Here is a 58,280-nt window from a genome sequence, read left to right on the forward strand (position 1 = left end):
TTTTTTTACCAATTTATTAGGGACCTTTTAAATGTTCAAAAAAGAGTTCCAAAATGTGTACTTAATGCTTGTATGCTGATGCAGGCGCATTGGGCATCAATATCTTTTGCTTGTAAGAACTGTAGCAACATTTTCTACCAAAAAAAACACTATTTGTTTTACTTTTAACCCAAGAAACGCGTCAAAGTGCTTCATTTGAGCTAATATACCTGGAGCATTTTTGTCAGCCTCTATTGACTCTCCTTCAAATGCTATCTCTTTAGTGTATCAAAGATTGCAGTGTTTTCCTGGACAGCTTCTATTGACTTATTACGCGCTGTCCAACGTGTAGGACATATGGGCTTTAGTTGGTTTCTTGAGCCAACGTTTTCTGCAAAAAAAGCAGATCGAATGTTTTCAAAAATGCCTAATCATTTTCGAGATGCATGAAATAAATTATGTACTAAATTTTATTTTAAATAAAACTAAATTTTAAATTAAACGTGTATTGAATTTAGTGCATTTCTAACCATGAGACAGATGTGATCTACTCCCTGAAGTATCAGAGTAAAACTGCGGTTTAAGCTATGAATAGATAGTGCTTTAGGGTTTTTTTGCAGTATTTTAGTAGCAAGACCAGATATTTTACCTTGAAGATCAAAAACCTAATCATAAGTTTGTCCCCTAAGACTAATAAATAAAAAATTGTATCGATTTAAAATATCTTTTATAACTTTAGTTATGGTCTCTGCATCAATTTTTTCACATTTATACATACCTATAAAATCTTCATGTACTTCATGTTGATTTGACACCCAACTAATTGTTAAAGTTAACTGTCCTAATCCAAAAACGTCTCTGGTTTTATTAACTGAAATAGCATATATGAGAGCACTTTGAATAAGATTTCTCTACATTTCTCTGATAAGCTCATTAATTATATCATGTGAAAAATACTTTCTATCAAGAATCCATTTGTCTAGTACACTATCTTTACAGTTATTTGACAAAAGTTTAAGTAGCTTTTGTAAATTACCTTTGAATTCAGAATGTCCTCGTACAGCTAAGCCATGCCCTGCCAGATATTTTAGAGAGTCTATTTCTCAAATTAAACAGACTCTGTTTTTCTCTTGCTGTAGCATTTTTGTAACGGCAAACAAAACAAAAAGATTTTTTCTTACTTTGAAAGAGATAAAGCCATCGTCTTTGGGTATGCCCGTCTCGATTGAAATACCTCGCGCAACTTCTGTATAGACGTGCAGTATCTTTCTTGCTTAATCATTATTAATTGCTTTGTTAATGTTGCATCAGTTGGAGGTACATGTTGTGTTGTTTACTTCTAATATTACAACTTTAGAAGACATAAACGGATCTTATGCAATCATATTTACATTTGTACCATCCTTTATAATTAGTTGTGTATTATTCTCCTTACACTTTTCTGAACTAATAACTAAAACATAGAAAATTTCAGTTAATGTTTTTCTTTTTGCAATAGAATCATTGCTTTTTAAAGAATTTTTTAATTATTGATCTTGTAATGATTTAATATATCTATAACTGTTTTATCTTCAGAACTACTTAAGCTCTTGCGCCTTTTCGTATTTTTTCATAGTTAATGTCATTCCCAATAACACTATTAGATTCGAGATTATAAGCAAGAACATGTTCATCACTGACACTCTTGCCGCATTCTGAACAGAAATAAATAAACTATTTAACTCTTTGTTAATGAGTCAATTTTTTTTTCTTTGTTCTTTATAACAATATTTAAGATACAACTATAAATATACAAGAGAAAAACTAATTGTGAAGATATCGTAAAAATAAACAAATAAAAAATAAATTAAGAACAATTAGATCTCGTCACAGAGAACCACTGATGAAGAACTTGAAACTTAAAATTTATACAAAGTATAAAAGTCGTTATACAAATAAATTAAATCGTTAATCGTTAAGAGAAAAATCTTCTTACAACTAGAAAATATAAATAAACAAAAAATATACAAGAATTTGATTTGATAAATAAAAAGAAAGCGGACACTCGCGTAAGACCATCAAGTCTTCCTCGAGAACCGCTCGATGAAGACTTGATTTTTCACAACCGCTTTTGCATAACAAGTTTATAGAAAATATTGGTTTGAGAAATAGATTAATGAGTGAAGAAAATTTTACTTAGAGGTTACTGAGATATTTTTTAAATCAACTTGAACTGCTAGAGTTGTCGAGATGTTTCTGCAATTCTCCAAAACACTCTAGAACGTTCAAGAAACTTCCATAGCTTTTGAGAAACTCTCAGAGCATTCTAGAACGTTCTTAAACGTTCCAAAAGTAGCTATACAAGTATAAAAGCACAGGTCAAAATACAGGTCTCAAACCAAGATTGCAATTTACGTTGTTGCAGGCTCAAAGGATAACGATTCGTAGTTGAAAAGTTATTTATATGATATGGCATCGAGAAGTTATTTGCATCCTGCTGATTCATTCTGCTACGAGTGCGGACAATTCATAAAGACAAGAGCAAAAAAGTATTCCGTAAAAGCAAGTCGTATAATGTGCGAGGCCAACAAGCATACTTCGGCGTGCAGGTCGGGGACAAGATAAATTTTGGGCACCGCATTTCACGCGCAAATATTGAAAGAAAACACTTAAGGGGGAAAGTCCCTCAAAATTTAGGGATTTTTTGAATTTTTTTTTTATTGCTAACTGAAAAATAAAATTATTAAGAAATTGAATGGTCAAAACAGTTTTTAAAAAGTAAAAATTTTTGTTAAATAAATTACGTTTTTTTATGGTCATCTATGTGTCATTCTTCCCTAGCAACGTCCCTGGTTACATGAAAATTATAAATAAAACACATTCTGGACCACTTTATTTCTTCTGTTTTGTTAGAAATGCAAGCTTTAAAGTCATATTTCAAAACCTCCTATTTGAAAATCCGTGCCATATGTAGCAGGGTATGATTTTAACTGTAATTGAGTTAAAATGAACAAATCCATAATAGCAAAATGTGATGAAAGTGTTACTGATAGAGTAAAATTTTCTACTAAACGTCTTAGAAAACGTAAAAGTTCTTTTTATGGAATGAGAAAGCAAGAAAAAAATGTAAATATTGGTTTAAATAGTGTATATAGTGATGATGTAAATATGACAAACTATGTAAATACTGAAAGTCAATATGTATATGAAATTGCATCAAAAAGGAAAGTTAAACCAGTAATGGTACCAAGTAGAAAATTAGATTGTGTTAGTGGCTACAGATTTATTGACATGGAAATTCTTGGCTCTATATTTATGAAACTTGCATGTCCAGAATGTTTGCAACCGTCTCTATTATCGTTAAGCGAGAGTGAAAAGTCTTGTAAAGGATTTGCATCAAATTTATTATTAAGCTGCATTTGTGGTTTTAAATTAGACTTTGAAACATCAAAAAATGTAGCAGGGTATGATATTAATAAAAGAGTAGTATATGCAATGAGAACACTCGGTCAAGGCCTATCTGGTCTACATCGGTCTGCCATGCTAATGAATATGCCAAATAGATTATGTAAAAAAAAACTACTATGTTATTGTTCAGAAATTGACAAGCGCAGCACAAACAGTTGCTAATGATACTATGCATGAAGTTGCACAAGAACTCAGAGAAGGCAAATCTCTTAATGAAATAGTAGATACTGGAGTTTTGGTTGATGGAACATGGCAAAAAAGGGGATATAGTTCAAATAATGGTGTTACCGCAGCATTGTCCATAACAAATGGGAAGGTTTTAGATGTTGAACCATTATCTAGAAAATGTAAAATATGTGAAAAAATTCAAAATACAGCTAATTCAAACCAGCAACCAGCAGAAAAAAAAGAACACATTTGCAATAAAAACTATGAAGGATCAGCTGGTGGGATGGAAACTGCTGGTGCGATAAAGATATTTAATCGCTCTCTAGAGAAATATAACTTGCGATACACAGAATACTTAGGTGATGGTGATAGCAAAAGCTACACTACTGTCAAAGGAACATACAAGGGTGTTCAAATAATTAAACTGGATTGTATTGGGCATTTTCAAAAGCGTCTTGGATCTCGTTGTCGACAATTAAAAAAACAAGTCAAGGGTTTAAATGGTAAAGGTCGTTTAACAAACGCTTTAATTGATCGACTGCAAAATTATTTTGGAATTGCTATTAGGAAAAACTCTGGAAATCTTGAAGGTATGAGATCATCTGCTTTAGAAAGTTTATTTCATGTAGCATCTTCCAGAAAAAATAATTGGCATTACTCGCATTGTCCCACAGGTACAGACAGTTGGTGTAAATACAATCGTGATAAAGCTAATGGTACGAATGAGCATAAACCAGGACTTGGTCTTCCTATGGATATTGTACTTAGATTGAAGCCTATATATGTAGAACTAACTTCAGATGCTTACTTGAATCGATTACTTCATGGAAAAACACAGAACCAGAATGAAAGCTTCAACGCAATGATATGGTCCAGAATACCAAAGTCCAAATATGTTTCGCTTACACAACTAAAATTTGGACTTTACGATGCTATTGGAGTCTTTAATATAGGATTAAAGTCTAGTATCTTTGTATTTGAAAAACTTTGTATGATACCAGGACAGCATACCATTTCTGGATGCAATTACTTGAACCAGAGAAGAGTCAGCCTGTCAGTATATAAAAACAAAGACACGATCAAGAAACGAAGAATGATTTTAAGAGGCCGCAAACATAAAAAATCTGACAAATTTGAACAGAAAGAAGGAAGTATGTATGGGGCTGGTGTTTATGATTAAAAATTATCAACAATATGCTGTTTTATATTATATTTTTTTTATTACTGTTAATTTATAATGTTTTTCATCCGAACTTTCTCTTATTTTTCATTTTTCGCAGAACGCGGGTTTTTAACCTCCCGGCAGAAGTATCTTGAAAACCGCTTGACCGATTTATATGAAATTTTCAGGATATGTTCCTCTCATAAAGATGTATACAATAAGCAGACAACTTTTTTAAAACGTTTTTTAAACAAAAAAAAAAATTAGAAAACGTTTATAATTTTTGTGCTTAAAATGGTAGCAAGAGTTAAACATGGCTACCACCTGACAGAAAAGTTGTTAGCAAAAACTGTCTGCTTATTGCGTAGATCTATCTTTCATCAATAAACTGGGAAAAAATTACCTATTAATGCCTTTCTGATCGACTGAAATCTTTGCCGGGGTGAAGGAGCTAATTTCCCTTTTTTCCTTAGTTACCAGGTTACCATAGCAACAGGGTGCTATATTTTATGATAGAATCTTTTGATTACTATTATAGTTTTATTTAAAATATATAACAACTTTGTAAATGCTTTACTTTAGAAAATAATTTTTTGAGGGATCTTCCCCCTTAAAGGTAAACTTAACAGTTGCTTCTCGCTTTTCATGTTTTAATTTATCATCATAAAATTGAATGCTTTAGATCAAATTCATTTCAAGGAATTGTAATTTACAGTTTTGTCATACCTCGTGTACTGTAGACAAATACAGTATTTTTAAACTTCCTTTTCTTAAATTATTCTTATGTATTTTAAAATTTCCTGTTCTTAAGTAATTCTTATGTATTATTATGTGCTATGTTACAGGTTGGTACAGAGGAGAGAACCAAGTCATCCCGCAAATTTGGCGAGAGCTGACGGACCACTCAAGCAACTGCTACTTCTGCATGCTAAACCCAAAAAATCGTTGCACCGGCAAAAATGTCCCTCGGATTGTTTATCCGGATATACCTTCTTCCAGAGCCCCAATCTGCCTGTTCCGTCTCCTCCTAGGCAGCATAAGTCATCTTTAGGAGACAGCAGCAAGTCAGATAGTAAAAGATATGGGCTACAATTCCGCAGATGAAGTTGGGGATAGAAAGACGCACTTCACTAACCAGATAGACGTGAACAATTTAACTGGGGATCTCAGGCTTACGAAATTGAATGCTGAGCTTCAGATATCCAGGCTTAAACAGTATAAATTGGTTGATTATAAGCGGCATCAAAGATTCTCCAACTTCTTCTGTCAGCGTGACGGGCTGTGCTTTTGCAACAATATTGCTGGTCTACTCCAGGCTATAGGTTTTGCATGTAATCCTATTGAATGGCACCTATTGATAGACAGTTCATCCCGAAACCTCAAAGCTGTGTTGGAAACAATGGAAAGAACTACCCGTCTCTCCCGATGGCTCTCGCTCAAAAAGGACTACACTCAAAAAGACTACACGTCAAAATGTTGCTAAGTGCATTGAATTATGACAATTACGAATGGGAGATCAACGGTGACTTTAAAATAGTATCATTTCTCATGGGTCGTTTAGGAGGTTTCACAAAATTTCTGGGACAGAAGTGACACAAAGGCGCATTATCGCACAATGGACTGGCCACAACGGACCGATTTTTCAGTTGGTAAGAGCAATGTGAAGTTGGAGCCGCTAATAGAACTTCATAAAGTGCTTAAGTCACCGCTGCACATCAGGTTAGACCTCATTAAGAAATACTGCTGATTTCAATACCCACAAGCAGCATTTCAATACACACAAGATCTTTTTCAAAGCTGTACGAAGCTAAGGTCAGGGCTATTATTATATTGGTTGGACCAAAGATCAAGAAGATCATAAAGTGTGAGGATTTCGCAAAGCTGTTGAACAGGGTGGAGAGAGAGAGGCTTGGAGAAGTTTTGTTGCAGTTGTTTAGGGCTTCCTAAGTAATCACAAAGCTGAAAAATATGTGGAGTTGGCGCAGACTCTCATAAAGAATTACGCCATAATGGAATGCAGAATGTCAGTGAAAGTCCATATCCTTGATTCGCATCTCAAAAAATTAAAGAAGAAATCCGAGGAGCAAAGCGAGCGCTTTCATCAATATATATTGGACTTTGAACGATGTTATCAAGGGCAGTATAACAAAAACATGACGAGGGACTATATTTGGAGACTACTTCGAGAGAGTACTTCACAGTACAATCGAAAAACTAGAAAATCATTTCTGAACCTTGTTGAGGGGTTTCCGACTGTTTGCCTATTCCTTGTGCAATTTTTGTTTTTACCTGATCTCATAATGACGAAAATGAAAAAATATCGTTTTATTAAAAAAAAAAAACGAGTTTACTTCGTGCTGTTGTCATGTAAGCAAAGTTTGTGCTTAATGAATTCATTTTTTCAGATACTTTAGACATTAGCAATTTAAATATAACACTTAGAAGTCATGAACAAAAATTGCATTACATTGTGTAACTTGCAGTCTTTCAAGTAGTCTGCTAATCTTTATCTTGCATTATAAACCCTATTTTTTTTCTTCCAGTAACATGCTCGCAAAGCCAGTAGTGACAGCGATAACAACTACGAAGATGAAACTTCTGATGAGGACTTAATTTCTATTAACTATTTAGACTTCGTTGAATTGGATAGTGAAATATAGTTGAAATTTAACTTTTTTTTTCTTCTTTCTTTCCATTTTTTGCCGTATCAAAATATAAATACAACCAATATTTCCAATATACAGATGGCCGGGACAAGAAGAAGACACAATTTGTCTTATCGCCAAGCCCCAATTTGTTGAATATCAATTCATCTAATTATATTTCTTTACAATAGATATAAATAAAATATAACTATATATTAAATATATCTATATATATAATGTATATAAATATATTTAATAAACTAATTATATATATATATATATATATATATATATATATATATATATATATATATATATATATTATATATATATACATATAAAATTAGTTTATTAAATATATTTATATACATTATATATATAGATATATTAAATGTATAGTTATATTTTATTTATATCTATTGTAAAGAAATATAATTAGATGAATTGATATTCAACAAATCGGGGCTTGGCGATAAGACAAATTGTGTCTTCTTCTTGCCCCGGCCATCTGTATATTGGAAATATTGGTTGTATTTATATTTTGATACGGCAAAAAATGGAAAGAAAGAAAAAAAAAAAAGTTAAATTTCAACTATATTTCACTATCCAATTCAATGAAGTCTAAATAGTTAATAGAAATTAAGTCCTCATCAGATATATATATATATATATATATATATATATATATATATATATATATATATATATATATATATATATATATATATGTATATATATATATATATATATATATATATATATATATATATATATATATATATATATATATATATACATATATATATATATATATATATATATATATATATATATATATATATATATATATATATATATATATATATATATATATATATATATATATAGTAAGCATATAAAATTTAGCTACACCACATTTATAACATATAACCTATCTTAGGAAATAAAAAACCATTAATTATTTTGTGTTTAAATTGAATTTAATAATTTATGCTATAAAATCGGGTCTCAGAAACCATAGTGCGGTGTCAAATAACCTCACACATTATGTACATATTAAAAAAACAATTTCCCTATTTAATATGTCACTCCTATTTCCTTAATAATAAAACAAAACTTTAGAATATTAAAATAAATGCAATAAAGATAAAATTTATTATTTCAATGTTTAAGTGCCAAAATGCAAAAATCACTTAATATAAATCAAAACTAAATATAAATCACCCAAAGTACTTTCGAATGGAATCCCACAAAACTAATCCTATTACTGTGTGTGGTCCTAGCCTAAAATAATGTGCAAAAGTCCCTTTATAAAATCCTAAAAAACCTTCTTTAGCAAACACTTTAACAAAAACATCAAAAAAATTTGTATATTTAAGTCCAATACCAGAAGAATTAACATTCTGATTATAGAGTCGTGTAGATATAACATCAAAAGGAGTCATAGCTAAAACAACAAAAACACTAGCCGTCATGCTGGCTGAAACGGAAAGCATAAAACCTCCAGGTTCAAATAAATTGTTACGTGAATAAAAATCTTTAGATTTCGAAAAAGCGGACAATTGTGTCGCTGATCCGACCGTTACTCGTACCATAGATGCAGAAGCACCTCGCCATAACCCTCTAACGCCATGTTCGCGGTATATAGAGATAATACCCGAAGATAGATTCGTTATATCGTGTTGAGTGCCAACAGCAATAGCAGAACTTGATTTCGACTGCAGTTGAGTTTTTATCTAAAAAAATTATTACCAAAAAAATAATAATTTGTTAACTATTATTATGAAAAATTATTATTAAATAGCAAATTTTGTTTATATCAAATATCTTATTTTGGTGGCAAAATCTTTAGAGGTTTTTTTAAAAAGATTTAATAAAAAAAAATTGAATGACAAAAATTGAATGAGAAAAAAAAAAAAACAGTTTCAAGAAGAAGAATTTTAAATAACAACAGAAAATAATAATAAAATAAGACCTTTAACCAAGTATATAAAAGGCAACTAGTGATTTTAGTGTTAAGGCTCATTCCATATTCTTAGTTATTAACTATAATACAGCTATTTGTACTATCAGATAACATTACATTTTAGGTAACTTTAAGGCATATTTTAGCAATACCAAAGTTTTTAAAAATATATAATCTATTTAAACAATGTTTATAGTAAATGTTATATAGTTAGACAATGTTATATATATTTATATTTATCTTTAAAAAAATAAAAGATACATCAACAAGTTTTTAATAAAAAAAACTTAACAAATCAATTTATTTAATTGCAATATTAAAGACACATTTAAATAAACTAAACAAATCAATATACTAAATAACTTTGCTGTGTTATTCATCTGATAGTGGTGATATTTTTTTTCATGCTGAAATTTTCATTCTTAACTTTCCAGTAATGGTAAAGTCGTATATCTTCAACCTTTTCTGCTAGTAGTAAAATATCGCTTAGTTGACTACAATGTTGATCAATTTCATCTTCAGTCAAATATATTAAATTTACCGTCGAATCTTTGCATATAGCTTCATAAAACTTCATAAAACTTCATACAACTGCCGTGCATTTTAAATAATAACTTGACTTGCTTTAACCTTTTGTCATTCTACTCTTTTTAAAGTTCCTCTTACTCCATCAATGGCTCCTTTTCTGTGGGCTGTAGCAAAAAAATTCCACTCAAAAGTTGGAATATTAAAAGTCACTTGACAATACTCTAGGAATTTTACCATAAAGCGGTTTTTAAATTGAGAAGATGGACCATCACTCTAAAACTTTACTTTGTGTATTTGCGTAAGCCTTTAAAAAAATTACAACTGTTTTGCATCCCTCAAAGATAAAAATAAAACATATAAAAATTAAACTGTTTAATAAAAATATCTTTAAAGTTAATTAATGGAAAACACTGACGTATGTTTTGCAGTGATCATTTTTATCTGTTAAATAAGCAACCATATTTTTCAAATCTTTACCATAAACAGCAACAGTGAAGATTGTTATTTGAGATTGTCTTTAATTTGAATTTGTTCTTGACAAATACAGTTATAGTTTTGGCTAAAATCAAAATGTATTAATAAATCATTATTAATAATTCATATTAATAATTCCATCCATATTATTATCTATTTGGTTGCGATAAATAGACACTTGGTGACAATTAAATGGTGAATCCGAAATTTGTTTTTGCTCTTTGGATGGTGGTAACATTCGGTTGTTAGTACAGTTAGCACAAAAACTACTAAAACTAGTAAAAGGCAATCTGGAGTGAGAGGTCTGCAAAGGATCCATTTGCTTACCCAGTTTGTGTAATAAGGTTCAAAATTAAGGTTTGAGGATAAAGTGTTGCCTATATTAATAAAATTTTCATGAATTAGAAAACACCAGGTTTCAAGAGGCATCTGTAAATATGTGAGTACTTGAGCTGGATGAAGCGCACAAAATTTATCTTGTTACCAAATTCTTCTGCGTACAGTGCATAACATTCCCTTAACTTAAGTAACAAGTAATGTTTTTGAAATCTTTCACCATCAATTTTTGTAAAGTCTTCATAACTGGAGTCCACCATGGTATTTCTTTGTGGTTGTAAAACTCTAGCACATGATTGAATAAACTAGAAGATAAACAGATGCATTTTTTATCTTTGATATATCTGATAAAGAGATGTTCATTTCTATTGCTAACTGTTTAATGACATAATCTGCTTTTTATGGCGACTTTGGTAAAGCCAATATAACACAGTTCACAGCACGAGCTACTGACAAACGTGAATGATAGATGACTTATTCCATTTAACTAGAAGAAGAACAAGGAATATCAATGATACATTTTTGAAGATCTCTGTGTTAACGCTATCATAATTTAGCAAGCACTTTTTTTTTTCAATTCTTGCTCTTGCATTTATTGTTGTCAACAAATATTACTTTGTTCTTTTTCTATTTTATTCAGTTTTCTTTCTTTCTCTATAATCTTTAAAAACTTGTTTACGCAATTTGCACATTGTTTTAATATTTACATGTTTCCTGTATTTTTATGTAGAATATGTCAAATAAGTTATATTTTAAATTAGTTCATAACCTTTAAATGTCAATTAAATTACTCTTTATAACACATGTTTTAATTAAGGTTTTTTGAACTAAATCTTCTTCATTGGCGCATTTGAACATCTAAACGATGCAATTAAACATCAAAATGACGCATTTAAACATTGAAACAACGCATTTAAACATGGAAACATCCATTACATCGCAGTCATGACAAAAAAGAAAGAGCATTTTACTTACAGACAAGGATTTTATTAATTTTTTTTTCATATATAGAGTAGAACCGGGTCAAATTGCACACCATCTCATTCCATACACTGATCGAATTTATCAAATAAAAACTAAATTGATATGGCTATGAAAAAAATAAAAATAGATTCAAATACAGAACTATCTTCTCTATTCGAATTGATAAAATTATATGCCAACTCAACTCCATTTTTTTCTATTTTTATACAACTTTAACAGGGAGTCAAATATTTTTATATACTTTTTATCGTTGCAAACAAAATAGCACTTGAACCAAAACTGATATGAAAATAACTTTAGCACTATCTTGTTGAAATTTAATTTTAACTCTGATAGTATCATTTTTATGCAGCTAGAACAAAAAGTTGAATAAATAATCAAAAAAGTAAAAAAAAAACTTTTTTTCTGATAAAACCGCACACTTGATAAATTATTTAGTTGAGTTTTTCGCAAGTGACTGAGCGCCTATCTTTATCTTATTAACTTAGTGTTAATTCAGAATTAATTAAAAATGAACTATAATGTTATTTGTTAACATAATCATCTCTTACTCATTAAAAACCAATTATTATATTATTTCTCAATATAATCATTACTCACTCGATTCAATTTAACTCACTCACTTTAACATGCCAACTAAAAAACAAAAGCATACAAGAAAGACGATATACTAGCCACATTAACTGATATGAAAGTAAAACATCACTGAGAAAAGCTGCATTCAAACATGGCGTTCCAGTCTCAACGCTCAAAGATCGCAAAAATAACAACAACAAAAGCTTCCATGGCTCAGGTACAACAACGGTACTCTCAAACAAAACAGAAAGATTTATGGTGCATGCATTCCAATTACTTGGTAACTAGGGTTATGGTTTACCCCAAATGAAATCCTAGAATTTGTAGAATTTGTACCTTAAACACAAAGATCAATTGTACTTATTCAAAAATGGCAAGCCTGGTAAAGTTTTATGCTTTTATGAAGAGATGGTCAAAAGAAATTTCAACAAGAAAAGCGTATAACTTAGCATCTAAAAGAGCCGCTTCTTGTACGCCAGAAATAATTGATCGTTATTTTGAATAAGTCGCCAAGCAATATCAACACCCTGGTACAACTTCTGGGTTGCATATTTGGAACTTTGATAAAACAGGTTTTTTGGGTGATCAAGGCAAAGCAACCATAGCGTGTTGAAAAGTGCATTTAAACTTATTGGCAACAATGAAAAAATTCATTATACTGTAAACAATTGCTGCAACGCTGATGGGCATTTTGCACCACCATTTGTGATACACAAAGGCAAAAGAAGCTTTTGTCCTGACTGGGCGAGAGGTGGTCCAGTTGGCACCAGATATTCAATTTCAAAATCAGGTTGGATGAGGCACAACACGTTTATAGAATGGCAGAAAGAAGTATTCATACCCAAAACTGAGCAAATTGGTGGCATTCATATTTTAGTATGAGATAGGAATACAACTCACATAACTTTGGAAGTGGTATTGCTGTGCAAAAAACACGATATAATCTTGATTTGTCTACCAGAGCATTCTTCACATATTCTACAACCATTGGACAGAGTTGTCTATTGTCATGTCAAACAAGCATGGAAAGAAATTCTTACAAAGTATTACAAAGACTCAAAATGTAAGAATTTAGATAAACAAAATTTTCCACCATTGCTCAAACTGCTGTACGAGAGTGGTAAATGTTTTACGCGCTTGCATGCAATTGCTGGTTTCCAGTACACTAGCTTATTTCCACTTAATAAAAACAATATAAATCATAAGACATTAGCAATCACACAAACATTCAATCCACCTTCATCAATTTTAGCAGCCTCTGCAGCATCTACACCATCTTGCTCAGACACAGCTTTATCATTTTCAACAGCCGCCGTAGCACCTACTCCAACTACACACCGATTACCATCTTTTTTAACTACACCAGTTTCGAGGTTTGATAGGTATCAAGCATATGTTAAGCGTTGCAAAAACAGTATCAAGATAGAGTTGAAGCAGTTTTTTCAAGCCAGAAATCAATTGCATGTTAAGAAATCAAAGCAGTGCAACATGTCAAATTTTGGCGGAAAATGTATTACCGAAGAAAATGTGATAGAGTTCCTCAAACAAAAAGAAGAAAAAGCAACAAAGGAAGCCATGAAAGTTGCTAAACTTAACGCAAAGCATAGACCTTCTATGCCAAGTACTCAAATGCCTGATCATAACAATGCTGAACAATAGGGTGAGTCAATTTTCACCCTTTTTTTGAAATTTGATGATGGCTAGTATTTTTTTTTTGTAAATCAGTATGAAAAACATAAAAATAATTTTTATTTGGAAAAAAAAATCTTTTAAGCTACTTTTTTTCATCTTTAAACTATAATTTTACTGGACTTTTTATTTTTTTATTGGAGTTTTTATTGGAGTTTTTTTATGAAACTGAAGTTTGACGTAATCTCCGAAGAAGATCGCATTTATTTATCAAACCATGAAGCAAACTAAGATTTTTCAAAATTTAATTTAACAAACAACATGCAAACAAAAACTATGTTTTAAATACACACTCTCCTTTTTACAATGTTTATATTATTTTTGGATTACGAACTGTGTGTCTTACATTTTTTTTATAAAGCATTATAAATTGTATATTTTTTGTTTGTTATTAAATTTTAATACCTTTCAAAAACTTGTGTGTGTGTATATATATATATATATATATATATATATATATATATATATATATATATATATATATATATATATATATATATGTAAATTATGTTAGTGTATTTTACAAATAGAGTGCTCAATGTTCTTAAAGAACAGAGCAATAATTAATTAATTAGTAAATATATATATATATATATATATATATATATATATATATATATATATATATAAAATTTTATTTTGAAAAATTGCATATGTATATATTTATTTATATAATAAAAGTTTATATAAAATAAAATTAATTTATTTTACAGAAAGATGACTTAATGTTTTTAAAAAGTATTACTGTATTAGTAAAACGCGTTTGTCTTATTTTTTTATTTGTAGATAAAGTAAAGTATTTTTAGAGCATAAACAATTTTTTGAATCTTTTAAAAAAAAATTATATATAAATGTGCCAAATACCACCAAAACCAAAAGTAAATCAGCTTGTCAACTTAGTAATTTGATTGGAAAGAGTTCAGAGTTTCTTCCATCAGAACTCCCAACTTCCAGAGATACTCTCAAGTATGGCCTATATTTAAGGGAGATTAGTGAAAAAAATTACAGAAACTATACTGTAGATCAGCTTGTAAAAGATATTATTCCAGGAATTTTGTTACAGTAGAAAAAAACTAATTCTCAATTTATAAATCCAGTTATTAATTCTGAAAGAAGAATCAAATGTAAAATAAAAGATTTGTGGTTATTGGCTGTTAAAGTTAGTAATGGCAATGTAGCCTCACCAATTAGAAATTTATGGAAAAACTTGATAAACTTTTTGATTTGTTTACATGCTATTGTAAAATACTTTATTGCTTAGAGAATAATTGTGAAGAAAACTGTGACAGAAAAGCTCACATTGTATGTACTTGTACTTAGAAGAAAAAAATTCCTTTTCTTTAGTTGAACTTATTTAGATATCAAAGAGAAAAAGTTGGAACCAAAGCTATCCTTCAAATAGCTGACATTGATCATATTAAAACTCGAAAACAAAATTAAAAAAAAAAACGATTGTCAATAGTAAGTATCTCAGACAAAGTCTGTGAAGATACAAATGATAAAATAAAAATTAATATTTCAAAATCAAAAAAGTAAAAGAAAAAAGTGTATTATATAACACAATGAATATAAAAAATATAGCATTAGCAAGCTTAAGGCATAATATAGGTTTAAGAGAAACTGCAGAAATAGCAACTGCTGCCCTTATTGATGTTAAAATTATCACTAAAGGAAACACTTGCTTAATTATTGACCACAACAAAGTTAAGCGAGCTCAAGAAAAATTTGGAAAAGAGTTGACTCCAAAATGAACTTAACAATAATGGTTTGAGTTGTATTTTTTTGATGGTAGAAAAGATGACACTAAAATTTTCTTTGATGTTGAAGGCAGAAAATTCCCAAGTTTAATAAAAGAAGAACATTATACTGTGTGCAGTGAACCTGGTGGAAATTATCTATTCCATTTTGTTCCTGAAAAATCAGATTTAAAAAAACCTGCAGAGATAATTCCTGATCATTTAATCGAATGGCTTAAAGGAAGATGTTTACATTTGACATTGGAAGCCATAGGTTGTGATAGTACTAATTTAAATACTGGATGGGCAGGAGGAGTAATACAATGGGTTGAAAAAAAACTTAATAAAAAACTTGTATGGATTGTATGTGATCTGCACACTGGGGAACTAAGGTTAAGAAGTCTTATTAAGTTTCTTGATGGTCCTACTAAAGTCGGCAATCATTGGTCAGGACCGCTGGGTAAGATGTTGAATGATGCTACCAACCTTGAAATAAACCCAGAATTTTTAAAAGTGTGTGAAAACTCTCTACTTATCTACGTTAGTCCTGACATTATCAAAGATCTAAGCACTGATCAGAGCTATGCATACCAAATTGTGACATCTATTAATACTGGAGTTCTGCCTAAGAGACTTGCATTATTAGAAATCGGTCCTGTTTGTCATAGTAGATTGCTAACTACTGCTTTAGGGTTTTGCAGAATTTGGGTATCTAAAAATGGGTTAATAGGAGACCTTTTAAATAAGTTGAAAATGATTGTTGAGTACATAGTAGGTGTCTATATTCCTAACTGGTTTAGCATTAAAGCAAATTCGTGCTGGGTGGAAGGACCAATAAACTTACTTAAACATATGCAATTACTAAAAAATCAAACTCAGGAGATAATTGACATTGTTTTACCCATTTTCAAACGATCAGCATGGTATGCTCACCCTGAATCAGTTTTGCAAAGTATGCTCTGTAGTCAAATTGAAGATGAGCGAAAAGAAGCAGTTGATAAAATAGTTGAAATAAGAGGAGCAGGGAATGAGGCACTTCAATTTGGAGATCTTTTAGGATTCGAAAGACTCCTGCCATCATTATGGAAGCAACCTGTTTGTCTGAACTTATAGACTGGAGTGATATTACTGAACCACCTCTAACATGTCATTTATCAATTGAAGCAGTTAAAGAATTTGTTAACACTCCAATGAAAGTAACAATGTGGCCTTCTTATACACAATCTGTTGAAAGATGTGTAAAAATGATATCTGAAAGTGCTTGCCATGTCTTTGGTCAGGCCAGAAGAAATACTTACATTCAAGGTGAAATTGTCAGCAGAGAATTAATGTCTAATAATTCTAGTAAGAAAGACATGGTAAACCTCATTAAAAAAATTAGTTGCAAACTATTAATTAATTATCTTTTGTTAGATAACTATTTTTTGGATTTGTTTTTTTATGAAGTAAATATAAACATATGAGTGTATAAAAAACTTGATGTTCTACTTTTTACTTTAAAATCTAAACTTTTTCTAATTAAAATAATGAGCTGATATATATTTAGTTTTTGGTATTACAAATGTGCATAATATATATATATATATATATATATATATATATATATATATATATATATATGCATATATATATATATATGCATATATATATATATATATATATATATATATATATATATATATATATATATATATATATATATATATATATATACAAACACACACACACACATATATATATATATATTTATATATATATATATAAATATATATATATATATATGTATATTTATATATATATATATATATATATATATATATAGTGCCGGCTGGTGGCATGTGCGAAGTGTGCAAAGCACACAGGCTGCAAATTTTAAGATCAACAGTAAATGAAAAATTGCCAAAAAATTACATTGTTCTGATAAAATTTGATCATTATTAAGGGCAGGAAGATTTTTTTTTGCACACACTAAGAAATGCTCAAGAGCCGGCTCTGTATATATATATATATATATATATATATATATATATATATATATATATATATATATATAACTCTAAACTCTTTTTAATTAAAATAATGAACTGATATACACTTTGTTTTTGGTATTACAAATGTGAGTAAATGCACACACACACACACACACACACACACACACACACATACACACACACACACACACACACATATATATATATATATATATATATATATATATATATATATATATATATATATATATATATATATATATATATATATATATATATATTTCAAAGAGTATTAAAATTTAATACCAAAGCATTATAAATTGTAGTTTTTTTAACTTGTAAAACACACAGTTAAAATAAACAACTTTAAATCATCATTCCTATATAATCCAAAAAATATAAACATTGCGAAAAGGAGAGTGTATACTTAAAATATATTTATTATTCACACCTTGTTTAATAAACTAAATTTTGAAATGCCAAATTTTGTGCACTAAGTTAAATTTTAGTTTACTACATGGTTTGGTAAATAAATGCAATCTTCTTCGGAGATTACGACAAACTTCAGTTTTAAAAATAAAAATCAAGTCCAAAAAAATAATAGTTTAAGGGTGAAAAAAAGTAGCTTAAAAGATTTTTTTTCCAAAAAAAAAATTATTTTCATGTTTAGCATACTGATTTACAAAAAATAAATACTAGCCATCATCAAATTTCAAAAAAAAGTGAAAATCGACACACCCTACTGAACAATCTCAGCAAAACAATAATGAAGAACAAGTGCGAGTAGCCAAACAATTAAAAGTAGCAAAACGTTCAAAGTGTAAAGTACAGTTACACACGGAAATGTTGCAAAGAAACATGTTTACCAAAGAAATATGTAGATGGAACTAAATTTTTGTGTTTCTTAAATATAAGTTAATAATAAAAAAAGTTAAAATTTAAAAAATTCAATGTTTTCTCAAGTGTGCGATTTTATCAGGATGTCGCCTAAAACCGATTTTTTTTCTTTACATTTAATATTTTCAATAACTTTATTATTATTTTTTAACATATATTTATATTATCTTATGTAGTTTTTTATTACCTATGTAATAAAAAAAAAATGAAAAAATAAAATGAAAAATAAAAAAGTTATTTAATTTTATTGCTAAGTGCTATTTTTAAGTAATATGCTTTTGCTAAATAATTTTTAATTAAAAAAAATTAAATTTAGGCTGTATAAAAAAACTAAATTTGTTATTATAGTCGTGACAATGAAAAACGCCTTTTTTCTTTTTAGTAACATACCAACAAAAAATTGAGATAATAATAATATCACTTATTAACAAACTCATTTAATCACTAATGTTTAATCTGAATATTAAAAAAAAAAAAAAAAAAAAAACGTTTAACACAACTCCATGTTAAGAAATAATAACTCCATGTTTTTTATAACACAAAATATTAAAAATGGCTACCAAATTTTAAACATCTTCTATACATGCATAAAAATAAATGACTAAGTGAAGATATTTTTTTCAGATGCACTAATGTGTCTGTAAAATTAATTTAAAAAAAATCTATTTTTAATATTCAGTTTAAATATTTTCAAAATATGACAATCCTATATGAAATGACCCTTAAGCAAAACAAAAGTATAAAAAATGAAGATATAGCTCACGCCATAAGTATCAACAAAATGAATTAAAGGCATGTCGCATTGTTCGATTTACAAAAACTTAAACATCAAAAACAATTAAAATACTTTAGGACGTTTTTTCAAAATTTTTCAATCTAAATATTTTAGATTTTATGAATTTTAGTAATTTTAAAACACACTGAAATTGCAAAAACTTATTTTTTAAAATGCAATGTAGTTGTTAGTAAAAACTTATTTTTTATGACTCAGATTTCTTTAACCGGTCAACTTTGACTGGCAAAAATAATTTTTGGAAGATCAAAACATCATTTTTTATCATTTCATGCAGTTGTTGACCGCCTATATTTTGTGCGCTGATATATATATATATATATATATATATATATATATATATATATATATATATATATATATATATATATATATATATATATATATATAGACACACACACACACACACATATATATTTAAATATATATTTAATTACTCTAATGTATTTAAGAAGATGGTTTTAAAAAAAGCGGATTTCAAAATTTTGAACCAGAATTTGACAAAAAAACATAACAGTAATACAAAATAGCAAAACACAACCAGAAATATAATTTGCTTTAACCCTCCAAATAGCAAAAATGTAAAAAATGCAAAAATGTTTTCAAAATTGTTTGATAAACGATTCCCACCTAATCTAAAATCAAATAACTAAAATAAAATTTTAAATCAAGCAGTTGCAGAAAAGACAAGAAAAGAGAGAGAATCAAATTTAGTAACTGTGGGACTTCAAGAGTCAACAACAAAGAAGGACAAGGAGCTAGTCAAAGAGATTTTCAAAACCATTGATGTTAACCAAATAATATTGTACATGTACGTTGATATCGAAAGAAAGATAACCAAATAATAAAAATGAACTTATCAAACAAAAATCAATAGCAGTAATTCAGGTAGTTCTTAATTCAGTTGATGCTCAACGAAATGCAATAATAATAGGAAACCTTAGCAGATGCTAATTTTGCAACTGATTTGATATATGGTTTCCAAGAAAGATTGGAAGTAAGAGTTAATCCTAGAAGATGAAGAGTAGATGACTCATCGAGTACATCACCGTTCATAAATATAGGAAGATCTAAATTATTGCGATAACGATTGGCTGAAAAAAATTGAGTTTTATCTGTATTGAAGTTCACCAGCCACTGTGAGTCCCATGCTGTAGCAGAAGTGAGATCCTTTTCAAGCTCAAACGCCCCCTCCAAGCAATCAGAGAGTGTTGGTTTCTTATCACGACAAGAATAAATGGTAGTATCATCAGCAAACAATGCCACCTTAGATGTGAGAAAATCTGGAAGATTTATCACAGATACAAACAAACAAATGCTGGAATTCAAAAATCGAATGGAAATCAAATGCGAAATGAATGAATCATCAATAAAACAAAGCTCAAAACCTGGTCGAATCAAAATCTAAAGGTTACAACGGAGTGCACCCCTGGGTGTTAAAAAACTGTTCATCTGCTTTTGGTGTGCCACTCACACTGATATTCGAAAAGTCTTTTGATGAAATTAATTAGTTGTAATACTTGTGCCGCTAATTTATTAGAAACAAGAGACATATTAACAAACGCAATTTCCCTAGGATATGCCAAAGACATCATCTATACTGATTTTGCAAAGGCGTTTGACATAGTATCCCACAAATGGCTCCTACATAAGCTTAAGGCATTTGGCATATGTAGAACTCTACTCATATGGATAGCTAACTGGCTGGCAAACCGACAAAGAGGGTAACAATTGGTAATCATAAATTGGATTGGAGGAAAGCCACAAGTGGTATTCCACAAGGTTTAGTGCTTGGACCGATCTACTGGACAATATAGCACATCAAACTAAGATATTTGCTGACCATAGCAAGATTTTAGGAGTAATAAAAAACCGGGTAGACGCTGTAACATTACAAAATGACATAGACGAAGTAGTACATTGGTCTAAAAACTGGCTTATGGAGTTGAATGTAGAAAAATGCAAAGCAATGCATATTAGAAAATTAATTAACAAATCCACTCAAAGCTACACAATGCTTGATCAATTAGGAAAAAGAAAAACACTCGAATGCACCCAAAATGAAAGCGATTGGAGAAGATTTGTCTCTCATGATTTGAAAGTAAAATATCTAGTAGAAGCGACAGCAGCAAGAGCCAATAGCATGTTAGGCTCACTCAAAAAAGCTTACAGAAGAAGAGGCCTTTTCTTGTGAAAAATCTTGTACACCATATGTCAGACCACATCTTTGTTTGCAATTCAAGCCTGGTCTCCATATCAACAACAAGATATGTAGGCTAGAGTGTGTTTATGAAATAAGTTTGGAGTCTACCAAATAACTATGCTTGATAACAGGATCTACTCATTGAAAAAGATAAAAATTAATTTCTTAGTATGTGAACAATATGTTGACAAGTACAAGCAAGTGATTAACTTTTTAAAAAGCCTAATTAAATTAAACATGGGGAAAAATAAAACCTAGCTGCTACTCTAGAGCACTGTGGGTTTGTAAAAAAAGAGAAAATATTGCAGTCATAGATGTGTTACTTGATGATGTTAGGTAAAAGATGAGGCTCTGCATTTTTTTATTTAAACATTACTTTGGATGCTGACGACCCTTTTAAAAAATCTCAGAAAAAGATACAAGGTCTCAACATGCGTTATTAACAGTATCAAGACCAAGAAGAACCATTTAAGAACTTTTTTTGTACTTAAAATTTTGTTCAAACCTTTACTTTGCTTCAATCGTTAATTTGAAAAACATTTTAATAAATCTTGACAAGCTTTTATAAAAACTTAAAATGTTTAATTAAAATTTTAATAAAAACTTACAATGTTTAATTAAAATTTTTATATACATTTTAAATATAGTCTTAAAAAATAAAAATGAAAATAAAATTTCATATTAAAAATTTCTGCTTTATAGGGAAAAGTAAAAAGTAAAAAAGAATAAAAAATTCAAGTAAAAAAGAATAAAATTACTATATTTATATTACCATAAAAATTGGACTGCAGACAGCAGCACCAGTGCACCCTGATAATGCACCAGCTGCCATACACCTCAAATAACTTATTTTTCCTTCTCTATCTTCAGTAAGTTTTGCGTTTACCATTATCTGATATGATCCTAGAAAAAATAATGAAAGATATTATAAATGATAAAATAATACAAAGATAATATATAATTAAAACATTAAATGATTTTATGTTTTTATATTAAAAATACTATTTATATATATGATTTTTATATATATATATATGATTTTATATATATATGATTTTATATATATATGATTTTATATATATATGATATATATATATATATATATATATATATATATATATATATATATATATATATATATATATATATATATATATATATATATATATATATATATATATATATATATATATATATATATATGATATTTATAGATATATGATTTCCGACTTAAAACACTCCCTGCCTTGGGGCTCTTGGTTAAGAAAAGGCTAGAGATGGTGTCTCGATAAAAATACTCATCTTGGGCAGATGTTAAATGCATCTGGCTACTGTCTTGTAGAAGGCCTCCTAGGCAAAGACTTAAGGGGTAAACAGATTCTATCTGTTGACCAGCTTCACACCCCTTCTTCATCTATTAGGCTGACGCAGATGTATTTTTAATACATTGCTCCCAGTTTAGGATGTTGAATGCTGGATCTTCTTGACTCAATGCATGGGTTTTGCTTGTGTCTCTGTTTTTATGACTAGGCAACTCATTCTATAATCTCTTAATGAGGTTACAGCTCTAAAACTCAGTTTTATGGTTCTGAGGCCGGCTGGTAGTCAGGTTTCCTGAACTCTGTGGTAGCTCTCAGAGAGGCTGATTCCATCAACAGCTGAAAAATATCAAAGTATTAACAGTGCGATGTTGTGCATGGATGGTGTCCCTGTTTGTACTTTTGGTGTGCATTGCGGAGGCCACATTTGGAGCCCTTTATTACGACTTAGAGTTTATTAGTAGTAATGAGGCAATTGCTTGGTCTATTAAACAGTACTCTAAGTACTACCAATACTTTGAGTCAAGTTCTTCAATCTAATTTTAAAATGAATAAAGTACCAAAAACTATAAAACACAAAAAACCATCATCATCACCAAGTTCCCTAAACCTATCATTCACTAATATTCGTAGTCTTCGAAGTAACTTTTTTTCTGTTGAGTCATATCTCTTGCAAAGTTCACCAGAAACCTACTTGGTCTTTGTGAGACTAATTTGAGTTCAGCTGTCTCATCTTGCAATCTTAGTGTTGATGGTTATCTTCCTTTAATTCGTAAAGACTCCAATAGTCACATGCTTGGCCTAGGCATTTACATTCATAAGAATTCATCCATTTGTTGTGAAACTAGGTTTGAATCCACAGACTATTCTTTCATGTGCTTTCATTTAGCACCACTTCACTCTATTGCCTTTCTATTTGTTCTATATCGCTCTCCTTCATCTCAAGACTGCACTCTTGTTGATGTTATTTCTGATCATATTGACCAAGCCTCTTTATCCATCAGCTAATATAGTTGTTGTCGGTGACTTTAATGCTCACCACTCTAAATGGCTTGGCTCTAGTGTCAGTGACTCTGCAGGCATTAAAGCCCACAACTTTGGCCTTTCACAATCCTTAACTCAAATAGTTAACTTTCCAACTCGCTTTCCTGACAACCTGAATCATTTACTTTCTCTACTTGACTTATGTCTTGTTTCCGATCCTAATCTGTGCTCAGTTTCTCCACATTCACCCTTAGGTGCTTCTGATCACAGTTTGATCTCTCTAAAACTAATATCTCATTCTTCTTCATCACCTGAATCCCCCTGTTATCGTACCTCTTACAACTACAGTAAAGCTGACTGGGATTCTTTCAGGTCAAGCCTCACTCTCCTCCATGGTTTTCCTCACATTGTGCTGCTGCGATTGCCAATCAAAACCGTTACTTCCATATTTATCAGCAAAAAAATTCTCCAGAAAACAGACATCTGTTTATTACTGCTAGAAACCATAGTAAAAAGGTTTTTTCTAACGCCAAAGCCTACTAACGGGTGATGCGGAAGTTATCGGACAAATCCTAATTTCATTATTAGAGCATAATAATTAGTTTTTGTGGTTTTATGCGTAGGCATAAACATTCTATAAAATACAAACTTTATTATTTGAAACACAATTATTTAAAATGAGGTTAAATGCAGCTGAACAAGAATCTTTTCGAAAGCGACTAAAAATGTTTTTTGTAAATAAACCTAATATAAAAAATAAATAAATCGTAAATCATTTTGAAAAGGAAGGATTTGCTCGAAGTACAATATATGATAACCTAAAAAGACTTGAAACTGTTCAATTGTTTTCTGATAGAAAGCACCCTGGTCGTCCGACATTCTGGACTAGAGAAAAGAAAGTCGAATTAACAAGACTTGTCAACAATCGAAAAGGGGTCAGTCAGGGAAAAATAGGTATTTAATTCGGTGTAAATCAATCGACAATTGGTCGTCAGTTAAAAAAAAAGAATATTAAATATAGAAAACGTAAAAAGACTCCAAAATACACTATAGAACAACAAATAAAGGCAAAGAAAAGAAGCAGGAAACTAGTTAACCAACTCTATAACACAAAATCGCTTCTAGTCATCGATGACGAAAAATACTTTTGTTTCGCAGGGGACAACATGCCTGGAAATTCTGGATACTACACAAACAACAAAAAGACATGCCCAGAAAGTGTTTGTTTTATAGGAAAAGAGGAAATTTAAAAAAAAATTATTAATGTGGATAGCCATATCTGACGTGGTATGTCTGAGCCATTGTTTCGCACTTCCAAGGCTGTAGCGATCAATTCATCAATCTATATCAAGTTCTCATTATTCTAAAGATTCTCTAAATTGGATGGACCAATAAGTCTATTACGTTGATAAAGAATCCAATCCCCCAAATGTGCCTCAAGCACGACCAATTGAAAATTTTTGGGGACATTTGGCACAGAAGGTTTACGAGGGAGATTGACAAGCTTCAACAAAGCAAGTTTTGATTGATCGCATTAAACTAAAACTACAAAAAATTGATTTAAACTTTTTACAGTCGCATATGAAAGGCGTCAGAGCAAAATTGAGATCAATTGCAGATGGTGGTGTTTTTTCATACAAAAAATAATATTTTTATTAAAAGATAAATGCTTTATTCAAAAAAAATATAATAGTAGTTTGTTATTTTATTTATAAATAAGTTATTGAAGTTTTTATTTTGTCCGATAACTTCCGCATCACCTGTTATTCTCAGGTCATGAAATCTCGTATCTCATCTCGAAAATCAGGCTCTCGTGACGTCTGGAGAATCTTTAATAGTATCAATAATAAGGGCAAATCTTTAATTCCACCTCTCTTGTATGGTTCAGACTTTGTCACCTCACCTAAAGACAAAGCTGAATTGTTTGCTAAAAACTTTTCATCAATATCATCTCTTGATTCCACTAGTTGCGTTCTACCTGATATTGCCAACAAACAGGTTGATCCATTGCTTGACATTCGTATCACTTCAGCTTCTGTATCTAAAGTGATTTCCTGCCTAGACTCTTCTACAGCTTGTGGCCCGGATAAAATACCTGTTATTGTCTTGCAGAAGTGTTCTCCGGAGCTGTTGTCTATACTCTCAAAACTATTTAACAAGTGCTTATCAGAGTCTTATTTTCCAGCCTGCTGGAAAGCGGCATCTGTCATCCCTATTTTCAAAAATTCTGGAGAGCGATCTGATTTGTCTAACTACTGTCCCATAAGTCTTCTTCCTATCATAAGCAAGGTTTTTGAATCTTTAATTAACAAACACTTAATTTCTCATCTTGAATCTAATAACTTACTTTCTGACCATCAATATGGATTTCGATCTTCTCGTTCTACAGCTGATTTGCTAACAGTAATAACTGATAAGTTTTATTGTGCATTAGATAAAGGTGGAGAGGTTAAGGCCATCACTCTTGACATTTCAAAAGCTTTTGATAAAGTTTGGCATGTTGGTTTTCTCCATAAGCTTTCTTCTTATGGTGTATCTGGCAACATCTTTAAGATTATTGAATCCTTTCTTTCCAATTGTAGCATAAAAGTTGTCCTTGATAGACAGCACTCTTCTTCTTATTCTGTAACTTTAGGGGTTTCTCAAGGTTCTATCCTTGGCCCTATTTTTTTTTAATTTACATCAACGATCTTCCAGATATTCTGACATCTAAGGTGGCATTGTTTGCTGATGATACTACCATTTATTCTTGTCGTGATAAGAAACCAACACCCTCTGATTGCTTGGAGGGGGCATTTGAGCTTGAAAAGGATCTCACTTCTGCTACAGCATGGGGCTCACAGTGGCTGGTGAACTTTAATTCAGATAAAACTCAATTTTTTCAGCCAATCGTTATCGCAATAATTTAGATCTTCCTATATTTATGAACGGTGATGTACTCAATGAGTCACCTACTCTTCATCTTCTAGGATTAACTCTTACTTCCAATCTTTCTTGGAAACCATATATCAAATCGGTTGCAAAATTAGCATCTGCTAAGGTTGCATCTCTTTATCGAGCTCGTAACTTTCTTACTTCGGATTCTATTCTCTATCTCTATAAATCTCAAATCCGGCCTTGTATGGAATACTGTTCCCATATCTGGGGCGGATCTTCTAATGATGCCCTTTCTCTTTAGACAAGGTGCAAAAACACATTGTAAACATAGTTGAACCTGCTCTTGCAGCCAACCTCCAACCATTATCACATCGTCATAATGTTGCTTCTCTTTCTCTTTTCTACAAATACTATAATGGGCACTGCTCTAAAGAGCTAGCGCCTCTTGTGCCATCTACTAAAATTCATTCTCGTGTTACTCGTCATTCAATTAAGTGTCATCCTTTTTCTGTGACTGTTCCTAAGTGCTCCAAAAACGCTTATTTGTCTAGTTTTTTTCCTCAAACATCAGCTCTTTGGAATTCGCTTCCTTCATCTTATTTTTCTGATTCATATAATTCGCAATCCTTTAAGTCGCCCATCAATCGTTATCTTGCTCTACAATCTTCATCTTTTCTCTTTCAGTAACTTCCAACTTTAATTGGTGGCTGCTTGCAGCCTTGTTGGAAGCGAAGATGTTTTAAAAAAAAAAATAAAATTTATATTAAGCATTAAATGATTTTATATATACATTAAAACATTAATGATTTTAGTTATTATAATAACAAACAATATTACTTATTAGAAGGCTAATTGCATCAATATATATAAAATTGTGAATTTTCAGGTTCAAGTGAATACTGTGAATTCCTTTTTACTTAATAAAGTCGAAGTTTAATAAGTTGAAAAACAGATTGAAGAGTTATTTAAATAAAGTCCTTGACATTGAACAAGATTTTGAGACCTGAAACCTTAGAAACTGTACCACCTTGGCATTGCTATCTTTCCATGTGTTTTATGGTAATTACACATAAACATTTTGGTAAAGTTTTAAAATTAGATGAACACCTATTGTTCATCATGAATTTAATGAATCCAATTCATCTGAACTAATGATTAGATTTTCATCTAATACTTAACCTTAAAAATTTTTAGTCACAAACTATAATTAATATCAATAAACTTGGTTTTTAAATTGTAAAATTGTTAAACATGGACCTTACAACTACGAACTTTACAATCATGGACTTTACAACCCTTTGACACTAAAATAAAACACAGAAGAGTTCCATAGCTTTACAATGATGCAAAATATTGTACATCTTGAAAAATATTGTACAGCTTAAAAATATTGTACACCTTTCTTACCTTATATAATAAAGGTATGCAATTTGAAATGTGAAACAAATTTCATAAAAAAAATAATAAATATTTTTGTTTGAAAATGATATTTACCTAGCCTGATTCCATTCATCACAAACTGATAACAAAGTGCTGGGACTAAACCACTCTGTAAAGCAAGTATACCATCAACTTTTGCAATAGTATAAAATGCGTGAAAAACATTTTTGTAGTAAATTTTATACGTTCCACGTGACTAAACTTAGTAAAAGAATGCTATTAACAATTATCTAATATAAATCATTAAATAGTTATAAAACTAAATTTCTGTCTTGTGGTCTTGGCATGATTTTGTTTTTTATTCTTGTGACTTGGTCATTTCTTCATAAAAACCCCGTGGTCTCGTCATAGTATTGTTAAAAGTCTTGTTGTATTCTAGATCTTGAATTATATGTCTTGACTGAATCACTATTCTTAAATTGCATTGTCTTATAAAAATTTAATGTAATACAATAATAAAGCAATACAAAAATATAATAATAATATTTTTTATAAATACTTTTAAATTTTTGATAGAAAATTAAGGCATTATAAAGACCTGTTCTATTTGCCAAGCTTGAGCCACTCTATCACTGTCATAAGGTTGCATCTATCACTGTCATAAGGTTGCATCATTTTCATTTTTCTACAAATACTATTATGGTTGCTGCTCATACCAGCTATCATCTTTAGTTCGATCAACCAAAACTCGTTCTCACTATGTTTACCATTCAGCATAGCCGCATCCTTTTACTGTATCTGAGCCTTAAATTTTATTCCCCTAGTTGTTTTCCTCCAACATCAACAAAACCCATCTTCATGTTTTCCTTACTCATACAACCTATAACTTTTCAAGTATTAAGTTAATTGTCTTTTACCTATCTTTTGTTTTCTAGTAACTCATAAGTTAATAGTGGTTGCTTGCAACCTAATGCCAGTCTTTAATAAATAGTAAATGTATGCATAAACTTATAATATACAAAGTATTATAAACTTTTCCTGGCCTCTGCTATCAACCCCTGCTAAATCTTATAATTTTGCTTAGGCCAGGTTTGTAAAAAGTCCAACATTTACTTACCTACCACTTTCCAGAAAGGGGTCTAAATAAGTGGTTTTACTGTGTGCGTACTTATGCTCTCTAAGCTGAAGAGGTAAGAGTTTTTGTTTATTGCAAGCATTTTTCTTTTAGAGCTCTTATCTATTGTCACTTAAAACATCATCAACTTTGTATAGTTGGCCTTTATGACTCACACTTGTAAAGCCACCTGCTTCATGGCGAAGAGAACTTCTTCATGGTGAGGAGGAGCTGACATTTAAAAATGAGATCAATCACCTAATTCAAACAAGCTGTATCCTATATAATGGCTAATCTATTGATATTATTCATTTAATTGAAATTACTATGATTGATGATAAGACCCATACTGCAGATATTGTCAGATGTAACCAAATTATCACCCACCCACCCACCCACCCACCCACACACACACACACACACACACACACACACACACACACACACACACACACACACACACACACACACACACATATATAGCAATGATATCCATAGCAACCAAATAAAAAACATAAAAAAAAATACCTTGAAAAGCGCTAAATTTAATGTATACAGCACACACAAAAAATCTGCAACTAACAAAATTAGGTTGCCGCTAAGCAAAGTTAGGAATCCATAGCAACCCAAAAACAGTAACACCTTTATAAGTAGCGCAAATTTCATATTGGTACTCATGCCAAATTTAATAAGTATAGCACTAATACTAAATTAGTAAATAACTTTTTCTTAATATTGGCTATTCTGGCCCACTATGCAGTGGGGGTAATTCCACGTCAGAAATGCAGAAAAAATAAAAAATGCTGTCTCGGATATCTCTTTTTTTATACAATTGAGAAAACTTAACAAAATGTAAATTTCATGAAAATTTCAGCCTCAAGGCAGTTTCTAAAATATAAATACTTGACATTTAGCTGATATCTGCAAGCCCAAGGTTTCCAGTCAAATAAGTTAGAAAATTCTTATTTTTTTAAAAATTTGATAGAGAAAAAGATTACCGTACAACGCCATCTAACAATGATAAAAAAGAGGCTCAAGCTAGACAACTCACGACTGTTTCACTCAATGTAAAAGCGAGCACGATACCACGAGTTTATCACACACAAAAAGTATTTTTGCAAAAAAGTATAAAAATTCACTTTTTTTTTTTTCATTATTTTTTAATTCACATTTATAAACAGTTGTGAGCTAGAGCAAAATTTACAAACATTTTTTTTTTTCAGTTACAAAAAAACACTTGGTTGGTTTTGAACATAAAAAAGCTGTAGTTTATTGTGAAATAACATTAATTAATAATATATCAATAAGAATACAATATCATCTATTGTTATTGTCTTGTATACTATTTATTGCTAAAATTTTTAATAAACAAAGAATATAGAATGCAAAGTTTAACAAGTGACAAGGTTACTTAGACACATTGACATTTTTAGGTGATGAAAAACATGAGTTGTTACAGAGTAGTTTAATTGATCTTGGAAAATTATTTAAATTGTTTGCTATTACCCTACAAAATACTTTGAAATTTGAATAGGAAATCAAGAAAGACGATAATGAATATAAAAAACATAAGTTTTTGTGATAGCAAACTTATACTTTTTTTAATGTTTCACGCAAAAATACATATTTTCTTAATAGCTTTTCTAACCTCTCAAATATGCTAAATAAAAAAAGATTCTGCACCCTTACCCTGATCCTGGAGCATATGTTATTAACATAAAACCTGTTAAAACCTGTACTTTGTTGAGTACAGATTTTAACATATTAAATCTATTCAGAAGTGTGTATAGATAGTAAATCTTTAGTTATTTAAAGGAGTTAGTGGTGCACAAGACTCTTAATGCAATCATATGATAATATCATTTTTCTTTTAACTAAACATGAGTTCTTAACACATGAGTTTCTTTTAATATTACAAAGATTACCTGAAGTTCTCCCTGAAGTTGCATTCTTGTCTTTATAGTTTCTAATGGGTTCGTAAATAAGCAAGCAGCACATGTTGCTAGAGAGCCAGCTAAACACTCTGCAGCTGGATGCATTGCTGTCTTTTAGGCACAATTTTAGAACTATAACCACAGAAAAGTAACTACATATACAACAAAAACAAAATACTTAATTTTTAAATTTTTTTTATCAAGAAACATTTTTTTTTTAACATTCTAAAAATGTAGATACTACTTTTTTGAATCTTTGTTTAACAAGGTTCGTGTTTCAGAGTTTAGAGAGTTACAAAGTTTTGTCCTTAATTTGTAAAAAAAAAAAAAAAAAAAAAAAAGTCTTTAATTTTGCAAATGGGCCCCTAACCCTTACCAAAGCCATGTTCATTTAATTACGCCAATCCTTATTTGTCAGTCGATGTATGAACATTTAATTGCGCCAATCCCTATTTGTCAGTCGGTGTGTGTACATTTATTTGCACCCATCTCTATTTGTCAGTCGATGTACACTTAATTACGCCTATCCCTACTCAACGGCGTTAACGCAAGTTCTCTTTCTAGTGTTGTTTGTTCTCGGTGATAACAAACATTTTTTTTTCCGGTCTGCAACATTTGTTTAGATGTTTAAAACTTAACATTCTTTTACGATGGAGTAACAAATATGTAGTTAAAGAAACACAATATTTTGTTGAATATATATTATTTTTGTTAATCTTTACTTAATAATTAGAAGTAATATATTTTTTTTATACAGTCGTCCCCCGGTTAACGAACTTAATTCGGAGTTCGAACTAGTTCGTTATCCGAAAAGTTCGTTAACCGAAACGCGTAATTGGTGGATTTTGCCGAAATAATGGGGGAAAAAATTCAAAAAATTATCCAACTTGATAAATAAAATAGGCAAAGGTGAAATGATTGAAACCTGAGATTTATGCACTTTTAAAAATTGAAACAAATTGAAATTGTGTATGAAAATTGCTTGTCAAAGTTTTAGAAAAAACTAAAAATTGAACATGAACATTGCTTATCAAAAAATGGTTGATTTATTCACACCAAACTCCTTAGCCAGGTCACTTTGCTTTTCACCTTTTTGCACTCTTTGAATGATTGTCTTTTTCTCTTCAAGAGTGAAAACTTTTCTGCTTTTTTTCGCAGGGTTCGACATTTTGAAAAATCGCAAAATCGAAAAAATCGCAAGTGGGAAAAAAACCTAGAAAAAAGCACAAAAATGCATGAAAAATATTAGTGAAACAAGAAAAGAAAAAAATGAAACAACAAAAGCACACCCAGCACAACCATTCACCTCCCAGGCTTCCATGACACTCACAAAACTGAGGGGGAAATGCTGGACGGCGCGCCCGACCTTCACGCGTGTGCACGCCATTTAGCGGTCCCGGTTCGTTAACCGAGTTCCGGTTCGTTAACCGGGGGAGGATTTTGGGCAAACTTTCGGTTCGTTAACCGAAAGTTCGCTAACAGGGGGGTTCGTTAACCGGGGGACGACTGTATTATGAATAACAATTCATTTTTGACAACAATAATAAATCTTAATATAATATTAATAATGTTATTAAATAATACTAATAGTATTATTTATAATAATAATATAAATATATATAAATGATTTAATCATTTATACTTTACTTATATTATTATTATATATTTTATTATCTATTTTATAAAAAATAAATAATATAATATATTTATAACTTATGACAATATACTACATAATATCATAATATTTGATTTTATTTTCAAAGTATTAGTTATAAAATAAAAATTTACTGTAATTAGTGTAAATAACTGTATTATATATAAACTGTTGTTGTGTTGCGACAGAAGAAACGTTGTGGGTGCGTCATTTATTACATTGTATATACAATATATACGAATATAACGTTTATAATGTTTATTAAACCCTCGGGGGTGTTTGCAAATGTATATATATTAAGTAAAGATATTCACGAAGAGTGTGAGAAAAACAAATATAGAACTAATATTACAAGCTATTTCGGCAATGAGTATCGTGATAAAGTTTGCAGATTTGGTGTCGCAATACGATGGCTCGGGTGAATTTTCAGAATGGATACAGAAATTGGAACTGGTAGCAAAACTTCAAAAAGTTGATGATTTGCATGTGGTGCTCCCCTTATTTCTCTCTGGCGGAGCGTTTGCCGTTTATCAAGGTCTTAGTGATGAAATAAAAGAAGATAACAACGAAGTGAAAAATGCACTGACTACTGCCTTCTCTGCTTCTCCGCTAACAGCATACAAAGAATTCGTAAACCGCCGTCTTAAAGAGAACGAGTCTGTGGACGTAATCTCGCAGAATTAACGAGGCTGAGCAAGCTAATATCATCTCACGTAAGCGAAGAGTGGATAAGGTGCGCATTCATTCTCGGGTTACCTGACGAAGCATGAAAACAGCTGCAAACCGGATGCTCAATATCAACAATGTCGCTGTACCAGATCGCTGAAAAATCAAGAAGTTTGGTAACCTTACGTCGTAAAGAATCATGTTTTGTTAGTTGCGTGAATCCTGTTGCCATCAGTCCAAGGCAGGTTCCTCAAGGACGCGAAAAAAAGACTATAACTTGCTACCGTTTCGGCGAGGATGGACATATCAGTCGAAATTGTAGCGAAGAAATTGACAAGAAGATGTGCTTTGTGTGTGGAATGGAAAATCACCTGGCCCTGCACTGCTATAAAAAGTGTACGAACTCAAAAAACATGGAAGGGAAGTCACCCGTTTTTGTGCGAGCGGCTTCCCACAAAATTTAAAACCGCCAACTCTCTGCGTATATGTTAATGGAAGAAAAATAAAAGCATTGTTGGATACTGGATGCTCCAAATCCATTTTAAGTCGGGAAATTGTAAACGCAAAAAATGTCAAACACGCAAGAGAAAAGGTTGTTATGATGAATGGAAACTCAATTGAAATAAAACACCAGATTGTTGTTAATTTTTCTATAAATGATACCACCATCGGATCGGAATGCCTGGTGGCAGACATTGTTTCCGAATATGAAATGCTACTTGGTATGGACGCAATACGACTGCTTGGAGGTGTCGGGAGAGTCGGCGAAACCATAAACTTCAATTCTACTACTATTCTAAAGCTGATTGATAAAAACTTCGTTGCAGAATTCAAAAATGGCAGTTGGAGCGTGTCTTGGAAATGGCTGATGGAACCACCAACTTTAACTAACAAAATTCCAAACTATCATATCTCTGAGGACGTTAAAAGTGAGTACGCAATGGAAATAAGTGAATGGATAGCACAGGGATGGCTGAAACCATTTAAAGGGAGATGTAATGGCATCATTCCATTGATGGCAGTTACTCAACGAAATAAGTTAAAAATACGTCCGGTGATGGACTACCGGGAGTTGAATCAATTTGTATCCAGTCATACTGCAGATGGCGATGTTTGCAGTAGCAAACTTCGCAACTGGAGAAAGTTGGGAGAAAATCTTGAGATAATTGATTTAAAGAAAGCGTACCTGCAAATTCGTGTCGACGAAGCATTATGGAAATATCAAGTTGTGGAATATGAAGGGCAGCGTTACTGTCTAACAAGATTGGGTTTTGGTTTAAATGTGGCGCCCAGAATAATGACTAAAATCTTAAAAAAGGTATTATCCTTAGATAAATTTGTTGAGTCTGGGACGGATTTATTTATTGATGATATCATTGTCAATAATAACATCGTGTCAAGTTGCAGAGTTCAAGAACTCTTGAAAAAATATGGCTTGGATTCTAAGTTGCCAGAAAAACTTGTCGGTGGTCGTGTGCTTGGATTGCGAGTGTACAAACGATACAACCATGTCCGTTGGAAACGTGACAACATACCCAAAGTTCCTGAAGGAAAAATGACACGTCGACAAATCTTTTCTTGGTGCGGACAGCTGACCGGACATTTTCCAATAGCAAATTGGCTGCGCTCTTCGTGCAGCTATCTAAAAAGGGTTTCGAGTAGTTGTGGATGGGACTCTTTGGTGAACGAACGTGTTGTTAAATTAGTACGCAGTTTAAATGAAAGACTTACAAAGGAAGATCCCGTTCATGGGTCATGGAACGTCAAAAAAATTTCTTAAGCAACAGTGTGGTGCGATGCAAGCAGTTTAGCTGTTGGCATAGTTTTGGAAGTGGCTGAGGAAACAAGATGATACGGCTCACATTAATCTTGCAGAGCTAGAAGCCGTGTTAAAAGGAATTAATCTAGCAACAAAATGGGGATTCGAATGTATTACCATAAAGTGTGATTCGGCTACTGTTGTCGGTTGGTTGAGCTCCTTAATTATCGGTGACAAAACCGTTCGAGTACACGGTCTTGGAGAACCACTTGTTTGTCGCCGGTTGTCTTTAATTGAAGACCTTGTAAAGGAGTGCAATATAAAATTAAAACTTTTCCTTGTAAAGTCAGCAGAAAACAAAGCCGATGCTCTTATGAGGGTACCACAGAACTGGCTGCATTCAAACCATTCTGCAATGACAGCAAACATTGTACCGCCTGATGTGAAGTCGTTTCATATTCTTCATCACTTTGGAGTCAATTTTACACTTTATTTGATGAAACAGACATATCCGAAGGAGAAAGTTTGCAGAAAAGACGTTGAATCAGTCGTGAAAAGTTGCGAAAGATGTTTATCGATGGATCCTGCGCCAATTAGATGGGAAGAAGGAAATCTTGAAGTTGGAAAGAGCTGGCATCGTTTGGCTATTGACATAACCCACTACAAATCAGAGATTTATTTGTCTATTATTGACTGTGGAAAAAGGAGCAAGTTTGCAATTTGAAGAAGGCTACAGAACGAGAAAGAAACAACAGCGTGCTTCCATTTAGAAGAAATATTCCGAGAAAGAGGACCTCTGTGGCAAGTTCTACTTGACAACAGCAAGACTTTTCGATCAAAACTCGTTGGTGAATTATGCGCAGAATGGGGAGTGTCCATCCTGTTTCGTTGCGCTTACAGGCCATCTGGAAATGGAAATGTTGAACGTCATCATCGCACAATCAAGCGTATGGCAACCAGAAGTGGCAAAGACCCGAGCGGGGAAACATCGCTCCCCTACAAAGGTATATTTTCCTATGAGTGGAAACCACACACAATTGCCAAAACTATTGCACAAATCTGCCAAAACTAACGTGGAAGTTCTCCACAACTATACACAAGGACAAGAAGTATTTGTTAAACCACCTGACTCAAAATGTACGAGCGAATGGAACAGAGGAAGAGTCTCAGATGAAGGACGAGGAGTTTCGTTAGAAATCAATGGATTGCCGAGACACATGTTGGACGTCCGTCCTGCTCCCATTGTAGCTGACTTGTCTATCAGAGAATCGGAAGAACCCATCGCGGATAACCTGAATCTCCGAAGATTGATGCGAGTGCGGAAGTTTCCGAATAAGTATGCGGACTTTGTGATCTAGAGATCAAGGGGAGTTGTAATTAGTGTAAATAACTGTATTATATATAAACTATTGTTGTGTTGCGACAGAAGGAACGTTGTGGGTGCGTCATTTATTACATTGTATATAACGTTTATAATGTTTATTATACCCTCGGGGGTATTTGCAAATGTATATATATTGAGTAAAGATATTCACGAAGAGTGTGAGAAAAACAAATATAGAATTAATATTACAAAGTAAGTAAATGTTTTTTGAGGATCTCCAATCATTTATACTTTATATTATAAAGCATATTTAGGATCCTAAAAAAACACTTTCTTTTAAAATAAAATAAAATATGATATATAATATATTGTCATAAGTTATACTATATTATATAGATTATACTATTTAAAAATGAATATTGTCTTAGGTTATAACATTCAAGAAAATTTTTATTTCAACGAGGTATAACCTATGACTTTTTAATTTTATACTAATAGTATGATTTAAGGATCTCGAATCATTTATATTTTATATTATTTATTTTATATTTCGAGGGTTTTTACTGCCAGAACCCACTAAGTCATTTTTCATTGTTTTGAGATAATGGCAGTTTAATGAAATTTTTTTTTTCATGCAATAGTGTATATTCCCATTGTATGTTTGAGAATGATCAATAACTTGGTATTATATAGAATATAAGGTCTGGTGCGTTTTGGAAATGATAAAGCATATAATAATGAGTATTTATGTTGACTTAACTCAAAACCAACAAAAAATGACTTAGTGCATTCTGGCTGTATACCCTCGATTTATATCATTTATAGTATTAGTAAATGGTATATGCATAATTATATTTAATTATTTATATAATTATATATACATAAATACACAAATATAGATATATATTTGTATAATTTACTAATATAAATGGTTAAATCTACAGTTAAGCGGCATAAAATAATTTTATTTTTTCGCTTGATGTGAGACTTGCTCAAAGTGGTTACTTTTTAATATAAACATAAGGAATATTTCAGTATACTTTTTTTATTATTATTATTATTTAATAGACTGTCTGCCCCAATCAAACCCTCAGTCATGTTGCGGCACTTCTTTGTAGCAGCAGGCTATAAGATAGTTGATGTAGCAGCACTCCCTTGTAGTTAAAACAAATTTCTGGCATAATCAACAGTAAGTAAATTAATAGACAATTATTTTGTGGTAATTAAGTGGATCACATCTAAACACCTTGTTTTATTTAACAGTTTAACAGTTGCCGTTCAAAAACATGAAAAAGGAGCATATAATAAAGATGTCGAGTGGTCCATAAAACGATGGCTAATGCAAGCTGCTGACAAAAATGGTGGTTGTACAAAATGTGCCTTAAGAGTGTAAGCTAAAAATATTTGATGGTTTTTTTATTTGTTCTAACTTTTCTTTGATATTTTGTATATTTTTCTTAAAGTATAATGTTTTTATTGTTACAATGTTTTTATTGTATTAGTCAAGCATTACAGAGTATTAGATTTTATAGTTTATACTCATTTTTACAGTTTATTTTATATTTTATTCCTTCGTACTTTACTTATTTTAATTTATTTTGGGTACAATTTTATACTTATTTTACGAGTTTGACCTGACATTCATTTTGCGTGACTGGGTTTAAATCATATGTAGATTAAACATTTCTATTTAATTATGCCAATAAGTGTAGAATCATAACTGTTCTCATCATCATTATTATCATTTGTTCAGTTTTTTTAAATATTTTTACATACATAAAAAGCGACGTGATTGAGTTAATTGTTAGAATTAAATTGAATAATGATGTTAGCTTAACAATGTAATCAAAAATGATGAAAACTAATAATGTAAAAAGGTAAAATGAAGATAACACAATACTGTGAGTAAATTAGTTTTTTAATCTATAGATAAGTTATAATGTATAAATATATTATTACTTTTTAATATAAGTTTAGTACTTTAATATATTTATTATAAGAAATCACGAGCAAAACTGTTTAAATGACTGTTAAATCACCTGGCACATCATCAGAAGAAAAAGATTGCAGTAAAATTGAAGTTCTAGTAGTATCAAGCGTTAGCTCATGAAGACATCAAATAGTAATGATGATATTCCTTTATGCTTTTGCTTTATTCCTTTGCTAATTAAACATGTTTAATTTATTGAAATTTTTTTATTGAAAAACAGACTATTTATAGTTACATTTGTGTAGATCACAATGTGTTTATAGTTTTAAGATAATTAAAATATGTTTTTATAATTTTTATATGTAGTAATTCATTGAGAGTATTTTTTCGAAAACAACACGACTGTCTAATGTTATCATGGAGTCGATGAGTTCTGATTTATTGGATAAACAACGTAAGATATTCTCTTTATATTGTATTCCAAGAAATTTCATTGATATAGAAATTGATATATAAAATAAAAGAAAACGATAATAAAAAACTCATCAAGTGTATATATATATATATATATATATATATATATATATATATATATATATATATATATATATATATATATATATATATATATATATATATATATATATATGCACTTGAGTGCACTATGAGTTTTTTGTTATTGTTTTATTTTATTTTTTATACTTCTTTTTTTTTTCTTTTGTATTTCTTGTAATATGTATAAATATGGGTTATTTAATTAATGTAGAAGAGATTAATCTATTACTTTCTTATTTAATCTTATTACTAACTTTTGAACCATGCTTGTCGGCCGATTGTGGGCCAGTAATGACGCCGATGGTGGGTCATGCATAGGCCAAGCATGGCGAGTTTGCTGGGTATTTATATATCTGTATATGTGTATATGTATGTATGAGTATATGTAGGTATATCTATTTATATATCTGTATATGTGTATATGTATGTATGAGTATATGTACGTATATCTAAGTATGTTTGTTTTATGCTGAGTATGTTTGTGCATTCACGTAACTGTATGTTTGTGTAACAATGTAAAGCATTTTTTTAAAGCTCCTTTTTTTTTATTATTTTATTTTACTTTGTTTTTTTGTCATTTTTGATTTTTTGATAGTATTACTTCATTTAATGTTTAATATTTTTTCTTATTTTATTCTTTTTTGTTATTGTTATTTTTATTATAACTAACGTTATCATTGGAATCATTATTTTTAATTTTACAATTATTTTTCCTATTTTCTTTTTTTCTATTTAAGTGTTTGATGTGATTGTTAGTTGTTTAATTTTTATTATTTTTTTTAACAGTTTGTAACTGTCGAACATTGTGTATGTTGCTATTATTTATCATTTTTATCATTATCATTTTGATTATTATTATTGTTATCATTGTTATTAGTAGTAATGTTCTTTTTTTGTTGTTATTTTTTTTTTAATGTTGTAATTCTTATGTTTATTATTATAAATATTATTTTAATTATTATGACCATTATAATTTAAATCATTTTCGTAAAGTGTTTACTTAATGTTTATAGTCTTACTATTTGAAAACAACCTTGAAATGTAATCAACTAATTCAGATATAATTTGATCGATTGAAATTGATTGATTGATAAGAGAATAAAATTGCTGACACTTCTCGTCAATAGAAACAGACTTGCATTAGCAAGATACTAGTAAGATATTATGCAGTATACTGATGGACAATTGCAGATTGGCAATTGTCAATCAGTATACTGTAACTTTCAAGATTATCCTTAAATAATGCTTAAATACCTTTAGTGACAATATTTGTTTTTTAATATTTGAGAAAAAACAAATATACAACGAGCAAAAAATAAATATGCAAAGGGCCACAAATGAGGCAGTGGGTGAAATTAAAGGAGCCGATAATTTAAAAAAAGTTTAAAACAACAAAAATATTTACATTATTTATGCATGTGGTATATAATCTAATAAAAATTTAGTAATTCCTCTTCATGCTCAAGAACAGTATATAACAAAAAGTTTTCTTCCATTAAAACTAACTACAACGCTCTTGATGTTGAGTATACATTTCTACATGTTTAAATTTATTCCTTATATGTTTGAATCTAAATCTTTATTTCACTTATTGTAATTTTTCGTGAAGAAATAGGATTTTAAAAATACTGAATTTTTTTCACGTTAGTATGAGCTTACTTAACATAAACGAAATACTTAACAAACTAATCAAGGGAAGCTAATTACATAAATTATATAATACATAATACTATTTATATAGATTTATATAAATAGTATTATGTATTATTAATACATAAATATCATATTAGCATTACGTAATACATTGCAGCCGTAGCGCAGTAGATAAAGTTCTGGCTAAGATCCCAGAGGTTCGAGATTTACAGTCGTCTCAAGCCCAATAAGTTACATTAGTAAAGAAGTAGGCGTGAACTTCCTGTTAAATACTCTTCCACGGTGCTCTGTAATAAGGACTTCAGGAAGCACCTTAATAACTAAAACAGAAACAAAAAAACAAAAAATAATACATATACGTATTAAATTGTTACATATAAATACATATACATATTATAAAATAACATATAAATACATTATAGACAAATACAGATTATATAGGCACATACAGATTTAAGTCAGGTAAGGTTATCCTGCTGCTAGTAACATTTAACCAAGTATAATCTGCCTAAGACTAAACCTTCTGTGCCAAATGTCCCCAAAAGTTTTAAATTTGTCGTGCTTGAGGCACATTTGGGGATTGGATACTTTGTCAACGTAATAGACATATTGGTCTACCCAATTTAGAGCATCTTTAGAATAATGAGAACTTGCTAAATCTGGCCAAAATAAATAGTTAAAGTCTCCATGATACTTGTAAATGAATGGAAGATGTCGTTTTTCTAAACATTCATCAATATAGATCGACGAATTAATTGCTACAACCTTGGAAGTGTAAAATAATGGTTCAGACATACCACGGTCAGATATGGCTATCCACATAAATAATTTTTTTGGAAATTTCTTTTTTCCTACAAAACGAAAACTTTCGGGGCATGTTTTTTTGTTGTTTGTGTAGTATCCAGAATTTCCAGGCATGTTGTCCCCTGCAAAACAAAAGCATTTTTCGTCATCAATAACCAAAAGCGATTTTGTGTTATAGAGTTGGTTAACTAGTTTCCTTCTTTTTTACTTTGCCTTTAATAGCTGTTTTATAGTCTATTTTAAAGACTTTTTACGTTCTTTATATTTAACATTCATTAACTGACGACCAATTGTTGATTGATCTACACCAAATTTAAAACTATTTTTCTCTCACTGATCCCTTTTCGATTGTTGACTTTCTTGGTTTTCTTTTCTCTATTCCAGGGTGTTAGACGACCAGGGTCTTTCTATCGGAAAAGGATTAACAAGTTTTCAGTCTTTATAGGTTAGCATATATTGTACTTTGAGCAAATACTTCCTTTTTAAAATGATTTACATTTTACAGAACGTTTATGCCTACTCATAAAACCAAACAAAAAATCATAATGCTCAAATAATCAAATTCAGATTTGTCTGATAACTTCTGTATCACCTGTTAAAAGTGCCATTTTGCGCATGGATGGCGTCCCTGTTTTTACTTTTGGTGTGTATGGTTGAGGCCAAGTTTGGAGTCCTTTATTACGCCATAGGCTTTTTTAATAGTAGTGAGACAATTGCTTGAACTATTAGATAGTATACTGAGTACTATCTGTGTTTTGTTTATTTTTTAAATTGGGTAATTCCTTACCCAATTTAAAAAACGCTTAAAGTATCCGAAACTATAAAACACAAAAACCCCTCGTCATCACAAGGTTCTCTAAAATCTATCATTCTTAGTCTTAGAAGTAACTTTTCTTCTGTTGAGTCTTATCTCTTGCAAAAATCACTAAATCTACCTGCTCTTTGCGAGAATAATTTGAGTTCAGCTGTCTAATCTTGTGATCATTGTGTTAATGATTATCTTCTTTTAATTCGTAAAGACTCCAAAAGTCACAAGCTTGGACTGGATGAATTCTTACATTCCTAAAAGTTCACCCATTTGTTCGAAAACTAGTCTTGAATCCACAAACTATTGTTTTATGTGCTTTCTTAAAGCACAACTTCACTCTATCACCTTTTTCATAGTTCTCTATTGATCTTTTTCATCTCAAGACTGCACTCTTTGATCAAATTGACCAAGCCATTTCTCTTAATCCATCAGCCAATATCGTTGTTGTTGGTGATTTTAATGCTCATCACACTGAATGGCTTAGCTCTAGTGTTAGCAACTCTGAAGGCGTTAAAGCCCTCAACCTTTGCATTTCTTAATCTCTAACACAAAAGTTAGTTAACTTTCCAAATCGTTTTCCTGACTATCCGAACTGTTTACTTTCTCTACTCTACTTGTGTTTTGTTTTTGATCCTAGTCAGTGCTCAGTTTCTCCACATTCATCCTTAGGTACTTCTGATCACGGTTTAATCTCTTTAAAACTCGATATTATCAAACGATGATATTATCTCAGGTAAATTAGAACTACTGAAGAAAAAAACAAAAGAAATTAATAACAAGATAAAAGATAATAGTGAGATCACAAAAATAAAGAGTAAACTTAGAGAAATAGAAGACCGCTCAAGAAGAAATAACTTGAGAATTGACGGATTAAAAGAAAGTGAAAACGAAAATTGGAATGAGACTGAATTAAAAGTGCAAAAATTCTTCGAAGATTTACTTGGATTGAAAAATATAAAAATTGAACGGGCACATAGGACTGGGATTAGAGACTCGAAAAAGATTAGAACAGTTGTTATTAAACTTCTAAATTATAAAGATAAAGTTGCTATTTTAAAAAACGTCCAAAAATTAAAAGGAAAAAAAATCTACGTTAATGAAGATTACTGCACAGAAACAATATTAATAAGAAAAGATCTAAAAAAGCGAATGAAAAAGGAACGAGAGCTTGGCAAGTTTGCAATAATATCTTACGATAAACTAATCGTTCGAGAGTGGATTCGAAAGGAATAGTAATTATTATTTTTTTTATTTTTATTTATATTTGTTATCTTAAATTTATATTTTTAAAATGGAAACTAATCGATTATTTAGGAATAATTTTGATAATAGCGCTCTGATTAATATTGACATAAATAATCTTGAACCTTTCCTAATAAACAAATATATACCGTTAAAAAATCAATCAGATATTAAATTTTATAATGATGAGGAGGGATTATTAAATATAAGTCCTTATTACTATAGTTCAGATATCTCATGTATTACTGCTGACATAAATTCAACTGCATTATCTATCCTACACCTTAATATAAGGAGCCTCCAAAAAAATTTTGAGAAATTTAAGCAATTTTTATTCAGTGTCAAAATTAACTTTCAAATTATATGTCTAACCGAAACATGGTGCCGCGATAAGGAAATTGAAAACAATTCTAATTTTCAACTTAATAATTATAAAGTTTTGCATCAAATTAGAGACTCTGAAAAAACAGGTGGAGGATTATGCATTTTTATCCACAACTCCTTAGATTTCAAACTACGCAAAAATTATTTTGCTGTTACGCGTGATTTTGAATTGTTATCAATAGAAGTTGTAAACAAAACTTGCAAGAACGCAGTTGTACACGTCATATACAGACCGCCTTCTGGTAATAAAAAAGCATTTAACAAACAAATTAAAAGCTTAATTATAAGCGAAGAATTATGTGGCAAATGCGTTTACTTCGTAGGCGATCTGAATTTAGATTTACTTGAATACAACAAAAACAAAGACGTCAGAACTTTTTTCAATATTATGTTTCAAAATGGATTTATTCCTACTATAAATAAACCTACTCGAATTACAAAAAATACTGCTACTTCAATTGATCAAATTATAATTAATAATTTCAAAAACGTAAAAATTAAAACTGGAATATTTATTACAGACATATCTGATCATTTTCCGGTTTTTATAACAGCACAAAAATCGTTAAATCAACCTTCTAAAAAAGTAAAAACTGAAAAACGAGTAATTAAGGACGCTTCTCTTGTGACATTTATTAGCCTTTTATCGACAACAAACTGGGAACCCGTTTTGAAAACAAAAAATGTTAATGAAGCTTATGATAAATTTTATCATATATTTGAATGTCACTACAATAAAGCATTCCCAATAACAACTAAATTTATTAAATCAAAAACTCTACAAAATCCCTGGATAACACCCGGAATCATAAAATCTTCGAAAAAAAAGCAACGATTGTATGAGAAGTTCATTAAAAAAAGGACTTTTAAAAATGAAACAAACTATAAAAACTATAATCGCCTTTTTGTGACGATTGTAAAGCGCTCAAAAAAATTTTACTATAGTAGCCAATTGCTAAAATACAAAAATGATATACAAAAAACTTGGAACATAATAAAAGAGGTTATAGGTAAAAAAGATATGAATAATAGTTGTTTACCAAAAAAACTAATTATAAATGACTGTGAAATTATTAACGACGCAATAATTGCTAATTCGTTTAACCATGCATTTGTTAGCACAGGTCCAAGTTTAGCATCAAAAATAAATAAAAGTCAAACTTGCTTCAAATCATACCTAAACTCTAATAATAATATAATGGACAATAATATGCTAACAGAAACAGAATTGCTAGATGCCATGTACTTACTTAAACCAAATAAAGGTAATGGAGTTGATGATGTAAGCAGTAATGTAGTAATTAAATCAATGCCTTATTTAAAAATTCCGCTTTTGCATATATTTACGCTCTCTTTAAACCAAGGAATCTTTCCCGATAAACTTAAAATTGCAAGGGTAATACCTATACTAAAATCAGGAGATGAGACTAGTGTCTCCAATTACAGGCCTATCTCCATACTATCATGCTTTTCAAAGTTATTAGAACACATTATGTATAAAAGATTGTATTACTTTTTAGATGTAAACAATATTCTCTATAGTAAGCAATTTGGGTTTAAAAAGAGCCACTCTACTGATCAGGCTATTGTTCATCTTGTTCATGATATTTTTAAATCATTTGATGAAAATAAATATACATTAGGTGTATTTATTGATCTCAGTAAGGCTTTTGACACTGTCGATCATTACATTTTATTAACAAAATTAGAAAACTATGGTATTAAACATACAAATATTGCGTGGTTTAAAAGCTATTTGTCAAATAGAAAACAATACATTTCTTATAATGAAGGTAAAACAACCAATATGAACATAACATGTGGGGTTCCTCAGGGATCTATATTAGGGCCACTCCTATTTCTCATTTTTATTAATGATTTAAGCAAAGCTTGTACCGAACTAGATACAATATTATTTGCAGATGACACAAATCTATTTTATGCACATAATGATATAAATATTCTGTTTAAGTCAGTAAACAAAGAGCTATTAAATCTTACTGAATGGTTTAATGCAAACAAATTATCGTTAAATGTAACCAAAACAAAATATACTTTTTTCCATCGTTTTCATGACCGAGATAAAATTCCATTGAAACTTCCAAAACTTTGTATTGCCAATCAGGACATAAAAAGAGAAACCACTTTAAAATTTCTCGGCGTGCTTCTTGATGAAAATATGACGTGGAGAGATCACATACAATATCTCGAAAATACAATCTCAAGGAACATAGGCCTGCTATGCAGAGCTAAGCCTTTTTTAAATCCAACTTGCTTAAAGCTTTTATATTTCTCGTTCATTCATTGCCATCTTAATTATGCAAATATTGCTTGGTGCAGTACAAATAAAAATAAAATAAAAAAACTATTTAATAAACAAAAGCATGCAATCAGAATCATTTCCAATGTGGGCCGTTATACACACTCCCAAGCATTATTTGTTAATTTAAATATAATGAATGTTTATCAATTAAATGTCTATCAAGTTCTTATATTTATGTTCAAAATTAATAAAAATATATCTCCTAAAATTTTTTACCCATTATTCAAAATAAATCAGAATAGATATCTCACCAGATTTTCAAATAACAGTTATATCCAACCCAAAAGTTATTTTGCGGCGACCGAATTTTCAATTTCTACTAGAGGGCCGAAATTATGGAATAAAATATTAACTAATGAACTTAAAACAATTTCTATGCTAAATGAGTTTAAGAATAAATTAAAGCAAAAACTACAGATGATCGACGTAGCGCTCTGCTTTTTCTGAAGTTTTAATGAGACTTGAAAAAAAAAAAAAAAAATATATATATATATAAAATTATGGTTTATAAGAATTATTCACATATTTAAAGGTATATGCTGGTGTAAAAGGAAAGCTTCAGGATTATGCGTATTTGCTTGCTTGCTTATTAGTAATATAGTTTCTTTGTACAAATTCCTTTTTTTCTTTTTTTAAAATTTTTCTTAACCAACACAAAAACAAAAAGTTAAAGTAGGACTTTAGGACCGATGATTTTTATTCTATTAAGTCTTTATAAAAATGTTTTATATTATATAGTGTTACGTTTTTAAATTTTTGTTGTCTTATATTTACGGTATAGACTAAGGGGCTTGGTGATAAGACCAATTATGTCTTCTTCTTGCCCCTGCTATTTGTATTTATATTATGCTTTACGACTTTAATAAATTTATATGGCAAAAAAAAAAAAAAAAAAAAAAAAAAAAAAAAAAAAAAAAACTCATTATCTCATTATACTTCAGCATCAGAATTTCCCTACCATCGTACCTCTTACAACTATCTTATAGCTGACTGGAACTCTTTCCGTGATTTTTTTTGTGATGGACCTTGTGTAGAAATCTTTCGTCTTATTGCTGACAAATTTGCTTCTTATGTAACTTCTTGGATTCAGACTGATATGTAGTTTTTTATTCCCTCTCGACAATTCCAACCCTAGGCTCACTTTTCTCCATGCTTTTCCTTTCATTGTGCTGCTACAATTTTCAATCGTAATCATTACTTCCATATCTATCACCAAAATAGTTCTCCCGAAAACAGACAGCTATTTACTATTGGTAAAAACCATTCTAAAAAAGTTTTGTTTAACGCCAAAGCTTGCTATTCTCAGGTTTTAAAATATCATGCTTCATTTAAAAAATTAGGCTACCGAGACTTCTGGAGAATCTTTTAATCACATCTTACCTGGTATAGCCGACAAACAGGTTGATCCATTGCTTGATATTCGCATTAAAACAGCTTCTGTATCTAAAGTAATTTCCTGCTTAGACTCTTCTACAGCTTGTGGTCCGGACAACATAGCTGTTATAGTCTTGCAGAAGTGTTCTCCGAAGCTATCTACTTTCAAAACTATTTAAGTATTCATCTGAGAAAAGCGGCATTTATTATCCTTATTTTTAAAAATTCTCGAGAGCAACCTGACTAATCTAACTACCATCCCATTAGTCTTCTTACTGTCGTAAGCAAGGTTTTGGATTCGAATTGTCAGGAAAACGATTTGGAAAGTTAACTATTTGTGTTAGAGATTATTAAATCCTTCCTTACCAATCAAAGTATAAAAGTTGTCTTCAATGGTTCAATAGCACTCTTTTTTTTTCTTTTTCTTCTAAAATCAATATAATTTTCATTTATTTGGTAGATCAATCATAAGGGCATTTAGCAATTTTAGAAATAGTTTTGTGGTAAATGAATATCTAGTTAAGTATTTATTCCGATTAGTTTTGAATAATGGATTAAAAATTAAAACATAAAAATTAGAAGATAAATAAATAATTATTTGGTAGATATTTAGTATATTTAACTTAGTAAATAAAGGTTGACAGGGTGTACAGCGGCTTTCATTAGATATAATTCTGATTGCATGTTTTTGCATTTTGAAGAGCTTTTTTGATTTACTTTTATTAGTACTACACCATGCAACTTTAGCGTAATTTTAAAAATTTAATTAATTATTTTAAATTTAATTAAGTAAATAAGTATGGAAAGCACCAGCTTCAATAACATTCCAAAATTCATGAAAATAACTTTTTTTGTATAGGGGAGACCGGGGCACGTTGGCCCGCTTTTTTTTCCTTGATGTGTAAATTTTTAGCTTTTTGTTTTTTAGTTTATTTTTTTTTGGAAAAAGGTTGACTAGTCCTTAGACTATCCGGAAAAAACATTAATAAAAGATCATAATAGCTTTTTAACACATTAAAAACTGTTTTTGTTAGGTCATATCGGGTGGGCCAACCTACCCCGTTATCGGGGCAGGTTGGCCCAAGGATTGGGGCAGATTGGCCCACATACAACACATACGACTTTGAAGTGAGAAAACGCTCATTGAGCAAAAACAACTTCACAATTTGATGAAACAAACAACTTTATAACTTGATAAAACAAAATTGAAACAACTTTTAAACAATAAACTACAAAAAAAAGAAGTAAAAACAAAATACAACAATAACATTTTAGTTAACAACAGTATAAACATTTATAATCTAATCCCTTTGCATCTTTTTCTACACAACTCACATGGGCCCAACGCTGACAGCTTGAACACTGTATCCACACAGCACCTGGAAGGCTGTTTGAGAACGGTTTGAAGCAACTAAGACACAAGACATCTTCCTCATTACCATCTTTGTTTTTCTTGTTGCGTTTTTCTTTTACAGGTTGACTGGCAAAAATCCTCCTCGTTTTAGAGTTATTTGGACCGGCTTCTTTGATAGAAAATAGTTTTTTATTTTTTGAGCCCTTCTGTGTTTTTTCTTTTGCTGCTTTCTGTGCCTGTTGTAAGGCTTTTTTAACTGGTGTATTAGTTAATATAGCAGAAATTCGTTTCCGATTTCTGAGCTTATTTAAATTGTTTTTTCTAGGCTGAGCTTTTTCAAAAGGCCTCACTTCTACAGGAGATGGTATAAGTGAAGAGTTTAGAGTAGCACCTGATGTGCTGTCTAAATCTGGAAAATTTCCTTTCTTAGATTTTGTTTCATTTGAATTAAATTTTTTGAATTTTTTTTGTTTACAATCCACAGATGAAACTTCGTTGCTAGGTGTTTGTTTACAATCCCCAGCTGAAACTTCGTTTCTAGGTGTTTGTTTAGTGATGCTAAAATCCATAGATGACATTTTAGTGCTAGGGTCTGGTCTATTAATGTTAAATATGATGGCAAAAAATCACTTTCTGGAAAAATATCTCTGTTAAATGGATAAATACCTGTTGCTTTGAAACCACTAATTATGTTCCTTGGAGTTATAGCATAAGGAAGTGCTGTTTTTACTATACCAGGTATGTCATAGATAGTCATAGGTCGTTTGTTTACAGTAACCCATGCATCACATGCTGAGTTCACAAGCTTTTTAAAAGGACCATAAACACTTCTATCTAATGGTTGTAATTTATGACTACAGTGTGCTGGAAAAGATAAAAGTGTGATACCATTTTCTTTACAAAAATCAAGTACTTCTGCATCAAGATGAGAGCTGTGGTTGTCAATCAATACCTGACAAAGGCAATCATTGGAACAACGTGCATGGATAGAAAAATGTTTGATATATTTAAGAAAATTTGTCTCTATCATCCATCCTGAAGAATGTGCTGATCCATCACATCCTATTGGTCCATCACGAATAAAGTGAGATTCAAAATTAACTCTGGGAAAGATAAAATATGGAGGTATGCTATTGCCAATCGCACTAACTGCCAAAGCCATAGTCACTAATGCTCCTCTTTCTGCTGATGTTACACGACCTATCTGGCGAAAGCCTCTACGTGCAACAACACGATCAGGCCGCTGCACTGTTGTGATTCCAGTCTCATCAATGTCCCAAATGTCTGAAGCACTTGATTTTAACCTATTCAAAACATTGCTTAAGTTGTCAAAAAATTAATTTACATTATGTTTATTAAAACTTGTGCACCGAGCTAAACTTGTTGCTTGAGGAGAGCGAATAGAAAGCTTTGGATGCCTTTTTAAGAATCTGGAGAACCAATCACTACCATCAGATTGAAGTTCTATCCATGAGTGAGGAATTTTCTTGCTACAAGCAACAGCATATGTATAAACAAACCGTCAAACTTCTTTAGGAGAAAGACCAAAGTAAATATCACTTGCTGTCATTAGGTATTCTTCAAGCAAAACTTCCTGCTCAGGTTCAAATACCTAAGGAAATATAAAATACATATTACCATTAGACATAAGCATTAAAATCATATTAGGTATCTGTCCCAGTCTCTAAAAAAATTCAAAATTTTAAATATATCAAAGCAGTATTTTATCTTATCAAATGTTTAAATAGATTACAGTACTAAACTATATTCAAATTTGTTGGAGAAAATATAAATACCTGAAATCTTTTGGCATAGCCAAACTTGTGCCAGGATTTTTTATCTAATTTAGGTCTCTATATATAATCTCCCTATAGCTGTGTTATCAGGCGTATGTTCTGCATTAGGTTTATGTACTGTTGCAGTAACATCAAACTTAAGTTTGTTATCATTGTTAGAATTTGAAAGAATAACTTGGCAATCAAGTTCTACTTCAGTTTGAACTGAAGTATTAGATGTAGATGGCAACCTTTTAGATATGCAATATCTTCCTAGAGTCTTATGTGGTATATTAAATTCTCTACTAACTGCTCTAATTGATCTTTTATATTTTTCAACTTGTATCACTGCCAATAACATTGTTTCTTCTGACACTTTTCCACATTGTGACTTGCAAATATAATTTCGTACCATTTTTAGGTAGTTCTAAAAAAAAATGCAAAAACCAAAAGTACATTACATGTAAAAGTACAAATTATTACATGTTTTATATTTAACTATTTCTTTTTTATTTAATTATTTATATACCTGCATACTTATATATTTAAAAAATTACATTTTATATTTTTCTTTTTTAAAATACTTATTATCATTAATAATTCACATAACTCATGCCATATTAAATTTATACATCATATACAAATTTAAGTGTTAAGCATGAAAAGTTAAGTGTATTATGTATAAAGTATTAAATTTATATATGTAAGTATAACTAGTATGTAAAAGTTCAAATATCAATTAAATTTACATATATAAGTTATATTATATGTTAAATAATATATATAATAAAAATATATAAATATACAATATTTAAGTTTAGACATATGTAAATCTAAGATAAAATTACAATTTATAATGAGATAATTTATTTAAATTTAAATCTAATGTATGCCAGTGATATTTTCTTATAATCGACGTATAAAACCCAAAAAACGTATAAAAACAAATGCCAATTTGTTTATGAGGCTAATTTCTGATCTATATGTTTTACAAGTTTTAATACTTTTATAACAAAAACAGTGTTTCCGTCACAAATTTACCCGAATTATTTTAAAAATCTACGGGGCAAGTTGGCCACATCGCCAACGTGCCCCGCTTGCATCGGGCCAATCTGCCCCATTGTCATGTTTAGAGTATGAACAACTTTCGCCTTAAACTGTCAACTAATTTTGTGGAATATTATATACTAAAATAATCCTTACACTATGACCTTTAAATATGGCATTTTAATAATGCTGTACTGTCAAACGTCAGTGAGTATAAACACGTTAAACAAGTTTTTCAAAATTTACTTTGATGTATGAAAAATTATTAAAACGGCATTACACACTCAAATATGGTCCGATAAATATGATTTTTTTTTTTGAAAAAAGGATTGAATTACTAACAACCTTCACTTAGATTCCCAGCTAGTTAAAGCGTCTAGCCGTTGAATAAACTCGAATGGGCCAACCTACCCCGTGGGCCAACGTGCCCCGGTCTCCCCTAATAACTTGATCTCACGCATGGCTAAAAGAAACATCAAAAGCAGAAAATTTGTAAACCAATAGTTCCAAACGAATTTTATGGAATGAAAAAAGAGAAATATAGGAGTTTTAAATAACTTGAAAAAAGGTTTTTCCCTATAAAGTAGGCTTTAAACCATTCAACAAGGTATAGTAGTTCTGTGTTTACAGTTTTAAATAACATTTTTATATCATTGTGAACATAAAATACATTAATATTATCTGCAAACAAGATTGCGTTTAATATATTACAAGATTTGCTTAGATCATTAATATATACTAAAAATAAGAGCGGTCTTAATATAGATCCTTGTGGATATACTCCGCAGGATATATTCATGTTATTAGTTTTTCCGTAATTATGAGAAACATGTTGCTATCTATTTGACAGGTAGCTTTTAAACCGTTTAAGGTTCGAGTGTTTAATACCGTAGTTTTTTAATTTGGTTTTTTAATATAATGGTTTACAGTGTAAAAAGCTTTGCTCAGATCATTAAATACGCCTAAAGTATATTTATTTTCATCAAAAGATTTAAGAATATCATGAGCAAGATGAACAATTGCCTGATCAGTACAATCTAAGAAAAAATAAGTTATATACAACGAACTGCAGCTGTCACAATGGAGTTTCGGTTATGTTAACGGATTAAAATTTTAAGGGATTGAAGTTCGTCGATATTAATCCGTTGAAATTACGGATTTATTCCGTTCGTGCAACAAACAATTAGTTAAAATAAAAGAATTATTACACATGGTGGCTTTTGCTGTTTTGGTAAAATAAAGAATTTTATCAAAACAGCAAAATTTTATTGAATACTTTAGTATTCCCTTAATTAGAAAGGATTTAAGCCAAATCGAACTGAGATTTTAATACAAAATAGATCTTATTTTTAACATTGAGATTAATTTATTATGATATTCAATATCTGACGCAAACAGTACAACTTATACAAACTAACGGGAGAGATTTTTTAGCAAGCTTTAAAAACGCTTTAACTTTTAAATTGAAAACTAATTAAATATTTATAATAATTTAATTCAATATAGAAACTATCAGTTACAATAAAAATTAAAAAATTTAAATAAAAATATAAAAAGTTGTTAAATATATATTTTATTAATATTACTTAATTATTATACTAGGTTTCAATTTTTAGTACTGTTGTAAATTCATGTGTGTGCACATTTCAATTCCAGCAACCTGTTATCGACTATTTAAAGATAAACAAACCTTAAAACATAATAAAAATTTTTTTTGAATATAAATGATATACCATAATATAAAATAAAAATAAATTTTTACTAATAACCCTGTAAAAACCATTTGTTGCTAATTCTTTATTTCTAAATTGGTAATAAAAATTATGTTATTTTATTAGTTATTTCAATGTATTAAACAAAAATTAAATGCACTACAAAAGATAGACTTACCTGTTAACTGAAAGGTACTAAAATTTTTACACACATCAATAGTTGTCAAGAATCAAAGAAAAAAAACTCTCTCACCTTTTAATTTAATAACAGTAAACACGTTAAAAGTATTAATATTCGAATTTAAATTTGATACCTCATGCCTGAATGCCACATGTCTAAAGTAGCAGGTTCTATACAAATATAAACAAGCAATATATAAACTTAGTTGTAACCAACATACAAATATAAACAAGCAATATATAAACTTAGTTGTAACCAACATACAAATATAAACAAGCAATATATAAACTTAGTTGTAACCAACATACAAATATAAACAAGCAATATATAAACTTAGTTGTAACCAACATACAAATATAAACAAGCAATATATAAACTTAGTTGTAACCAACATACAAATATAAACAAGCAATATATAAACTTAGTTGTAACCAACATACAAATATAAACAAGCAATATATAAACTTAGTTGTAACCAACATACAAATATAAACAAGCAATATATAAACTTAGTTGTAACCAACATACAAATATAAACAAGCAATATATAAACTTAGTTGTAACCAACATACAAATATAAACAAGCAATATATAAACTTAGTTGTAACCAACATAAAAATATAAACAAGCAATATATAAACTTAGTTGTAACCAACATACAAATATAAACAAGCAATATATAAACTTAGTTGTAACCAACATAAAAATATAAACAAGCAATATATAAATTTAGTTGTAACCAACATAAAAATATAAACAAGCAATATATAAACTTAGTTGTAACCAACATAAAAATATAAACAAGCAATATATAAACTTAGTTGTAACCAACATAAAAATATAAACAAGCAATATATAAACTTAGTTGTAACCAACATAAAAAAATTGCAATTAAAATAATAATAGTTTTACAACTAATTTAAACTTACAGTGTTATATAGCATGACGTGTCTAAAATAGCAAATTATAAAAGCATATACATACTTAAATATACAAATTATAACAATCCAGATATAAACTTAGCTGTAACCAGCCTAAATAAATACTAGTGCTGAGCACAAAATCCGGATCAATCCATATCCGGATTACCGATCCGGATTGATCCGGATTGAAACAAAAGTAACAATCCGTTTAATCCGGATTAAAATACCAAATCCGGATTATGATATAAATCCGGTTTATTCAAAAAAAAAATACTTGGAAAAATTAAATATAAAATTTTAAAAACTCAACACTAATATAAACATTTGGTGAAAATTTAAAGTATTTTCATTGAGTTACAACCATATAAAAAAATCAAAATCAATTTTGTCGAAAACTGTTTTTACGTAAAAATTCCCATTTTCCCCGATTTTTTTGAAAACTGCTGAAATATGATATTAGATGTAGGTAAGTACTCTGCTTAGAAGTAAGTATCAGACTATTTATTCAGTTGTAGGTTACAACTTGGGAGTTGGGTTTGGGACCTCCTAATAATTTTGATTAAAAACCCATGTTATATATTACCTATATTACAAGAAGGGACATGCATATACTTTTTAAAAATAACTTGAAAAAATGAAAAAAAAAAATCAATTGATGAAAAATCAATAAAATAAACTTTAACACCTTTGACTTTTTATTTTAAAACCACATGAGGTTAGATTTGGCTATGAATTGCATACAAATACGCACATAACATCTCCTTTTTTTATTAATAAAAATAGTAAATACCTACTTGCTACTTTCTAATTCCTAGTTCCTACCTCATAGGTGGGTATCTAATAATAAATTGTGAAAAACTCGAAAACCCTGGTGTATTTGCTATTAGGGGTCTTATATTGAGTCGATTGTCAATAGATCTGAGATCGTAATTCGAATTATTTAGGTTGATACTTGATAATAATGAAAAAATAGCTGATTATCTCAAAAACTATGAAGCCGGATTGGATTCGAAATCCGAATCAACGGATTGAATCCGAAATCCGAATCGACGGATTGGATCCGTGAATCCGGATAAAACAGATTGATCCGAAATTCGGATTAAATAATTGTAATCCGTAATCCGGATTGGTCAAAATAATGCTCAGCACTAATAAATACCCATAAAAAAAAATGCAAGTAAACATGTCACATCTAAAATAGAAAAATATACAAGAATTTATACAAGTCATATAGTCTATACTATAGAAATAATTGTTCAACTAATTCTTTAGTTTTTCATATAATTTACATGATAAACTAAAGGGTTAGTTGAACAATTATTTCTATAATATAGACTATATGACTTGTATAAGTTCTGCTATAATTTTATAAAGCATTGTTACGCTTAATAAATAATAATAAATTACGCTTTTTTAAATAGCTATACGTTTAGTCGAAATGTAAAGCTATTTAAAAAATGGCAAATTAAACTCACTGCAACAAACCTATTATCTACTATTTAAATGTGGTTTAAGAAAAACACCTTTTAAAACTTTATCATTTATAAATAAAGAACTATAATATATTCAAAAAATCTAAATCCAACAAACAAGATTTAAAAATATAATCTACAGAGAAAACACTTCATAATTTCTTTTGGAAACCCATTTTAATAAAAACTTCAGTCGTTTTTCAACGGATTTGAATATCCGTTGAAATCCGTTGAATTAACGAAATTTCGAATAATCCGTAAGTAGTTAATTTTACTTCGTTTATTTTGTGACTTTTGGTTACGAATTACTTCGTTAATTTAACGGAAAAAAGCAATCCGTTGCTTTTTCTAAGGGATTGTTTTTAGAGTATAATCCAAATTATTTATTATAAAGAATGTTATTAATATCTAAGAAATAGTACTTTTTTTCATACATAATATGTTTATACATAATATGTCTATACATAATATATTTTATGCATAATATTTTTGAGAAGCATGGTAGAATTGAAATAGGTCTATTTTGCGATACAAGTTGCATCTCCAGATTTTAGAAGTGGTATCACCCTTGCAACTTTTAGTTCATCAGGAAAGATTCCATGTTCTAAAGAAAGAATGAAAATGTGCAGTAGCGGAGTTTTTAAATAAAATAGTGATTTACTTACTACATTGCTACTTACATCATCAATTCCATTACCTTTAATTCATCTTAAAAAATTTACAGCATCAAGTAGTTCTTTTTCAGATAACTTATTATTTTCCATAAGATTATTATTAAAGTTTAAGTATGATTCAAAGCTAGTTTTGTAATTTTGTACTGTTTTTTAATTTTGAGGCCAAACTTGGGCCCGTATTAACGAACGTATGATTGAAAGAATTAGAGATTAAAAAATCATTAGTAATTTCACGATTATTTATAATGAGTTTTTTGGGAGATCCATTAGTGCTTATGTTTTTTTTACCTATCAACTTATTCATTATGCGCCACATTTTTTGTACATCATTTTTGCAGTTAAGTAATTGATTAGTATAATACTGCCTTTTTGAATACTTTATAAAAAGTTCGAAGAGCCGTTTGTAATTTTTATATTTTGTTTCGTTTTCATAAGTTCTTTTTTTAATAAACTTTTCGTATTAGCGTCGCTTTTTTTAGATGGCTTTATCATTCCCGTTGTTATCCAAGGATTTTGCTGGATTTGATTTTGATAAACTTACTAATAATTGGGAAAGCTTCATTATAATGGCTTTGAAATATAAATCATAATCTTCCTCTGCATTTTTAATTTTTTTAAAAAGTTTCTCAATTTGTTGTGGATAACAGATTGATATAAGTATCAAAAGGTTAGTCATTTACTATTCGCTTTATAATTTTATTTTTTCCTGATATTTTATTGATATTTTTTTGTGAAATTGTAAACACTGGAAAATGGTTTGTAATGTCAGTGACAAATATTCCTGTCTTAACTTTTATGTTTTTGAAATTGGTAGTTATGATTTGATCAATGTAGCACTATTTTTTGTTACGCGTGTTGGTTTGTTAATTATTGGAATGAAACCATTTTAAAATATAATATTGGTAAAACTTCTGACGCTTTTATTTTTTTCATAATCGAGCAAGTATAAATTGAGATCGCCCACAAAATAAATTAGTTTGCCAAAAGTATCATTTTTTGTAAACTAATTTTTTTGCTGGTGTTGTTTAATAACTCATAATCTTTTGTTATTGAGCACAATTCATTACGAAGTTTAAAATCTAAAGAATTGTGTATGAAAGTGCATACTCCTCCTCCTGCTTTTTCGATTCTCTTATTTGGTGAATAACTTTATAATTATTAATTTGAAAGTTAGAGCTATATTCAGTTTCTTTATTCCGGCACCATGTTTCTTTTAGGCATATAATTTGAAAATTTATTTTGACGCTAAATACAAATTCCTTAAGTTTATCAAACTTTTTTTGCATACTCCTTATATTTAGATGCAGAATGGATAGTGCATTATCATCTATGTTAGCAGTTAGTGTTGAAACGTTTGAACTGTAATAATAAGAGCTTACATTTTTTATCCCTTCCCCATCCTTATAAAAGTGAATATTTGATTCAGAGTTGTATCTAAAAGTATAATTTTGTTTAATAGAAAAGCTTTAGCTTTATTTATGTCA

The 58,280-nt window shown here is 29.9% G+C and overlaps 1 protein-coding gene across 2 annotated transcripts; it reads right to left on the reverse strand.

The window, feature by feature from the left end:
• Nucleotides 1-8,525: 8,525 nt before the first annotated feature.
• LOC100214783 (solute carrier family 25 member 35) lies at nucleotides 8,526-31,743 on the reverse strand. Of its 2 annotated transcripts, none has more exons than XM_065795928.1 (5): nucleotides 31,559-31,743; nucleotides 31,174-31,314; nucleotides 28,249-28,303; nucleotides 22,347-22,477; nucleotides 8,526-9,137 (listed from the first exon to the last, which is right to left on the reverse strand). In XM_065795928.1, the coding sequence occupies exons 2-5, from the start codon at nucleotides 31,285-31,287 to the stop codon at nucleotides 8,622-8,624; spliced, it is 816 nt and encodes a 271-aa protein (XP_065652000.1). In that variant the 5' UTR covers nucleotides 31,288-31,314; nucleotides 31,559-31,743; the 3' UTR covers nucleotides 8,526-8,621. The 2 variants fall into 2 exon arrangements, with proteins under 2 accessions (XP_065652000.1, XP_065651999.1); XM_065795927.1 differs by having other exon boundaries at nucleotides 28,249-28,390; nucleotides 31,559-31,742.
• Between the last annotated feature and the right edge of the window lie 26,537 nt (nucleotides 31,744-58,280).

The sequence above is a fragment of the Hydra vulgaris genome, chromosome 04, assembly GCF_038396675.1.
Source record: "Hydra vulgaris chromosome 04, alternate assembly HydraT2T_AEP".
NCBI lineage: Eukaryota > Metazoa > Cnidaria > Hydrozoa > Anthoathecata > Hydridae > Hydra > Hydra vulgaris.

Coding starts and splice junctions, on each gene's coding strand:
- LOC100214783 (XM_065795927.1), bottom strand. CDS start 31,287: ATGCATCCAGCTGCAGAGTGTTTAGCTGGCTCTCTAGCAACATGTGCT. Junction 28,391..31,173: donor AACTTCAGGGAGAACTTCAG/GTAATCTTTGTA, acceptor TACTAAGTTTAG/TCACGTGGAACGTATAAAAT. Junction 9,138..22,346: donor TCTGCAGTCCAATTTTTATG/GTAATATAAATA, acceptor TAATTTTTTTAG/ATAAAAACTCAACTGCAGTC.